At 36.4% G+C, this 72089-nt stretch overlaps 1 protein-coding gene and 2 long non-coding RNA genes across 4 annotated transcripts; 2 read left to right on the top strand and 1 right to left on the bottom strand.

Moving 5' to 3' along the window:
* Window positions 1-23408: 23408 nt before the first annotated feature.
* Window positions 23409-26937, bottom strand: LOC113287752. 2 transcript variants are annotated; one of them, XM_026536581.1, is made up of 5 exons: window positions 26638-26937; window positions 25263-26556; window positions 24203-24367; window positions 24038-24079; window positions 23409-23933 (listed from the first exon to the last, which is right to left on the bottom strand). In XM_026536581.1, the coding sequence occupies exons 2-5, from the start codon at window positions 26370-26372 to the stop codon at window positions 23649-23651; spliced, it is 1602 nt and encodes a 533-aa protein (XP_026392366.1). In that variant the 5' UTR covers window positions 26373-26556; window positions 26638-26937; the 3' UTR covers window positions 23409-23648. The 2 variants fall into 2 exon arrangements, with proteins under 2 accessions (XP_026392366.1, XP_026392367.1); XM_026536582.1 differs by having other exon boundaries at window positions 26691-26937.
* Window positions 26938-43994: 17057 nt separating this feature from the next.
* Window positions 43995-46302, top strand: LOC113287751. Its single transcript, XR_003330288.1, has 2 exons — window positions 43995-44355; window positions 44738-46302. It is a non-coding gene; the product is annotated as an uncharacterized LOC113287751 (long non-coding RNA).
* Window positions 46303-52848: 6546 nt separating this feature from the next.
* Window positions 52849-55184, top strand: LOC113287750. Its single transcript, XR_003330287.1, has 2 exons — window positions 52849-54042; window positions 54917-55184. It is a non-coding gene; the product is annotated as an uncharacterized LOC113287750 (long non-coding RNA).
* The last annotated feature ends 16905 nt before the right edge of the window (window positions 55185-72089 follow it).

Here is a 72089-nt window from a genome sequence, read left to right as displayed (position 1 = left end):
GACACGGGATTGGAGAAGATTTGAGCGTGTTCTGCTCATGCATGAGGGCTCTAGCAACATTGTGGGTCGTGTGTAAACATTTCTAGAGTGACCAGGATGGAAATCTACGCGTGAGAAGCTAAATCAGGGAAGAAAATATTCCCAGAATATGTTTTCATCAAACCGAGTTAAGAGAGAATTATCTCGAGTTATAGCGAGACTTCTTGATCCTGTGGAGTATATATAGAGTGATGGGGACTCATAGAAGAGGTGTCGAGAGTCTGGGGGGCTGAGGAGAGCTCAGGAGCGAGAAATCAAGAGTTGATGAAACTCTGTTTCTGCTCCTGCTGATGATGAAGAACACCAAGAACACGAAGAACAGACTCGCAGGGACAGTCGTTTATCAACAGTGAAATAGACTCACAGGCGTGGGTCGTAGGTGTGGGTCTTAGAACCACAACGACAATAACACTTCTCTTTTATCGTTCTTTTGTGACGCTTCTTGTGGGTCGCACATTAGCTGTTTACACCATTTTCTCTTTTTCTCTTCATTGTAAACACCATTTGAGCAATAAATAAATATTTTGAGCGTGTTTTTATCATGATGTGCTAAACCCAACACTGGGACGACGGAGGAGGGTGAATTTCATACACGGGTAAATTTATTTTATTCTTTCTTATGACTTTTGCATTAATTTAAAATTGAAATATGATTTGAATTAATTGGTTGTTATTTAATTTGATGATGTATGCTTAGCTTAGGTGTTTTTATACATCATGCTTAGGACTTACAATCGATGTTTTGAGAATCTATCTTGGCAAAATCAGAGTCCATGTTAATTTTATTGAGTTTTAAATTGTCAAAGAATATATGAATGAACCCTGTGTAGTGAATTCGTCCAAATCCTTAGTCCCAGTACCTCTCGCCCATTGTTAATATTTTTTGTATATATATATATATTTTTTTTTAAATCTAAAAATTCCATTTCCTTCACAAGTCTGAAACGAATCCTATTTACTACAACCCCATCAAAAATCATAATCATTTTGGCGCCGCCGACGCGGAGTTGTGCTTAGGTAGAATTTTTAGGTTTTTTTTTTATTTCATTTGTTCTTTTTACGTTTCTTTGGGTGTGTCTTTGTATTACAGGTTTGAAGTTAGATACTAAAGACTTGGAATCAAATCTTAAAGCTAAAAGAGAAGGAAAAAGACAAAGCAAAAAAAAAAGAGCGAAAGAAAAAAATTAAAAAAAAAAGAGAGAGAGAGAGAGAATTTATTTATTTATTATTTTATTTTTTAGAGACCTTCCATTTTTTGTAATTATTTTTTTTTTCTTTTCTTTTGCACTTTATTTGGACTCTGGACTTTGGACAATTTATTTTAATTTTAAACTCTACGGAAGGGTTATATAAAAAAAATAAAAATAAATATAAACTGTTCGCAGGGAAGGACGACGATTACAATATCGTCTCGGGCTCGCACACTGACACCGGAGTCAGTGGCCCGAATCGACTACAGCGGTTCTTCCCCCGTCTGGTACGGGAGGTAAACTTCTAAACACCCGCGAATCTCCTGTCAGCGGGTTTACTGTCTGCCTTAAGGTGATTATATGTTGAGGACTGAACCGGCTGCTTTAATTTCCTAGTAAATGGCAAGAACTGGCCATATAAGATAAGGGTTCGGATTTCATCACCGTTCCTTTCTTGCCCACCTTAGGTAAACGAAACCTAACGCGAACCCAAGCTTAAAATTTGATTAGAACGAGACCGATAAGGTAACGAGCTCAGTAGGAAAGTCGTTCGAAAAATATTGGTTACTCTTTTAGCATACTTCGAAGTTCATGATGGTTTCTGTGAGTTGAATGCGTGACTGCGCCGCCTTGTGATAGAGGTGAGGCCTTGGGTATCAAAGCTCCACTGAGCTTCCCTCGCCTCAATTCAACTTACTTTGACTCGGATTGATTTCAGAGGGGTTTGCTTAAATTGTAAAGAATTCCCTTTCGAAGGATTAGAAGCTGGTCTAGAAACAATCTAAGTGGATCCATCATGCTTTTTGTTTGCTAGAAATCAGTAGGTTTGATTTGGTCGAGTCAGCCTTGTTTGTGATTGTGTAGAATTCCCATGCAATTAAGAATGTCGAACTGGTATGACAGAAGCCAATACAATGAGTATCGATCTGAATTTGGATATGGACATCATCATTTTTATGACCATGGTGGGAATAGTAGTTGGGAACGCCAACCTTTTCAAGGTTATGGTTCATACCATGGTGAGACCAATTACTATCCACACGCGAATTGGTCTTACGAGCAAGAAAATCAGGAACACTGTAGTACTGGTTACTTGTTTTTGGAAACTAGTCCTGATTATGATATTTCTGAACCTGTTCCATCTCTAGAAGAGACCCAACAACGGATTGAAAGGACGTATAAACGTTTAGTTGCAATGAATAGTTCAAAAGAAGAGTGTACACGATATTCTGAGATGATAAACGAGAGTGGTAAACGTATAAGTGTTATGCTCAGTGAAATTCAGGCACGTCTAGAGGCAGAAAATGAACAGTTGGCTAATGCTGCTCGAAATAATCTAAATTTTCAAAATAGGGTTTCTAATTCTACCCTTGATATCAATAGTGAATATTTTCCTAATTTAGAGGACGAGGCTAGAATAAAAGACACTACTTATTTAGATAAGGTTCAATCATCTTTGTACTATTATGATGATGAGGATAGTAGTAATGAAGAATCTGAAATATGTAGGCATAGTAATCAGAAATCTATTAACCCAATTGAGCTTTATAATGATTATATTATTTCTAGTTCAAACCCAAATAATTTTTATGATTATTCACTTATTCAAAAGGACGAGGATTTGATTAGGGATACCACTGTTTTAGACGATGTAGTTTTTCCTTTTGATTACGAAGCCGATAGTGGTTTAGAGGAACGGGTTTATTCCGAAAATGTTGTTTTAGAGTCTAGCGACTTAGAAACAATAGTATTAGATGAAGAAGATATACCCGTAGAGATGAGTGAGGATGAACCCGACTTAGAAGAATCAATTGACCATTTTCGGGAATCTGATGACCTAGAAATTAGGGAAGTTGTGACTAGTCTTTCTAGAGACAGAAAACTCTAAGTTTGGGGGTGATTATCATTCTCCGTGTGATTTAACTCTTAAAAAGTTCCCTCGTGTAGGACTTGACATTTGTGCCTCAACCATCTTACAAGATTATCTTCGTATACTTTTTCCTGAACCTAATGATGTCCAAAGAGAAGCTCAGTTGTTAGAAACCCATCCTCTGGTTGATGTGGTTGACCCAGGCTATGATACCAAGATTGACTTTGTTTTCCCACCAAAAAATAGTTTTCTTCCAAATGTGGGAACATTTATATTTCAAATGTGTCGAATATTAAGTTGTGAGACTAAAACTAAATGTTTTAGGAAATTAGAATCGACACATTTGCTTAAGAGTGACCACTACTCTCATTGTGGTCAATTTTGTAAGTCGAATCTTATTGACTTAGAGGATCCTCAGTTATTTAGGTTATTATTGTGCGCTTCTAAGATCATATTTGAGTTTTTCCATACTCTAGGACCTAATGATTCGGATCCCACCTATGAAGAAACGCACCAATGAAAATATTTTATTTAGACCCTTTCTTAGAACCTGAACCTGAACCACAATTAGATATAAATATCTTAATCAGGAAACTATATAAGGGCATGCTATCCTTGTTCACTTTCTTGGGTTATTGTAGTTTCCTTTGGTCAGCTCTTTTTGGTTTTGAAGACCCACAGTTATTTCGGCTGTTACTTTTTGATTCTATGAGGTGACTAATTCCTTCCGATGTCTGGCTGAAGACTTTAAACTTAGCACTTCTTGGGAGGTAACCCAATCTCATGCGACACGGTAATATCTTTTCTTAACTCTTTTGCTTCAAATGGTAACAGTTTCTCCGTGTTCATATGCTTTTAATTTTACCTTTAGAACATTGAGGACAATGTTAGATTTAAGTTTGGGGGTATGAGAGAAACTTTTTAGTTGCACTTTTGAAACTTCTAGCGTCACATGGCATCTGGTTAGCTAAGTTTACATATTGTTTCTCACCGAAAAGATAGAAATTGGAATGCTAGGGATAACAACTTATTGAGACATTAGAGAAAAAGACATTGAGATCCTTGAAATTCAGGAGAGAACTTGTTCCTTTTAGAGGGTAACCGTGATGGACCTAACCATACATGATGGAAAGGAAAGTAGGTCAGGGAAATGCCAGAAAGACAAAGCAACCTCACAATGTAGTCTTAGTTACTGGATTACGACTCTCTCTCAGTAGAAACTTATCATCATCAACAAGCGGAGCGACATCAAAATCTATGAAGAAAGTTGAAGACGTTTTAGGTTTAGAAGCAACAATAGAAAAGAATAATTCAAAAATCAAAGTTGAAGTTATAAGAGCAAATGATATAAGTTGTTAGAATCCATAATACCAAGACATCACAAGTTGCGAAGATCCAAGTTTTGAAAGTCTTTCTCTCATGGTCATGTAAATTTTTGTCTTGTAATTTTTTGTTTTCAAAAAAAAAAAATGAAAAATGAAAAATAAATAAAAAATGAATGAATGAAACATCATTACGTTCTTTTTGTTCAATAAGGCCATAGGGAAGAAGAAATTTATAAGTCAAGCAAGAAATCGAAGAGAAGAGTTAATTGTCAAGGTTCTATGAGGTTCGAGAGTTTATCATCAACAGTTGAAGACCGAAGAAGACGTTATTTCTACTGAGCATTGTGAGAGAGTCGAAGAAAGATGAATTTTGGTTTCTTTGTTAGTCTGCTTTCAATCTGGCACAAGATCTTTCTAGCACTGGTTTAACTCATCACACGTAATTAGTCCAGCTGTGTAGCAGATGTCCCTCTCATTTTTATCTCTCTCCTAATCTTATCCAGCTGTAAAGCAGCGGACGCATCTTACAATGTTTATCTAGATGTGTAGCGGATATCTCTTTATCTAGCAGTGGTACGGATGTGTCTCCCCTTTTCTTCAGTCAGCTTTAGAGATGACACCTTTAATTTCTCTGGCATTCTACTTACTTGGAGATAGGTTGAGAATATGTATGTCCTCATAGCTCTTTGGATACTTGTGACCAATTAGGAGAAAAGGTTTTGTGGGTACACCTCTGGTAAACCCTCCGGAGACAACACTCCACCGCTAGGGCCACCTAGCGGTTTAACGGCCTGCTACACGTGCTAAGTGTAATCTTTTTATCTTTTCAAAAATAAAATTTGCTCGAGGACTAGCAAATAATAAGTTTGGGGGTATTTGATAGACATATTTTTGTGTTTAATTTGATCTCAATACTATATATTGTTGGCACTCGAGTTTGTACTAATTTTGGTGTTTTATGTGTTTGTAGGCACCTTTGGAAAATAAACATTTTTTGGAAAATTCGGCTTGAAAAGTTGGTAAAAGCCCCGAAGGACACGTGTTATTCAGACTCTCACCGTTTAATAAGGGGCACCCCAGGTCACCCCAAAGGCAGCTGCTATTCGCACCCCAGTTCTGGTTAGGGGGGAGGAAATATTCTTCCCAAATTTAAAAACCAAAAATTGGCGGGGAAAAAATACTATCAACTGGCAGATGTTTTGTTGGAATTTTTGAACGTGTTCTAGGCCGACTCAATGGATAATTTTTGGTAGGAAGTTGTGATATGTCCTAGCAAACACGTTTTGGGCTTTTGGTTCGATCAAATTTGGACAGAATTAGCTGGATAATTCACGGAATGCAAAACAGGGAAACACGGGTTGGACACGGGATTGGAGAAGATTTGAGCGTGTTCTGCTCATGCATGAGGGCTCTAGCAACATTGTGGGTCGTGTGTAAACATTTCTAGAGTGACCAGGATGGAAATCTACGCGTGAGAAGCTAAATCAGGGAAGAAAATATTCCCAGAATATTTTTTCATCAAACCGAGTAAAGAGAGAATTATCTCGAGTTATAGCGAGACTTCTTGATCCTGTGGAGTATATATAGAGTGTTGGGGACTCATAAAAGAGGTGTCGAGAGTCTGGGGGGCTGAGGAGAGCTCAGGAGCGAGAAATCAAGAGTTGATGAAATTCTGTTTCTGCTCCTTCTGATGATGAAGAACACCAAGAACAGACTCGCAGGGACAGTCGTTTATCAACAGTGAAACAGACTCACAGGCGTGGGTCGGAGGTGTGGGTCTTAGAACCACAACGACAATAGCAGTTCTCTTTTATCGTTCTTTTGTGACGCTTCCTGTGGGTCGCACATTAGCTGTTTACACAATTTTCTATTCTTCTCTTCATTGTAAACACCATTTGAGCAATAAATAAATATTTTGAGCGTGTTTTTATCATGATGAGCTAAACCCAACACTTGGACGACGGAGGAGGGTGAATATCATACACGGGTAAATTTGTTTTATTCTTTCTTATGACTTTTGCATTAATTTAAAATTGAAATGTGATTTGAATTAATTGGTTGTTATTTAATTTGATGATGTATGCTTAGCTTAGGTGTTTTGATACATCATGCTTAGGACTTACAATCGATGTTTTGAGAATCTATCTTGGCAAAATCAGAGTCCATGTTAATTTTATTGAGTTTTAAATTGTCAAAGAATATATGAATGAACCCTGTGTAGTGAATTCGGCCAAATCCTTAGTCCCAGTACCTCTCGCCCATTGTTAATATTTTTTGTATTTATATATTTTTTTTTAAATCTAAAAATTCCATTTCCTTCACAAGTCTGAAACAATCCTATTTACTACAACCCCATCAAAAATCATAATCAATAATATATATATATATGTGGGGAACCGATCCTAGTACCTAGTCAACCGAATTTTGGAAAGCTAGTGTGACTATGCACAATACTCACATGGAAGGTAGAACCGAAACTTGTTTTGGTAGAACCGTTAAACCCATGATTGCGATTGAATGTTATTTGATCAATTGCATAGTTCTTGAAAGTCGGATGAACCAATTCTAAACTTGTTTAAAAGTGTGGCAAATCGGTTTCAAGGTTGTAAGTGTGAAAGAGAACTTACAAATTAAGGATGTCGACATACTTTGAACACGTGCTATGAATGTTTATTTCTTTAATTGTTCAAAGTTATTCCTTAATAGATAAAGGAAGAGAATTCCAGGATCGAAACATAAACAACTTAAGAATCTTTTAATTAAGGTTATTAATTTCATTTTGTAGGGAAATAAGAATTAGTAATGTGCATTTACTAATTAGAGATTTTCCGAGGGATTTCGATCATTATTTTTGGACCGAGCATTTCCAGGAATTATGAAAATCGAATTTGTGCTTTAATGAATATCTTGAGAATATTTTCGGTTTTGGAAATTCCTTGATGTCCAAACTTCCTTGTCTATAAATACTTGAAGTTCGCCTTTCTAGCAAACTAATCCTTCGTAACAACAAGCTTCCTCTTTGTTGTGTTGTTACTGGTGTAGCCGCCTATTCGGATAGGAGAGTAACCTAATTAGGATAAATCTCTTACGTCCGCTCAGTTTAAAGTCTTCTTTAGGATTGAAAAGCTCTAGCGTGTACCGTTGGTGGGAAACTAGATAATTGCGGTTTATCTTTTGTTTTCATTGATTTGATTGACTAATGGTGGTTGAACTTTTATTGCACCTAGTTTGTTTATGCTTGAGAATCTTCTCTTCTGATATAAGATTTACTCAAACTAGTTTAGAGTTTCGACATGGATCTTTAGACTGTTGTTAGTTCGAAAGACGATCTTGTGATAATCTATTGTTAACAGACTTCGTTTTGTGCGTGATTGATCACAAGAGATTCAAGTGATTGTGTGCAAGTTACTGTTGAAGATCTAAGAAGATTTTAAGACGAAGAAGATATTGAAGATTTCTGATTTGTGGGTTCATAATCTTTCATGTGCACAATACTTGGTTCGGTAAAAGAGGATCCAATTAATAATCGGTTTATCCTTGTGATAGATTGGATTGATTAATTGAGTAGATCGACGACAACACAATTGTTTGGATTAATAATATTGTTGGCGTAATATTAGACGATTACTTCGGTAATTGAACATAAGATAGATCTAAGGACCTGACGAAGGAGTTTATGTTAAGATAAACAGAAGATCCTTTGTCCGACTCATATCACTTGGTTGAAGAGAGTTGATACCAAACAGATTTGTTGTTCCTTTACTGTTTGGAATACGAACCAAAGGAATTGTTCCAAGTACGTGACTTATTTATAAGTTAGAGGCGTGGGAATACATACGGAACTAGGTGATCTATAGGTTTAGTTGCTTGGTCTCGACTATACGAAGTTAGGTGTAATTTTGTGTAGCGGCTTAATCCTGAGAGTATTCAATTCTGGACAAGGTCCCGGGGTTTTTCTACATTTGCGGTTTCCTCGTTAACAAAATCTTGCCGTGTCATTTACTTTATATTTCCGCATTATAATTGTTTTATTATAATTAACGTAAATTACACAAACGTTAACTCCTATTTACTTGATAAGTGAATCCTATTGTGTTTGGTTAAGTCCGAACCTTTTTATCAAGTAACATACTTCGTTGTTGTATTTTCTCGATCTCGTATCGATAGACGATCACAAGAAGTGTGAAACAATTTGTTGTATTGTTTCGACTTGGTCCATAGACAATCACTTTCGGAGAAAGGACTTATAGGTAGGAATTTTTTTAGCTTGAGGTATATTTGGGTACCCTCACCTTTTCAATTGGTATCAGAGGAGGCAAACACGAAAAGATCTAACAATCTGTATTTGGTGTGATCCAACCTATAAGAAATGAATATAATGAGTGATTCAGTTAACGTAATAGCAGGATTTGACTACTTTATAAGATCGTGGTGGAAATTACGTATGAAGTATGTAATACTCTTATTCCTAAACATGTTAGGAATTATGCTTATGTATGTCTCGAGTGGCTTACATAATCCCTTGGTTGTCATACGATTGTATATCATTAAGTTGAGTAACAATGATACAATGACCTATGAGACATGTCATATCGTGAAAACGTATAAGATTCTACTCAATATTTTTATGAACATCGGCTATTATGTTCTGGAAAATTCAGGAATCTTGAATATATTTTGGATGGCCTACCAAAGTATACACATTTACATTTTCAGATCAAGGACTATCAATTTTTCTCTTTGTAGGATGCCGTTTTGGAAAATATGTATTCCTACAAGGAATAAGTTTTCAGTTTATAACTCTATTAACAATGGTTTGCTTCATACACCTCACAACTGTTTCAATGAAGCAAGTGATCTTTTGAAATATTGCTGGGATTATGATTCTGATGGTATTTTTGACAAATATCATATCTTTTTCAAATTTATATCTGTATACTCTAGTAAACTCTTGAATGAGATTCGAGTGATATTGCCACCTTCTGGTAATAAAGGAGTAAACAGGTTTTTGGAAAAAAACATGGAATCAATCCAAAACAAACATCCAGACCATGAAATAACGGTTTTCCAAAAGAAATACTTGGATATAAAATCGGAATTGTTTCCCCACAAGCCACGGTTTCCGATTTCGAATGTATTTCCTAAAACTAGTTATTTCCGGTTTTTGATATCAAGTCTTCGTATAAAAGATAATCTCTTGCTATGTGTTTAAACATATTGGGGAAGATTGCTCAAAACTGTAACTAGGGTTTTTCATATTTTCGCAAGCATGAGAAAAGGGAAATCAAGAACTAAATCCGCTAATAAGCGGATCAGAATTGAAAATATGGATGAAATCAGATTCTCTAACAGTATTGACAACAAGCATGAATTTGCACGCTTCATTGATAGCTCTTGATTCAGGAAATACGAAGCACTTAAGGGAATGGATAGTACCACTAAAAAGAAGTTTGATCCAGATGTCCAAAATAAGGATTATGTGAATTTTGTTCAAAATCGAAACTGGGGGAATCTTTTTAATCTTGAAGAATATTCACCTGATTTGGTAAGAGTGTTATATGCCAATATATACAATGTTTATCACAAAACACTTAGTTTTGTGACTTTTATTGGTCTATGTATCTATTATATTGATCGTAAGAAAATTTCTAATGCTATTAAGTACACTGAGGAAAGTAATCACCTAATTACCGGAGTTGAAATGGATCACGATGCCATTTCAGCATGTCTCGTTGGAAAGAAGGTAGCATGGAAAAATGATAGATTACCTACAAAGAATATACCCTTTCATCTTAGGGTCTTCAGTAAACTTGCTTTAGCAACCATATTTGCAAGTACAAGAGATAAATCAGTCTGGGATAAGACGTTTGCAGAATTTGTCTATTTTCTGTTGAAAGAGGATACTCAAATAGATCTTTGTGGTATCATTGTCAGCGAAATGATCAAGATATAAGATTCTATCTCATCTTCTGGTATCAAGAGACATCTCGGTTTTCCGTGCATAATTACCAAAATCTGCGAATCAGTCGGAGAAGAAGATTTTGACGAGATGATGAGCATTAATGTTATAACTAATAAGACTGTAAGTCAAATGATTGGGGTACAAACCCATTATGAAGGTGTTAAAAGAATTACTCCAAATTCTAACAACAAGACTCTTCTTGTTTACCTTGAAAGTTTAGGTAAACAACTTGACTGTTTTCAGAAACAGCTGGGCTTTGCTGCTCGAAAAGACATAGAAACTCTTAAAGGAATTCAAAATTTTGAATCAGAGTTTTGGGATCAAGAATCAAAAATCGAAGAAGAGCGACAAAAAGCACTTGGTCCCAAGGAATGTTCTTCCCAATGATTAAGTTGAAAAAGAAAAAAAATAGACAGTAGTTTTTGATTTATTTCAATAAAGTCTATTATGAATAAAAACTATCTTTATTATGAATAAAATTATTTGATTTATAATTTTTCTTGTCATAGTTTTCGGTTCACATAGCTTGTGCTTGAATGCTTTTATCTTGTTGCTATGTGTGTTTATGGGATGTTTGATTTTAGTTTTACTACCTTAATATTCGATCTCATATATTGTGAACCCTTGTGGTTTGGGTGACTTTTTGATTTAGCAGGATTAAGTTCTAGCGCATGTTGGTAGGCTTTATCAAAGAATCATGAGGGATTCTGGTAGAAACAATATGTGAAAAAGTTACAATATGTTGAATCGGTTTTGGTTTAGCATAAAAGCATATGTGTTTCGACGGTTTTTAACTTTTGCTTGCAATTGTTAAAACCGATTTCCAACCGTTCTCTGGTAAAGGTTGGTTGTTGTTATTCTTTTTTTTTTGCATAAGGATGACAACATGATGATATTTCGATATCAATTCTCCCTGGACGAAGATGCAATCATATTGGAGAAGTGGATGCGAAATTTTAGGTAACAATCTTGTTAGTTAATTGTTTTCATGTTTAAGAAAAGCCTGAGTTTATGTCATATATATTTATTGCTTTTGCTTAACAAAATTTCGGTTAAATTGATGTTTATTCCATGATGTGTGTGTGGATGTGTGTAATTCAATTGGTTTCGGTTAAGAAAAACTATTGTTATCTTGATTTATTGCGTGGTACCAATTGTTTAGGCTTACAAAGTTTCGGTGCAATTGTGGTGTTTTAATGCTTATATTGATTCAATTGCTTCCGGTTGAGGTGAATAATTATTTATGGCTTAACGAAGTGAGGTGAATAATTATGCAAGTTGATTTATTTGGTTTGTATGAATTATTCATGTCTTAACGAAATAAAAGGATTACGAGATGAGTTGTTTAGTCTAATTCGATTCCGGATAAGAGAAACTAAGTTAATTCTGATCTTAGTTAGACTTATCGAAGTGAGGTTTCGGTTATTCATGTCTAATCGAAGGCCTTAACAAGAACTTGATGAGAAAAATAGAGTTATCTTTATTTTGGTCTTATTGAATAAGCGATTGTTTTTGTACAATCGGTTTAGCAAAGGGACTAAGGTGCTTAGTTGATTTTTGGTTTGCTAAAATAAAATGGAAAAAAAATTTCGGAAAATTATTTCCTTGGTAACATATCAAAATAAAACTACTTCTAGTTTCGGTTTTGATATTGGTTATCAGAACATGATGTGTGGAACCCTCGTGTCTAACTCTACAGGTTGCAAGTCTATTTTGAGATTTGTAAGATTCTTTTCGTGTTGTCCTTTATTTTTTCGTTTCTTTGTCATTTTGTGACAAAAAGTGGGAGAAATATATGGAGTAAACAAGTGATACTGGCATTGATTTTATATTGATTGGTATCGCTAAGGAAAAGAACATTGGTGCTTAAAAGTTTTATCTAAACGAAAAAGTGAAAGCACAGACTAAAGGGGAGTAACATGTCATATGAATTGGTATAACAAAGACGTGCGGATTGAATATCTACCTATCTTCCTTAGGGGGAGTATTTTCTTTGTTATTATAATGTCAACAACGGCATTTTCAATGATTGAATGTAAGCAGTTTACTGTGCTGTTGAATTCGGGAATCAAGCGTATGTGTAATGAATTATTGTAATTTGTTTATCCATATGATGTAAGAGTTTTATCACTAAAATTGACAAAGGGGGAGATTGTTAGAGCATTGCTCGGTTGAACCCACCAAGCGTTGGTATGTCAAGTTTGGTTATCATATTTTAGTGAATCAAAACTCATGTTAAGAGTTGCTTGATTATGTACTAGAGTCAACTTTGTATAGGTTAGCTTAAAAGTGTTAGGATATGAGACATTACAAGTATTGCTAAAGACTTGAAGATGTGAAGAAACAAGGAGCTACAACGACAACAATCATCCTTCCACTTGAGGTTAGTAATATTTGACTTGAACTGTTTCATTCCCTAACGTATCTTTTAAGTCGTGCATATTGAAAACAAAACTGCGAAACATATTTGAACTCTAGATAGACATAGTATTAAGAAAGACAATACGAGGTTTATTGCTTAACCATTAAACTTTGTTGATAAGACATCTCCATGCTATTGTGATTATGTATGGGTATGAGGTGAGGATTTCATCTTAGGGAACAATGTTTACATGTGTTCTAAGGAAGTAAGTTCATAAACTTGTTTGTGAATCGAAAAGGAAATCGCCAGGCGTTATTGGTTTTGCTATTCATTGCATATCTTATGAACAACCAATATGTGTGATTGAGTATAACCGTTCACGACTTGTTTGTGTTCTTGGTAGAACTATTCACAAAGGCCTGACTTATGTATTGGTATAACTTTTATTAGTGAAACTGATCTTAAGTAATCACCTGAGATGGTATGATCGGGTTTGTGATTTTATGTCTGACCAAATATGGGAAAGGGGAACCGATCCTAGTAAGAGGTGCAGTACATCACAAAGGGTAACCGATCCTTGTATGAGGTGCAGCAAGGTTTATAGCAGAAAGGGGAAACGATCCTATGAACATGTGCAACACATATGAGTTAGATAACATATATATGTGGGGAACCTAGTACCTAGTCAACCGAATTTTGGAAAGCTAGTGTGACTATGCACAGTACTCACATGGAAGGTAGAACCGAAACTTGTTTTGGTACCTTTAAACCCATGATTGTGATTGAATGTTATTTGATCAATCGCATAGTTCTTGAAAGTCAGATGAACCAATTATTAACTTATTTGGAAGTGTGGAAAATCGGTTTCAATGTTGTAAGTGTGAAAGAGAACTTACAAAGTAAGGATGTCGACATACTTTGAACACGTGCTATGAATGTTTATTTCTTTAATTGTTCAAAGTTATTCCTTAATAGCTAAGGGAAGAGAATCCCAAGTTCGAAACATAAATAAGTTAAAAATCTTTTAATTAAGATTATTAATTTCATTTGGTAGGGAAATAAGAATTAGTAATGTGCATTTACTAATTATAGATTTTTCAAGAGATTTCGATCATTATTTTTGGACAGAGCATTTCCAGGAATTATGAAAACCGAATTTGTGCTTTAACGAATATCTTGAGAATATTTTCGGTTTTGGAAATTCCTTGGTGTCCAAACTTCTTTGTCTATAAATACTTGAAGTTTACCTTTCTAGCAAACTAATCCTTCGTAACAACAAGCTTCCTCTTTCTTGTGTTGTTACTGGTGTAGCCGCCTATTCGGAGAGGAGAGTAACCTAATTAGGCGAAATCTCTTACGCCCGCTCAGTTTAAAGTCTTCTCTGGGATTGAGAAGCTCTAGCATGTACCGTTGGTGGGGAACTAGATAATTGTCGTTTATCTTTTGTTTTCATTGATTTGATTGACTAACGGTAGTTTAACTTTGATTGCACCTAGTTTGTTTATGCTTGAGAATCTTCTCTTCTGATATAAGATTCACTCAAACTAGTTTAGAGTTTCGACAGGGATCTTTAGACTATTGTTATTTCTAAAGACGATCTTTTGATAATCCATTGTTAACATACTCCGTTCTGTGCGTGATTGATCACAAGAGATTCAAGTGATTGTGTGCAGGTTATTATTGAAGATCTAAGAAGATTTGAAGACGAATAAGATATTGAAGATTTCTGATTTGTGGATTCATAATCTTTGGTGTGCACAATACTTGTTTCGGTAAAATAGGATCCAATTACTAATCGGTTTATCCTTGTGATGGATTGGATTTATTAATTGAGTAGATCGGCATCAACACAATTCTTTGGATTAATAGTATTGTTTGCTTAATCTTAAACGATTACTTCGGTAATTGAACATAAGATATATCTAAGGACCTGACGAAGGAGTTTATGTTAAGATATACAGAAGAGCCTTTGTCCGACTCATATCACTTGGTTGAAGAGAGTTGATACCAAACAGATTTGTTGTTCCTTTACTGTTTGGAATACGAACCAAAGGAATTGTTCCAAGTACATGACTTATTTATAAGTTGGAGGCGTGATAATAAAGACGGAACTAGGTGAACTATAGGTTTAGTTGCTTGATCTCAACTATACGAATTTAGGTGTAATTTTGTGTCCTGGGAGTATTTAATTCTGTACAAAGTCCTGGGGGTTTTCTGCATTTGTGGTTTCCTCGTTAACAAAATCTTGCATTGTCATTTACTTTATATTTCTGTATTATAATTGTATTATTATAATTAAAGTAAATTACACAAACTTTAATTCCTATTTACTTGATAAGTGAATCCTATTGTGTTTGGTTAAGTCCGAACCTTTTTATCAAGTAACATACTTCGTTGTTGTATTGTCTCGATCTCCTATCCATAGACGATCACACGAAGTGTGAACCGATTAGTTGTATTGTCTCGACTCGGTCCATAGACAATCACTTTCGGAGAAAGGACTTATTGGTAGTAAAAGTTTTAGTTTGAGGTATATTTGGGTACCCTCGCCTTTTCACCGTGGAAAATGTAAATTCTCAGAAATATAAACTCCTTGATAAAAATGTTGGTTTAAAATCTTCTAAAACAGGCTCCACATCTTTCAAGAAGGTCAAAACTAATCCAATAAGAACTCAGAGAACCTACTATTATGCTAAGAAAGGAAACCTAATGAAACAGTGCAATAAACAATCTAAAGAAAATTATTCGCGTTTTTTTTGTACTACCATCAATGGTAAGTTTGGTCATCGCAAATCAAACGAATTTCTTTTAAAGGATTGTTTGCAACTTGAGAGTACAAGAATTTATGTTTTATAAAAATCTTTACATCAAATTATTAGATGTGTTTCCACTCTCATGTCTATAAGATCAAAGAGGATAACTTCAAACAACGAATTTCTTTGAAAAAAGCCCTTTCTGCGGTTTCTCACTAAAGGCACGGTTCAGGCTTCAACAGAGACGTTAGTCATGTTGGTATTGATAAAAGAATCTCTGATTATATATATCTTATGAACATACTAAGATGAGGCATTAAAAGGGAAAAGAAAGGATCGGTTTCAGGTAACTATTCTTATTCTTTTTCTTTTAAAACCGCCTTCAAGACTATCAAGGAGTGGCTAACCATTAAATGGAGATTTGAGGCAAAGTAATTTGTTGTTCATGGTAAATCTCTATAGATTGTGAAAGTGTATGTATTGATGGAAATATTCACGTATATTGATGATATATTTTTATATAATGTTGCTCGAGATATTATAGAGCACAATGATATCGAACCACGCTCTATTGTATAATGCCAAAAGATAGAAGATTGGCATCAATGTAGAGATGAAATCCGGGATAAACTACATTCATTGACAAAAAGGCAAGTATAATTAGTATAATAGTGCTAACTTCATCAAGTATAAAACTTGCAGGACATAAATGAGTGTTTGTTATAAAGCGTAATGAGAAAAACGAAGTCTTGAGGTATAAGGCTCACTATGTGGCTCAAAGTTTCTCACAATTCCCTAGAAATGACATGAAGAAACATACTCTCCTGTAATGGACGTCATAATATTTCACTTCTTAGTTATCTTAGTAGTTCCAAAAGGACTTGAAATGCATCTTATGGATATGATCTCAATAAGGATCTTGATACATAGATATTCATGAAAGTGACGGATGGCCTTCCATTGCCTAAATCACGTAACCCTTAAACCACATCGTGCTTTTTCAATTCGGTTGAAACGCTCATTTTTCGAATTAAAGAAATCCAAGCGGAAGTGGTATACCAATTTAAGTGATTATTCCATTGGGAAGATATACAAAAAATGAATTGTTCCCCTGTGTGTTTAAAGAAAAAATATTCTGGATTTGGAATTATAGTTGTCCATATCGACGGTATGAAAATAGTAGGTACTCTTGATGAAATAAGATAAACCGCAAGCTATTTGAATCCAAATTTGAGGTGAAATATCATGGGAAACTCGGATGTGTTTAAGACTTGAACCAGAACATGGGATTGTGGAATATTAATCCACCGGTCTGCATATGTCCAAAAAACACTCAGGTAATTCAATATGGATAAAGCACACCCTGCTAGCACTCCCATGGTTGGTCGAAATTTAGATGTACATAAAGATCCATTTCTTCCAAAGGAAGATGGTGAAGATATATCGGAAGCTGAATATCCCTATATAAGTGCAATAGATACTCGACCAGAAATCTTGTTCTCGGTAAACTTTCTAGCTAGATATAGCTCAACGTCACACAACATCATTGGAATGGTATAAAGAATATATTTAGATAAAGGGAACCAATGACATGGGTTTTGTTTTATCCATATGAATTCGAAAGGAGAACCGCTAATGTAATTGCAACTCCTTAACTAAAACCCCAAATAATATTTTGGTTGGTTTCACTAGTGTTGGATAGTGCAATGACGAGGGTACCAAGTACACCATAATATATTCGATATCAACAGATAAATCCGATACCTTGTGACATCGTCTATGGACAAAGAGGTCTAGACAATATAACAACAAGATAATCACTTGATAATAGTTACGTACAAGACTGATGCTCAAACGTCCATCTGCACCACCTCCTTCCACCCCTAAACATGATAGCTCTATCCCAACGCTAACTATCGAGATTGATGTTGTTCTCTCCGACATTAGAAGTTTCCCCAAGGGCACCTCCTGTGGGAGAGACGGCCTCAGGGCACAACATCTCTTAGATGCTTTCAGTGGAACCGTGGATGCAATTTCTGACGAGCTTTTATATTCAATCACTGGGGTTATTAACTTGTTATTAGGTGATGCATTCCCTTCATCGTTGGGATAATTCATTGCTAGCGCCCCTTTGACACCACTACTCAAACCGGGTGGTGGAGTGAGTAATATCGCAGTTGGAACCATTTGGAGGCGTTTATGCTCTAAACTGGCTGCCACTTCGGCTTGCAAGCTTCTATCTCCGTACTTGGGTGATTCTCAGTTGGAGTGGGGATTTAATGTGGCGGCGAAGGCATTTTACATGCTTCCAAGAGACTACTTGAGTTGAAATGGGAGTGTGCAACACAGACAATGATGTTGATTGATTTTACGAATGCATTCAACCTTGTCGACAGGTCTGCCATGCTTAAAAAGGTAAGTTTACACTACCCTAACATATTACAATTGTGTTTTGTTACTCCAACCCGTCTCGACTGTACTACAACGATTTTACACTTTCCTCAGCAAAGGGTGTGCAGCAAGGAGACCTGCTTGGCCCTCTGTTATTTTCCCCGACTCTGCACCCCTTAGCCACCAAGATTGCTGCTCAGTGCACTTTAGACTCCACGCGTGGTACCTTGACGACTGTACTATTGAAGGCGATACTATGGAAGTATCCAGGGCCTTGAAAATCATTCAACAGGATGGACCTACAAGGATCTTATTCCTGAATATCAGTAAGACTGAGGTATTTTGGCCAGTCACAGATCATCGATGCCATGAAGAAGGTGCATTTCCTTCCAATATCGGCAGGCCTGAGTTGGATGTCAAGTTGCTTGGGGGACCTGTAAGCCTGAATCAAAATTTTGGAGCGATATGGTGGTGTATAGAGTTGAGAAAACAATCAATCTGATGAGTAAAGTTCAACAGCTTCGTGACACCCAATGTGAGTTGTTACTACTTCGTAACTGCATTGGAGTTTCTAAGCTATACTTCACTCTTAGAACAACTAAACATGATGCCATACATTCAATGACTCTTCTTTATGACCAACATCTCATTCAATATTGTTGTTGGTGATGGCGTTGGTTTCGGCCTGGTACAACAAAGGTTAGATACCTTACCTGTCAAACTCGGTGGCTTTGGTGTTTACACCATGTGTGATACATGGAAGTATTGTTATTTAGCATCGTATGCGCAGACCCGACACCTTCAGCAAAATATTCTACGGCTTTCATATCCATTAAGTTCGAGTCCCAACTTCGACCATGCCCTACAGATCTTCACACAAGCATGTGGTATCTCTAGTTCCAACTACAATATCAATGACGCTGCCCCCCATTTCATGAAGTCCTTGGCAGAAACCTACTTTGATAATGTTAATGATACTTTACACTCATGCTTTGTGTTAAATGATAGAGTATCTATTTTGTGGCAACATAACAGAGTGAAACACGCCATGGATTTATTAAAGGCCATTCCTGTTGCTGGTTTAAACCAAGCAGTTATCCCAAGGCAGTTTAGCACCATGCTCCAATATCATTTAGGTATATCTTTCTTTGAAGCCCTAAGCCCGTGTTCTATATGTGCAAGGCCCATGGACATTTATGGAAACCACACAATTCACTGTGTAGTGAGGTGGGTCTCAAGTTTAGACATGACATGGCTCGTGATGGCATTGCTGACATGTGCTACAAGGCCGGCGTTGCTGCACGTAAGGAGGTTTCTTTGGGATTTCTCTCCAACAGTGCCAATACTTTAAAGCCTGCAGATATCCTTGTTTGCAATTGGGAAGACGGTAAAGATGTTTGCTTTGATGTTACTGGGGTCTCCCCTTTCACTAGCGCTAGAACTCTCTCTTTCGTTCCAAGTCATGCTATTTCTGCAGCTGTGACTAAGAAGAGGCACAAGTATCTAGATCAATGCACCACACATGGCTATGGATTTCAAGTACTAGCCTTCGTTACCCTTGGCGAACTGGACGAAGATATTGTTTTATTTTTAAAGCGTTTGAGAAACTTCCTTGTTAGATATGATGCCAATCACAAAATGGGAAGTTCTTTTTTCATTAATTAGGTATTATTATTCAAAAGGGTGTTGGTGCCCAACTTCTTCCTAGGCTTCTAACACACCCAGTGTAATTATTGACATGGTTAGCCTCTCTAATAAAAGCCCAATGTGGCGTCTTTAAATTAAAAATAGTAATAATTATTATTATAATTATAATTACGGAATATAAAAGTAAATACACAACAAGATTTTGTTAACGAAAAAACCGTGCGGAAAAACCGCGGGACTTAGTCCAGTTTTGAATACTCTCAGAATTAAGATGCTATATAAAGACACTACCAACTTCGCATAGTTGAGACCAAGTAAACTACCCTTAGTTACCCAGTTTTCTCAGTATCCCTGCGCCTACAATGGATCTGGCCAACGGACGTGAATCCTAAGATAGAGTCCACTATCTTAAGTTGCTTCATCCTCTATGAAGACTCTAAGTACTCAAAAGTTTCGATCGCCTTCCAAACAGTAAATGACTAATATGTTTGGAAACCACTCTCTTATCTTGGGAAATTGATAAGAGATATATTTTCTGTTGAGTGTGACAAAGGCTTTTCTGTTTAAAATCAATTAAAATCCTTTGTCGGGTTTTATATCTTCCAGAATCTGAATTAAACAAGTTAACCATATCGAGTCAAACAGAACTACACGATTCGGATACTGAAGAGTACCACCAAACGATAGCTTGTCGATTTAAATACGACTAGTCAATAATCAGTCTATCAAAAGATAAACTAGATCTAGTCGGATCCCAGTCGATTAAGTTTGTTTATGGAGCAAATCACGAAGACGCAAAACCAATAAGAAAAATCTTCTTGTCTTCAATCTTCAATAGTCTTTTGTACCTGCACAATAAAAAACTTCATTCTTGACTTATGATCATTCACGCATAGAGCGGAGTCTGTTAACAGTGGATGATCACAAGTCAATGTTAAACTCTTGATCTAGTTTGAGTGACCTTATGTCAAAAGAGAAGGCTCTCAAGAATAATCAAACTAGGGATAAATCAAGAGCTAACCACCGTTAGTCAATCAAATCAATAATCGAAAACTAAAATAACAATGCAATTTTAGTTTCCACCAACGGTACTAGTAGACACTTCTTGATCCCAAAGAAGTCTTTAAACTAGCGTACGTAAGAGATTTCTCCTAATTAGGTTACTCTCCTCTCCAAGATAGTATTACGATAATACTATTAGTCGGCTACACCACAACAAATATGAAGTTTGCCTGACTCAGGATAAGTTTGTAAGAAGAACAGACTTCACTATTTATAGAACGAGGTAGTTTGGACACCAAGGAATTTCCATAACCAAAGATATTCTTAAGATATACAATACAAATCACCTAAATTCAGTTTTATAAATTCCAACTAATATCCAACTGTATGACCGAAATCTTCATGCAACTCATTATTAACTTGCATTTAACTAATATATCTTTCTAGAGATATGTTTTGATTGCTGGTAAAACAAAACATATTAAATTCGAAAATCTCAAAAAGATTCTATGCTATTTAGGTTTGGGATCTCATCTTGAGTATCAAGGAATATCTTTGAACATTTAAGAAATAAAATTTCAGTACATGTTAAAATTACTCATATGTCGACATCTTGAAATTTACTATTTTGCAATCCCAATTTCCAAATCACATAAACCCTAAAATGTACGTGACTTAAAGAAATCAGTTTTGCCTATTGGGACCGGTTCTACCATGATACCTAAAACAAATTAGGATTGGTTCTACCTTGACTCCCAGTATAGGTAGGGATCGGTTCTACCTGGACTCCCAACATAAGCTAGGATCGGTTCTACCATGATTCCCTATATAGGTTAGGATCGGTCTATATTTAAGATCTTCATTGAAAACCGGACCATCAAACCTTTTGATTTCCTTTAGACTACGAAACAAGTTCGTACAAAGAGTCAATGTCGTAATTACAAAGTCCAAAAGATAAGCATTATACTTCGTAATTCAATATACCAATACAAAGCACTTATCACTATTGATATATATATATATATATTGTTCATTGAAACTTTGATCACAATATGATGATCAAGTCTATCATACTATAGTTTCACATATACAACTTCACATGTTATGTTTTCAATCAGAAACAACTTGAAAGACTTACGACATATAAATGGAAGCAAGTCAAGTCATGTTGATACGTCTTCGGAATCTTCAGTTCTTCAGAGTAATACTTGTATGTCTCAACATTTCTAGACTTCCTAGTCTAACATAACGAAGTTGAATCTAGTAATCTAATTAAGTGACTTATGAGTTTTGATATATGACAACCAACCTTGACATACCAATGCTTGGTGGGTTCAACCGAGCAATGCTCTAACAGATACCTCTCAGATACACACGATCGATTCCAAAATGGATACGTGTTCACAATAGGGAATCGGCGATATGTTGGAGATCAACCAAGCAGACACTTGTGGCTACCTGCACAAACTACTCTGCGATCATTTCCTTTCATGAGGCGGCTTGTGAGTGTATATGGTTAAGGTCTATCATTAAACATATGCGAGGGACACGTGGTTTGAGTTCCACCACCGAAGAAGCAACTTGCATTTACGAAGATAATGCAGCTTGCATCAAACATATGAAGCAAGCATATATCAAGGGTGATAATATGAAGCATAAGTCACTAAAGCTCTTTTACAATCAACAACAACAATTCTCCCTAAACATTCAAGTCAGTAAAGTAAACTCTGATGAAAATGTGGCGGACCTATTAACTAAGTCATTACCTAAGTCCACATTTGAAAAACTTGTGAGGCGTATTAGATTAAAGAATTTGTCCGAACTTCCTTGACTGCATGTGAAATGAATAAGACTAACGTAGTTGTTCAAAGCCGTACTGTATTGGACTAAAGAAATTGTCTTGCATTAGGGGGAGCACCTGATGGTATGTTAAACTCTTTTTCTTCACCGAGATTACTTTTTCTTACATAATTTTGTTACTTTGCAAGGTTTTAGTGAGATAACGATACAAGAAATACAATCAGGGGGGAGATGTCGTCATCAGGGGAAGCATCCAACGGTGCGATGTTGACACAAAGGTTTGTTGAACTCTTTTCCTTCACAGATGTTACTTTTTTCCACGGGGTTTTGTTACTCGGCAAGGTTTTTAATGAGACAACAAAAAACACTAGAAATACAACTTCTAGATTGGGGTTATTCTTCTCCTTCCAAGTATTCACGTTTTTATGCCAAGTGTTTTTCTAACACAATTCTACAAAATAGAAAAGTTTCGACAAGAGACACTATTTAAGAAGTTCAATGATTATCGCCCTTTTTCTTGGACCATTTTTTGCCTCACCGGACTCCTCTGACCAAGTTTTAACAAAGCAAATAGTATGTAACGGCAGTCCTCCAAGTGGGAGTATCGTCGTAAAGTGACACATGTGATCAAAGTCGTCGGTGGTATGATGACCACTCCATCTTCTTGTTTACTTGAACAGATGGAGTGACCATCCATACCACGGACGACTTTGACCACATTTGTCGCTTTTCTCCGTGCATGCAAACACTCGTACTTGCATGTTTATTCTTCTTGTCTACTTGAAGGAAACAAGAGACAATGAACAGATATGCAAACACTCGTACTTGCATGTTTATTCTTCTTGTCTACTTGAAGGAAACAAGAGACAATGAACAGATGATGGATTCCTTCTCTTTGGTCTCTACTAGACCATCTCTTCTTTGCAACTAATTCATTTGTTTGCTTCTTTTTTATTTGAAGCATGGTGCAGAGAATTTTGTATCAGGCCGGATTATTAGCTTAAAAATGAAGTCAAATTAACACTCTTGAAAGTAGTGCGATAACTATCCAAATTTTAGAACAGTTATTTAAGGCAGACTATTTTGCATCATTTCTTTCCTACGTAGTCTTTAAAATGAAATAGAAATGTAACCAAATAATGTAGAAGAAAAAAAACGTGCAAAAACTTCAACTATATGCATCATCTAAACAAATAAATCTACGAACTAGCCTGAATCATCTCTATAAACAATAAAAAAAAAATCTATCAAAACTCAAAATAGCTCAGCAGAATATAAATTCAGAGCTGAGTGTAGAAAATAAGGATCTATTCCATCTTAATGTATACCGACGATGAAGCTGATGGAAAAGTAGTCACCTTCTCACAGAACATATTAAACCGGCTCAGATCATCACCCAAGACTTCTGAAGAACTGTGAAGGGATACTACTTCCAAGACCACTGTATTCTTCAGCAATATCTCTACAAACTTTAGTTCATTGATGCTACCAATTACGCCCTGAAGTTCAAGAAATCGGAGGTGACTCAGCATGCCTGGCGTAAAAAACTCTTCTTCCGGACAGTCTAGCACACTTGCGGAGTCAGACATAACCTTGACAATAACCAGAAATAAGAGTTTATATATGCAGTTTAATTGATAAAGAAATTGTTTAACAAGATTTATAATTATGGAAATATCAAGTGATTGATAGTTACCTCGTCACAAAGTGGAAAAGATGGGGGCTCGACGAAGCATTTCTGGATAATGAGCAGAGTGAAAGTTAGAAGCATTACATTATCTAGAAAGCTCAGGATGTTAACAGATCCTTTCAATACAAAATCAAATAAAAAAAGGTAACAACAAGGAAATTCAGTAAGAACCTTGGTTATTTCAACGGAAAGGGATTCAGCATTAGGAGATTTCTTGAGCAAGGATATTACTACAGCAAAGCAGTCCTTTGAAAGCCATGTCTGCAACTTCAAACTTCGTGGATTTATGAATACAGGAAGCTGAATGTCTGATAAGTCAGGAACTCCTGAGAGTACCTACGAACAGAGAAGCAAATAACAGCTATTTAATTGATCTAGGCGATGCTAGAACCATGCATTACATCCCTTTGGCGGGAGCAGGTGACTGTGTTCCGTCTTGACCCACTATATAGACGGCTCCAATAGCATATTATTTTAAAAAGAATGAAATATACAGTACTGTATATTGGTATTAAAGAATGGTAAGAGTCTGTTACATAAAGCATCATAAAAATCTCAAATACAATAACCTATATGAATTGCGAAACTGACAAAGTGGTCCAGTTCTAAACTAAAGCTTGAGCCTAAATTTTCCGCCCAAGACTGGTTCCACCAAGGCTTCGTGAAGGTTGATGACACCATTTGAACCGAAAGGGTAGCAGAAGCAAATTCAGACCAATAGAACCAACTGTTAATGAGGTAGGTGTGGTCCTAAAAAAACGGGGTTGAGGTAAAAAAGTTTTATAATGGCAGTGTAGCCTTAAAGTGGATCACGTTTATTGTTCCCAACGGACTCTTGCATGAATTAAAAAAAAAATAATCCGAATCAGCAGGACTCATTCCCTATTGTAACTGAGGGAATTCAGATATCCCAATCAATCTGAATTTGCGCCTTTACCAGTAAAAGAAGGGATGTTCTGGGAGTATTTAATAAAACCACAAACGTGGCAAAGAAATCAACAATTGATGGATCATACTTCATAAAAAAGTAATGCGTTGGACTTTCGAAATGACTCGATCAAACCACATTTAGCAATATAAGATCTCGTTAATTGGGAGACTTATCTTCTGCCCACATGTTACCACTTATGTTTTACTTGTATCTTGATTGAGATGAGGACAAACATTTTATATTTTTAAGCAGTTTAACATATGAAATTATCATGCACGATAAGAAAGGAACCAACCGTACCTCAAGGAACCAAGGAGACAATGCTAAGTTCTTCGCACTGTGAAGAGCTCTAAGCAGCTTTGTTGTATTCTGAGCAAACGATTTTTTCAACACTTCAGAAAACTCCAAAAACGTTTTAAGCAGATCCTCAGTATCTTCTTTTACTTCCATGTTAGTATCCACAGGTGGTAGTTCCTCACCATCTTCATTTACTACAATGTCAACATGCGCAGGTGGCAGTTCCCCGCCATCTTCATTTACTACTAAGTCTACGATGTTAACATCCGCAGGTGGCAGTTCCTCGCCATCTTCATTTACAACTATGTTAACTTCCACAGGTGGCAGTTCATCACCATCTTCATTTACAACTATGTTAACATCCTCAAGTGGCAGTTCCTCACCATCTCCGTTTACTACCATGTTAACATCCTCAGGTGGCAGTTCACCATCTTCATTTACTACCATGTTAATATCTGCAGGCGGAAGTTCTTCAGCGTCTTCTTTCACTACCATGTTAATATCCGCAATGACTAGAGAAGTAAGATTTTCTAAACAATAGTCATATGACAAACAAGATTTGCAGCTTAACGATTTTAGATTTGGAGCATCTAATTTTACAATCTTAACCTCATTACCTAATGGTAGAGAGGGATTATTGTCTAATTCAAAATGCTTAAGTGTGACAGATGAAATACTGATATTCAAACGACTGTCTTTAATAACCAACGACTCTAAAGCTGGGCAGCTTGAAAAGAGCTTATCAGCAGGATTTTCATCATCAATAGAAACTGATTCAAGCTTTAAGAATTTAAGACAAGGTAAACTAATCGAACTAGGAAGAACTAAACTCGAGCACTCATAGCGACCAATTTTCAACTCTAACTTCGACAGTGATTTACAATTGAATAGAGACAAAGGTAACTTAACTGCAAGATCCTTCTCAGCACTAATATCCATAGATACTTCTTCGACACCTCTTGTTAGGGAAGCAAAAATCCATGAATTAACACTGCGAGCGGTTGCTTTATCGCAACCAATATCACTGAAAACAAGATTCAACCTCTGTACTTCACAACTATCACGAAGGACAAATACCCTATCGACAAAATCCAAGAACCCAGAATGTTCCATAGTATGCAAACTAGAATCGAAGTTCAAAACTGGAACAGATGCCCAGATATACCTCCATACTTTAGCTAAAACGCAAGTTCTAACTACACGTCATATCAAGGAAAGACAAGATACGGTGAATTAGTTTTTGGGGCAAAATGCTGATTCTATCTTCAGCTGGTGAATTTCTAGGCTCTTCCATGATCTGTATTCCAGGAAAACAAATCTAAAAAGGTGTTTAAAGTTGCATATAAGGGTTAAAAATGAAAGGGGTTTTAGTAGTTACCCTATAAACCCTTACTGAAGATCGAGAAAATGCGAGATAGGAGAGAGAGGGACCTGAGATGATGAGCTAAGCCTGGAGTTGTTGATGGCGGTGACGGAGATCAGAACTGAAGCGAGGATTCTAAAAACCTCGGGGAGGAGATTTTAGGTCTAGGTTTCTGAAATGAGAACCCCTAGATTTTGGTAGGTAGTTTTTCTTCGCGGGTTATTGTTTACGTTACCGAGCGCATTCTGGATACTGTATCTGGAAAGAGGTTGGTAACCATGTCCAAACCGAAATGGAAGAATCAAGGAAAATCCAAAGAGCCTGGGTCTGTGGGCATAATGAATTCTCCCCTTGATTGCCCAACCACACATGAGGGAAATACAAGTATCTTGATTGCGCTGCTTTTGTTATCGCGTAAGCTGGGGTTGGAGGCGTTTTTTCTACGGGAAATTAGGTTAAGACTTGAGACCCAAAAGATATACAGAAAAAACTCCATATATAGATACTTCATATATTAATAAATTTTATATATTAATAAAAAATCATAATCCAAATCGGGGCCAGTTATAAATAGTAATAACCTTCATATTTTAATTTTAATGTTAATAAATTTTTCTAATCCCGAAATTTACCTCCATATGTTAATATAATTGTCATTATTGGTCCGCGAGTTATAACCCCAAAGGTGTCACTATCCATCCACAAAAAACCAATGAAAATAAAAGTAACACAAAAACCCCCAAAAAACAAAAGTAACACAAAAACCCCAAATTTTAATATTGGTTTCTCAAATTTTATTTTGGTTTCATCATAAAATTTGATGAAACCAACATTGAAATTTGGGGTTTTTGTATCCATTTTGTTTACGATGGAGTTTTAATGGATCCCAACATTTGAGTGGGGTTTTTGTACCGCAAGTTTGGTCACCTTGGGTTTTTATGACTAGTTTTGTTATTATCGGAAACTTATATAGATCTTGTTACATTGAAATTTAATAAGAAATAAAATACTTCTCTATAGTTGTTTGAGAAAATGATATGGCATCTTTTGATTTGCGGATGCGTAAGACCTCATTCAACGACGGAATCAGGATTTTATGTTTGGGGGTGCTATTTTCTTTTCATGACCTCTCAGTTTCGTTCATCCCAATTGTAGTGAAAAAAATGCAGTCTAGTAACTAAAGTGAGCAAGTCCGCAACACGTTTCCTTTCCTTTTTGTTGTTGTTGTTCTTCTTCTCGGGGGATTTTATTAACCTGATGAAACTGGAACAAAAAGATTCATATCCTCTAATATTATACTACACTTGCAATAAAACTTGGAGGACATTCATACTAAGTTTGTGGAATGTTATGAAATCTAGCATGCTTAGCGAACCTATCTGTCGGCTTGTTTATTTTCCTACTAATACATTTGCATATCCAGAATGATTTCCCAGTTTAGTTTCAATGTCTTGTATCATGGTATGATTCTCCCATGCATCATGATGAATTCCTCCATTAACTGCCTTGGTTACCAAGTCCGTATCCATTTCAAAACTTGCAAACGTTTCCTTTCCTTTAAAACACAAAATTCCGAGTCAAAACTCTGTTCACCTTATATAGCTAATAGTTTTTCTAGAATTACGTTTACTATATGTATGAGAGCGCAGGGACGGATACAAGCCATAATTTTTGTGTTTCAAAAGTCATAATCCTGATCTGTTTTGGCGGCCGAAGGTCGCCCAATTTTTTTCGGGTTTTGTATGTTAATTTTGGCTCGCGACAATACTATAGAATACTTTATATTTGTTGCACATAATCCTACTGAGCTACGACATTTTTTTTTTGCTCGATTTACAACATTTTTTATGGTCATAGTGAATTTTAATATTTACAATTATTTAAAACAATGAAATTAGTTCATAGATAATAGGAAAAATGTATTTTTGGGACAACCAATTGCATTGGGTAAGAACAAAATAACTCTACATTCTCATATTATAAGTTGGTTAAATCTAAAACAAGATCATCATCTTCAAATATTTTTAAGGAAACAAAGACAACAAAAACAAGATCAAGGACATCAATTTTTTCATCAACTACAGCCACTGTTACCAAGACTCTCAAGCCGATTCAGTATGATTCGATCTGATTCAGACCGCTAAAGACCGATTTTGATGACCTCTGTTACATTAGACACTGCTACTTAGACTTAGGGAGATACTTCTACTTAGACTTAGGGAGATACTGTTACTTTGAAAACATATCATGTTACTTGATTGTACATGATCTTGAGAACTTTGGGTTGGTTTTAATCTGGTCACTGCTTAACACAGTCACACAAACTGGATTTGTAACAAAATCAATTTGGTCCTTTGTTGAGGCTTTGTCCTCTTGGAAATCTGAAATGGTAGTTATGTTTGTAGGGTTAGAATTATTCAAGAATTGAGGGGATATGATGGAACTGATTAATGTATGATGAACTTGAAAAGTCACAATTATAATGTTTCTGATTCGCAAAATCGGTGTTATGAATATACTGAATGAGGTTTGCCTCTTTTCCAAAAAAATAAAAATAAAATAAGGGACGCATATATATATATATATATATATATATATATATATATATATATCATGGGAAACATGTAATAATAGACGGCTGTGATTTGAGAACGTGTTCTTGCTTTTCTCTCATGTTAAAAATACACTATGTAAAAAGTCGTTGGATATTCATCGAGATGACATCAGGTTTAGAAACTATTGGGCTATCCAGATTTCTACCTGGGATATTTCATTTTTACTAAGAAATTACTATGGCGCGGACAAGGTTTTGCTGTTTTTTTTCCTGGGTGGGGCGGGGGGGGGGGGGGGGGGGGGGGGGGGGGGGGGGCTACCGCCTGTGTAAGCCACCCTCCACCTCCGTCACTGACCTCATTACTATGGACATCTTCTTGTTGAATCCAAAACATTTCTAACTTGTCGAACATGTTTAAAGCTTCTTGGCATGACACTGTTGGTATTTTCATACTACATCATCATGATTATCTCCTTTTGCTTCTTCTTGTCTAATTTCATCGATGATTTTTCTTTGGTTAAAGTATATACGACTTGGTGCTCATTTGGATGATTAAGGAAGACATCCATATCCATTATCATTTACATACTTTGAATTAGTAAAAAAATCATTTCCTTTGGTATATCTTCATATAGTAATAAACTCTATATATTAATAATTTTGTGGAGTCTCAAGGTTATTAATATATGGATTTTTTACTGTATTATTCTGGTTGTTAGGCCCAAAATTTTCAGTTTTCATGACACCCAAAATTATTCGCTACATAATTCGTTATGCATCTTATTTTTTTCAGGGGTATAATTGGCAAGGAGACTTAAATATAACATATCTAAAAAATCGCCTTAGAATTTTACAAATTTCATCTCGTTGGAAAGATTTTAAAGTGATCTACACAACGAGTACAAACAACAGTATCAAATTTTTGTTTTTCACGAAAAAATCAGAGGTGATCCTCATTTTAGGCATAAATTCGAAAACCGACTATTCGCTATCCAGCCTCCAAAAAAGATGCATGACACAATATGCATACACCACAAAATATGCATAACACTTTATGCAACCATATTTTTGTTCATGCATCTATTGTTTTGGTTATGCAGCCACTAAAACATTGTACATGCATGAATCCAACATAAAAAACAGACGCATAACGGATTATTCAACCATTTTCCCAACTGCATAACATGTTATTCATCTATAACAAGTTATGTAGCCATTGGTTTGGTTGATTTTAGTGGGTACAAAAAATGCATTATGCATCCATATTTTCGGAGGCATATCAGGTTATGCATCAATTTTCTCGATGCATAAAAGATTATGCAACAATTTTCAATTTCACAACTAATAAAAAAGATGTAGGATAATGGGTTATGCATCCATTTTCTCGACTGCATAACAGGTTATGCAAACATTTTCTCGACTCCATGACAGGTTATGCAGTCATAACAAGATCATCTTCTTCTTCTTCTTCATTGTTCTTCTTCGTTTTCTTCTCCTTGAGCTCCTCTTGGACATACAACATCATATTTTTGTTACTTACCATCTTCCCCGTAACTCAAGCCACAAATTCAGGATATCAGACATACATTCATACACCCACCAGGACCATTACCTTTCTTCAAACCTAAACTTAATTTCTCATAAACCTTAGTTCTCCAAATAATAATTACAGTATCAAACAAATAGGGTTTATTCTCAATAACCTCGGGAAAACCAAATATGTCATGGATTAAAGTTGTTGTTTTCGTACAATGTTGCATCCCTACAACAATCAGATACACAAATGGATAGAAATGGTGTTAAACACCTCTAAAAAAGCGGGGGGTCTAACAACCACACCCAATATTTCATTCAGCAATTTGTATGGACTAACTCTAATATAATTCCAAGAGAAAACTCAATCAAGGAAAGATATCAAAGAGTTACATATCTTTCTCAAATCAATCATCAAATCAATGAAATCCGTGAACTGATTGGCATGAGAATAACTTGAAAGGTACCAAAGACCAATGTTCAAGTGTCAATCAATTTACATCAACAACCAAAGGTTGGATTTACCAATTGATTGAAATATGCACCACCTGTGATATTTCAATTATATAAACAAATATAATACGGAAAAGAAAAAAAGATTACACAGAATCTAGAAGTTTTGTTAACGAGGAAACCGCATATGCAGAAAACCCCCGGGACCTAGTCCAGTTTTGAACACCACACTGTATTAAGCCATTATAAACACTAGCCTACTACAAGTTAACTTCGGAATGGAATGTAGTTGATCCCTAACCAATCTCACACTGGTCACGGTTCAGTCGTGTTCACAAAGAATGAGACGAAGAGCTTTGTGATTACTTTTTATATCTTACCTATCAGAGATAAATCTCAAGCAAATATTAGAGAAGATGATACTCAATTGATGTGTTTTCAAAGTTGTTGTAGTGATAAGATTCGTTCAAGACTTAGCAGATTTTAGACTTAATTTTAAATAAAAAATATAGGAAACTTAAATAAAAGTGATATGAAAAATATGGAGAAGGCTGGGGATATGGATTCCACTAATTACCAATATCAAAGTGATTTATATTTTCTAATTATAATTATGCAAATCCTTCATTCAAGTTGATTCTTAATATTGCAAAAGTTGATCTATTAGAAATAACAATTGTAAATCGAAAGTATGGGACATCAAAACCCTAGGCTAGCACATCAATTGAAATAACAATTGTTTAACAAAAACCATTTTATTTATTTATTTATCAAGGAAAATAATCATATAATAATTGCATAAATTAAATAAAATAGAGATTACCACATTTCATTGGCGAAATAGCTTCCTTCGTCGCCCCAGAGGATGGGTTTAGCTCATCATTGTATAAACTTGCTCAAAATATTGATTCATGCTCAAGATTTGTTTACAAAGATGAAATGGAGAGAAAATAATGAAAATCGAGTGTTTGCAACGTTTATAATTGTTGCAAAACACTGTTACAAAGAACGATAAAAAGGAATTGTTGTTGTTGTATCTCTGCGACCCTCGTGTGGTTGTCGTTGTCACTGTTGAAAAACGACTGCCTCTGGTGGTCTTTTGTTCTTCGTGTTCTTCAGCAGCAGCATAAATGGTGGTTCTCTGGTGCGATTTTGTTCTCTTCTGTTGTTGCTCTCCGCCTCTCCCAAACTCTCCGTCTTTTATTCTGCAACACCAGAACCCTTTATATATCCAGTAGCACCAAAAAATCTCACTATAACTCAAGATAATTCTCTCTTAACTCGGCCTTGATGAAAAATATTCTGGGAATATTTTCTTCCCTGATTTAGCTTCTCATGCTGTTTCCCCACGCCAAATTACTCTTAACGCATCCAGTCATTTCCCAGAAGTGTTCCAACATGCAGCAGCCACGCGAAAATCTCTTGGTCACTCAATCAGGACTCGGAATGGAAAACCAACCTGTGATGCTCTGATTTCATATCTTGGGTTATCTAGCCAAATTTGATCGAAACAAACACCCATAACAACTTTGTTCTAACAAATCACATCTACCAATGAAGTTTCAGCGATTGAATCGCACAAAAACTCCTCCAAAATCCGATCGAAATTCTGCCAATGAAGTGAATATTTTTCCCGCCATTTTTTATTTTTGAAATGTTGAAGATGAAGTGCCCCTATCCTTTTCTGGGGTGCGAATAACAGATGGGTGCTGAGGAAAAATTTGGGTGCTGAGGATGAATTTGGGCTACGCATAACCTTGGGTGTCCCTTAGCCAAATCTGGGGTCAGTATAGCAAATGTCTTACAGGGGTCCAAATAGCACTTTTTGAGCAACTTTTTCCACACAAGTGTATTTCTCCAAAAACACTTACACAAACATAAAAACACCATAATAAGTACAAAATCAAGCACTAGCAATAGAGACACTAAGGACAATTCAGACACAAGAATGTGTCTATCAAATACCACCAAATTTATTATTTGCTAGTCCTCGAGCAAATCTAATCTAGAAAATAAAAATGACTACACTTAGCACGTGCAACATGTCGTTAAACCACTAGGTGGCCCTAGTGGCGGAGTGTTGTCTCCGGAGGGTTTACCAGAGGTGTACCCACAAAACCTTTACTCCAGACCCTAGCTATCTACGCAGAACCTTGGAAAGCACTAAAGAATCTCCTTGGTTGGTATACTCTCATTGACTACAGGAGGAAGTACCCTGATGCGAAATTCCAATTACTGTACACGAGTTTGCACTCAGCATACTAAAATTCATATATAAGTGACAGAGCTCTACTCAGATAGTTTCTGTACATCATAACCGAAGTCAACCAATCACATGGAAAGATTAAGAAGATGAATAAAGAGATGGTTAAAAGTGAAAGATGTTTCCCATATTTGTCTGAAGGCCTCTGCCAAGGTGAACCTATCCTAATGGACTGAGATACCGGTCTGACTAATATCAACACAACTAGCATATACAAGGGGACCAGTGGTCGATAAACCTAACTCTAGGTCAACACAACTGGCATATACAAGGGCACAAGTGGTCGACTTTATTGAATTTATTCTGGTTGGTCTAATGGTCTGGTCTCATTTTTTTTTTTGGTATCTCAATCACTCTATTCCACCCTAGCAAAGGTAACAACTTGAATCGTGTGCCCCACCAAATTACTTAAAAAAATAAAAACATAAGGATTAGGATTCAACGAGATATAACGAAACTACCATGTTTTTTTTTTAATTCTAATACCTGAGCTCTGTGCTTTTATGAATAGACTATTTAGATGTTTCCATCTAATCATATTGGTTCCTCAACTCCTACAACCAAGATGTTCTCATCCACTTAGATTGGTTAGTGCCAACCTTAATAAGCATAAATTTCTAGGCTCTGGAGTTTATTTATTGCAACTAAAAGCTAATAAAAAGTTTCTTCCCCACCCCCAAACTTAAATCTATCGTTGTACTCAATGTTTCTAATGAAAGAGCAATACCAAAAAGTAAAGTAACATGAGGAATTAGTAAAGAGAGAAGTTGGAAAGATAGTACCTGGGTGAAGAGAGAAATCAAAAACTAATATACAACATACAATCGCCTCGATGGTCAATCAAGGGTAAACAAGGTCCTCCAGAGAGACCTCCTCAATATCACCTGTAGGAAAGGGCTCTAAAAAGGGTTTCAATCTCTGACCGTTAACCTTCGAAGAACTACTACCATCCGGTGTCTCGATCTCAACAGCTCCATGAGGAAAGATAGTGCGAACAATAAAAGGACCCGTCCACCGAGAACGTAACTTCCCTGGGAAAAGATGCAAGCGTGTATCATACAGAAGAACTTTTTGACCTGGAGAAAATGACTTTCTTAAGATATTTCTATCATGCACAAGTTTCATTTTGTTCTTATACTCCTTAGCACTATCGTATGCATCTCTACGAATCTCTTCCAACTCATTGAGCTGGAGTTTCCTATGGGCTCCTGCCTTGTCAAGTGAAAAATTTAGCTGCTTAATATCCCAATAAGCTTTATGTTCTAACTCAACAGGTAAGTGACATGCCTTGCCATACATAAGTCGAGAAGGTGACATTCTAATGGGGGTCTTAAACGCAGTACAGTAATCCCATAAGACATCAGTAATCCTAGACGACCAGTCTTTCCGATTAGGATTAACTGTTTTCTCTAATATACGTTTTATATCCTTATTGGAAACTTCTGCCTGACCACTAGTCTGTGGATGATACGGGGTATCTATCTTATGCGTAATACCATATTTCTTTATCAAAAGCCTAAAAGGTCCATTACAAAAGTGCGACCCTCCATCACTAATTATAGCTCGCGGTGTACCAAAACGTGTAAGTATATTATTTTTCAAGAACTCAATCACAACCCTATGATCATTGGTTTTACACGCTGCCGCCTCAATCCACTTAGAGACATAGTCTACAACGACAAGGATGTATAAGTTATCAAAAGAATTAGGAAAGGGACCCATAAATTCAATACCCCACACGTCAAAGACCTCAACAACTAAAATATGGTTCAATGGCATCATGTTCCTACGGGAAATGGTTCCTAATTTCTGGCAACGTTCACAAGTGACACAGTAACTGTGGGAGTCTCTAAACAACGAAGGCCAATAGAATCCACACTGCAATATCTTAGTAGCAGTTTTTTTAGCACTAAAGTGACCCCCACAAGCATGATCATGACAAAAGGAAATAATACTGGACTGGTCACTCTCAGGTATACATCTCCTAATAATCTGGTCTGGACAATACTTAAACAATTAAGGATCATCCCAAAAGAAGTGCTTAACCTCAGCTAAAATCCTAGAACGATCTTGTTTACCCCAATGCTGGGGCATTCGACCAGTAAAAAGATAGTTCACTATATTCGCATACCAAGGTAATTGGGTAACAAAGAACAATTGTTCATCAGGAAAGCTATCCCTTATAGGAATGGAATCATCAGGGGAACTAACAACTAGCCTAGACAAGTGGTCTGCTACAACATTTTCGGCACCCTTTTTGTCTCCAATGTCTGTAGAAAACTCTTGTAACAAAAGGATCCACCTAATCAATCTAGGTTTTGTATCCTTCTTAGACAAAAGATATTTCAAAGCAGTATGATCAATATATATGATGATCTTAGAACCTAAGAGATAGGGTCTAAACTTGTCTAAGGCAAATACAATGGATAACAGTTCCTTCTCGGTAGTGGTATAGTTCAAATGGACATCATTCAGAGTTTTGATAGCATAGTAAATCACATGAAGTAATTTGTTTTCTCGCTGACCTAGCACAACACCAATAGAATAATCTGAAGCATCACACATGATCTCAAAGGGTAGGTTCCAGTTGGGTGCCTGGACTATGGGGGCGGTAGTGAGTAAATTCTTAAGCTTCTCAAAAGCCTCTAAACAAGCATCATCAAAGACAAACTTAACATCTTTTGCAAGCAAATTGCAAAGAGGTCTAGAAATTAGGCTAAAATCCTTAATTAATCGACGATAAAAACCTGCATGCCTAAAAATGATCTAATATCTCTTACGGTTTTTGGGACCTGTAAAGTCTTAATAAGGTCAACTTTGGCTTTATCTACCTCTATACCCTTAGAAGATACGATATGCCCTAAAAAAATTCCTGAACGAACCATGAAGTGACATTTCTCCCAATTAAGCACTAAATTCTTTTCCTTACACCTAGTCAATACTAGTGACAAATGATGCAAGAACTCATCGAAAGACGAACCAAACACTGAAAAATCATCCATAAAGACCTCTAAGAACCTTTCTACCATGTCATAAAATATGCTCATCATGCAACGGTGAAAAGTCGCAGGGGCATTATAAAGCCCGAAAGGCATGCGTCTATACGCAAGGTACCAAAGGGACAGGTAAAAGTGGTTTTCTCCTGGTCTTCTGGGGCAATAACGATCTGATTGTATCCAGAGTAGCCATCTAAAAAGCAGTAGTGACAATGTCCAACTAATCTCTCTAGCATCTGGTCGATGAAGGGAAGGGGAAAGTGGTCCTTCCTAGTGACCTTGTTCAATTTCCTATAGTCAATACAAACACGCCAACCCGTGGTCACTCGGGTCGGGATTAACTCATTTTTATCATTCTGGACTACAGTAATACCGGATTTCTTGAGTACAACCTGAACGGGGCTAACCCACTTACTGTCTGAAATGGGGTAGATAATCCCTACGTCTAACAACTTAAGGACCTCGTTTAGAACTATCTCTTTCATATTAGGGTTTAGTCGACGTTGCATCTCCCTAGAAAGTTTGGTACCACTCTCTAAATAGATCTGATGCATACAAACAGTGGGACTTATACTCTTAATGTCAGCTATGGTCCACCCTAAAGCTTCCTTGTTGTTTTGAAAGACGGTTACTAGCCTACTTTCCTGGTCACTATCCAAGACGGAAGAAATAATCACAGGTAAAGTCTCAGACGGGCCTAAAAACCTATATTTCAGGGAATCTGGCAATGGTTTTAGGTCCAACTTAGGAGGCTTTCCAATGAAGGAACTAGGGTAGACTTAGAAACTGGTAGTGGTTCGACTTTAGGTTTTCATCCATTACTAGTATCTAACAAAGGGGTTGAATCTAACAAAGCTTTCACCTCATTAATCACATTATCATCATCAAAATCAATCCCAAAGTGAGCTAGGCATTTCTCTAATGGATCTTCTAACAAAGTGTTTGGTAATGAATCCTCGACTAATGTTCCTATCATGTTCACCTCTTCTATGTTCGAGTCATCTAGTTCAGAGGTTAGCTTACTAATATTAAAAATGTTCAGCTCAATAGTCATATTACCAAAAGATAATTTCATAATACCATTTCGAAAGTTAATGATCGCATTTGATGTAGCTAAAAACGGGCGACCTAAAATTACCGGTATCTGGTTCTCTGGGTCACGGACAGGTTGGGTATCTAGGATAACAAAATCCACTGGATAAATAAACTTGTCAATATCTATGAGAACATCCTCGATCACACCATGAGGAATTTTAACGGACCTATCAGCTAACTGAAGTGTCATCTGGGTAGGTTTCATCTCACCAAGTCCTAGCTTAAGGTACACATGATATGGTAGTAAGTTCACACTAGCTCCTAAGTCAAGCAACGCTTTCTCAACACGGTATTTACCTATTGTGCAAGAAATGGTAGGGGACCCTGGGTCTTTATACTTAGGAGTAGTGGTATTCTGAATAATAGAACTCACCTGACTAGCTAGAAAGGTTTTCTTCTGGACATTAAGCTTTCGCTTTCGCGTACACATATCCTTGAGAAACTTGGCATAATAGGAATCTGCTTAATTGCATCTAGTAGTGGAAGGTTGATAGTTACCTTCTTAAAAACCTCCAATATATCATTAAAATTGGACTCCCTCTTAGTTGGAACTAGCAGCTGTGGGAATGGGGCTCTAGGGACAAAGTCGGGCTCAATATGACCCTCATTGGTCTCTTTAGACACTCTATCAGTCTCCTCAGTTTCTAGTTCAGAAGGGTGAACTACAGCATGTTCACTATCAGGCTTGAAAACCTTGTTGTCTATCACTCTACCACTCCTAAGGGTTTTAATAGCATTCACATGATCAGATGGTCTTTCACCTATTTCATTAATTCCTCTAGGGTTGGGTTGAGTCTGACTAGAAAACTTACCTCTTTCTCTTAAAGACTCATTTATCTGACTAACCTGGGTTTTCAACTCGGAAATAGCCTGAGAGTTAGCCTGACCTATTCTCTTATTTTCTTCTAAACCTTGAGCAACAGATTGCTGAAACTGCATAGTGTTACGAGTTAACAAAGCAAGAGACTCTTCTAAACTCATAATCTTCTTATCCGAAGGGTTCTGAAACTGTGCCGGGGCTGAAGGATTCTTAGTATAGTACTACAAACTTCCTCAAATTCCCTAACATGAAAATGGGTTATCATTCCCTTCCCTAAAAACATGGGAAAGTCAAAGGTTCAGTTCATAATTTTCCTCGGTTTCAGCTAACTTGATACAAGACGGACGAGAGGTCCTAGTTGGGTTTAGCAAAGCTTTCAAAGTTGCCATTTCTGGCACTACCAAAGGACTAGGAGTACTAGGGGTACTTTCCTTACGAAGATACAGATTCTCAAAACTGAAGTTTCCAAAAATGGAGCTCTCAAAAGAAGAGTCTTCGAGCTCCCCGCTTTCACAAGAAGAACTACTAGGTTTGTCACTAATCAAACGACATAGAGTGTTTCTTTTCCAAGCCCGTTTAAAAACTTCGGGCATACACTAGAAAAACAAAATCAAAAAGAAAAGTCCTAAAAAGGAAGGGATGTTCTATGAAAACACAAACAAGGCTGACTCCACCACATCAAACCTACTGATTTCTAGCAAACAAAAATCATGATGGCTCCACTTAGATTGTTTCTAGACCAGCTTCTAATCCTTCGAACGGGAGTTCGTTACAATTTAAGCAAACCCCTATGGAATCAATCCGAGTTAAAGTAAGTTGAATGGAGGCGAGGGAAGCTCGGTGGAGCTTTGATACCCAAGGCCTCACCGGTATTACAAGGCGGCGCAGTCACTCATTTAACTTACAGAAACCGTCAAGAACTTCGAAGTATGCTTAAAAGAGTAACCAATATTTTTCGAATGACTTTCCTGTTAATCTCGTTACCCTATGGGTCTCGTTCTAGTCAAAATTTTAGGCTTCACGTTTGGTGTCGTTTTCCTAAGGCGGGCAAGAAGAGAACGGTGATGAAATCCGAACCCTTATCTTGTATGACCAGTCCTTGCCCTTTACTAGGAAATTAAAGCAACCGTTTTTAAGTCCTCAACATATATGCATACGAAGGAAGACAGTAACTCGCTGACAGGGGATTCGCGAGTGTTTCGACAAACTTACCTCCCGTACCAGACGGGGGATGAACCTTTGTAGTCGACTCGGGCCACAACTCCTATGTCATGTACGATCCCGAGGGGCCGAGGTGATATCGTAATCACCATCCTTTCTCTGCAAACAGTTTATATTTAAACTACCCTTCCGTATGGTTTAAAAATAATGTCCCAAAATTTAAAGTCCAAAGTCCAAAAATATAAAGTGCAAAAGAAAAAGAAAGTCTAAAAAAAATAAAAATCTACAAAAATAAAAATGTCTCTCTTTAAAAATAAAAAAAAATCTTCTTCTGTCGCTCCTTTCACTTTGCCTTTTAATCGAAGTCTTTAAGTGTTCACCAAAAGCTTTGGAAAAATTTTCTTTCGCTCCAAATTCCGAATTCTGTAAGAAAAGACAAAAACCAAAAAACGTAAAGAAGAACAAATAAAAATAAAAACCTAAAAAAAAAATCTAAAAACTCTAGCCTAAAGACAAGTCCGCGTCGGCGGCGCCAAAAATTGATGTGTTTTCAAAGTTGTTGTAGTGATAAGATTCGTTCAAGACTTGTGAAAGCAGATTTTAAACTTAATTTTAAATAAAAAATATAGGAAACTTAAATAAAAGTGATATGAAAAATATGGAGAAGACTAGGGTTATGGATTCCACTAATTACCAATATCAAAGTGATTTATATTTTCTAATTATAATTATGCAAATCCTTCATTCAAGTTGATTCTTAATATTGCTAAAGTTGATTCTTTTAGAAATAACAATTGTAAATCGAAAGTATGGGACATCAAAACCCTAGTCTAGCATGCTCCATCAATTGAAATAACAATTGTTTAACAAAAACCATTTTATCTATTTATTTATCAAGGCGAATAATCATATAATGATTGCATAAATTAAATAAAATAGAGATTACCACATTTCATTGGCGAAATAGCTTCCTCCGTCGCCCCAGAGGATGGGTTTAGCTCATCATTGTATAAACTTTCTCAAAATATTGATTCATGCTCAAGATTTGTTTACAAAGATGAAATGGAGAGAAAATAATGAAAATCGGGTGTTTGCAACGTTTATAATTGTTGTAAAACACTGTTACAAAGAACGATAAAAAGGAACTACTGTTGTTGTATCTCTGCGACCCTCGTTCGCTGTCACTTTTGATAAAGGACTGCCTCTGGTGGTCTTTTGTTCTTCGTGTTCTTCAGCAGCAGCAGAAATGGTGGTTCTCTGGTGCGATTTTTTTCTCTTCTGTTTTTGCTCTCCGCCTCTCCCAAACTCTCCGTCTTTTATTCTTCAACACCAGAACCCTTTATATATCCAGTAGCACCAAGAAATCTCGCTATAACTCAAGATAATTCTCTCTTAACTCGGCCTTGATGAAAAATATTCTGGGAATATTTTCTTCCCTGATTTTGCTTCTCACGCTGTTTCCCCACGCCAAATTATTCTTAACGCATCCAGTCATTTCCCAGAAGTGTTCCAACATGCAGCAGCCACGCGAAAATCTCTTGGTCACTCAATCAGGACTCGGAACGGAAAACCAACCCGTGATGCTATGATTTCATATCTTGGGTTATCTAGCCAAATTTGATCGAAACAAACACCCATAACAGCTTTGTTCTAACAAATCACATCCACCCATGAAGTTTCAGCGATTGAATCGCACAAAAACTCCTCCAAAATCCGATCGAAATTCTGCCAGTGAAGTGAATATTTTTCCCGCCATTTTTTATTTTTGAAATGTTGAAGATGAAGTGCCCCTATCCTTTTTTGGGGTGCGAATAGCAGATGGGTGCTGAGGACAAATTTGGGTGCTGAAGATGAATTTGGGCTACGCATAACCTTGGTTGTCCCTTAGACAAATATGGGGTCCGTATAGCAAATGTCCTACAGGGGTCCAAATAGCACTTTTTGAGCAACTTTTTCCACACAAGTGTATTTCTCCAAAAACACCTACACAAACATAAAAAACACCATAATAAGTACAAAATCAAGCACTAGCAATAGAGACACTAAGGACAATTCAGACACAAAAATGTGTCTATCATCAATAAGATAGAACATGTAAGATCAGAACACGCAACTACATAGAAAATAGTCTGGTCTGGCTTCACGAATCCCAAATGAAGCTTCAAGTCATTAACCTATAATGATTTTGGAAAAACCTGGGTTAAAGGAGAATCTACTCTAGTCGCAACTAGGATACAGGAAAGTGTCGGGATTCGGTTTTCCAGTTGCTAGAGTCCACCCTTATATAGTCTTTCAAATCAGGGTTTGCTTACAATCAAATCTAGGTTAGCTTAGAAACAAAGCATTCAATATTCACCGTTAGATGAAAACCTGATTTAAGATTCAAGCTAAGTTTGCTTAAAACCAAAGCAATTTCTCTCCACCTTTAGATGGTCTTAGCTTGTTACACACAAATGAAATATAGCTTCGTTGAGATATGGGTAACTGTACCTAAATGTGTATATTTAGTTGGCTCAAGAATAGTTAACCGAAGTTAGCCATATGAACACTTTTGTATTAACCACATTCATGTAACACTTCTAGATCAAATATAATTATCAATCAAATATGAAAGATAATCAAATGAATCTAATTGTGTTACTCATAAAGTTGTTCAATTGTTTATATCCCATAAAAGTATACAAGACACAATTGAAGCAAAATCGGATTTGATTCATGATTGTACAAAGTACTTATACAAGAATCAATTCATGAACATTAAGCCACGGTTCGCAAAGATTGCATTCCTTAATTTATAAATATATTTTTTTATGAGTATGGAATCATTCTCAACCGATTTTAGAACTTTAACCACTAAGTTTGCAAACGGGTACGCAAACTATAGTTCCAGACTTTGGTCTTGTCCAGCAGTTTGCAAACCTGTACGCATACTGCTGTCCCGGACCCTAACTCAGGTAGAACCATTTGCAAACTGGTATACAAACTTGGTTTCCGGACTTTAAGAGTTAAAATCGTTCGCATACTGGTATGCAAACAAGGTTTCCGGACCTGAATCATACCAAAAAAGTTTGCATACTGGTATGCATACTGTGTTGTATCCAGACAAGGGCTAATTGTTCTAAACTCTCATTTCAATCATTAAAACATCCTTAGAAGACGACAATAGCTGTCTCACACAAACTATAAGCTTATAAGTAATCTTCAAGTGATTGAATGATCAATAAGAAACATTCTGAGTCGACATCAAATGACTGTCTCACACAAATCATGTAAGATGTTTCAAGATAATTTTCACATGATCATCTTTTGACTTATTATTTAGTTTCCAACAAATGAATTGTTTCCAACTAAACTCGTCAAGAATAATGATGAACATAGCTAAAGCAAAAAGCTTTCAACATATATTTCAAGAAATATATAAGCGAGATAAACTTGGCTCGAAATATCAAATATGTATAATATAAATGTCTATATAGTTATACGACTTAGTCTCATTAGGAGATATAATAGAATATACTTATGAGTGATAAATAAGTTTTAGTCTTCACATACCTTTTGTTGATGAACTTCCTCCTATCTCTCCTCAATATATCTTCGTCTTCAATCGATGAATGTTGTGAAGTATAAATCTCAACTACACATTATATCCTAATCCTAGACATAGCTATAAGTAGACTAGAAATCAAGATTAATAGTTTTGATCACCTAAACTTGACAACCAAGCTTGAGATAGAAATGCTTGCGAGTTCGAACGAACAGTGCTCTAACAACCTCCTAAATCAAATAATTCAGGCCAAATCGGAGGTTAAATAGCGCAACCAACAAAGTTTCGTTTCAATTAATTTTCAGATAATAAGAAGAAAACTTCTCTTACAACTTTTAAAACAAATGATTAACCCTAATCCAGCATAATTGGATGATAGACGCGTGTCAAAATTTCAACGGACACACTCAACCCTAAATAAAAACCCAATCAGAATTACATAGGCACTCGAACAAAACTCAACTGGCAGACTCTGAGGTGCCTTTAACAGAGAATACAACATCGCCTACCCCTAGAAATTGTCCTTGTCCTCAAGGATAAATCGAGGATATGTGAGATTTGATGTTGAAAATGTCCTCTCAGGTGGCATTTTCCGGTGATAAGTTTGTCCATTAAATCAGCACATACCGTACCAGTCTGTTACCCCTGAGAATAGTTCTCGTTTTCCAAGCTTTCCCTGGTACCATAATGATCTCACCTGAATGATCAACATCACGCAAAGTAGGGGATGTGGTGACACTCCGAAACTTTTTCTCGGGTTTAAGTGTACCTGTTAGGCTAATTCTGCACTTAAAAAACCCAAAGCTCAAACACTCAATTTTCTTTTACACTTTTAGGGTTGACGGAATCATAATTGTGGTGCCAAAATAGAAAATCTGTCTTGTCCAAACTTTCGGGTGACATAATAGCTAACATGCATCTCAACACTTGTCAACTTGGAGTTAACAAGGTCATTTTCGTAACCGGGTTAAAAATGAAAGGGAAAAATCAATTTCCAGAAGGGGGAATCTGTTCGTTTCTCTTTCTTTTTTCTTGTTCTCTCCGTCTGCAATTTGTTCTTTTCAAATTCAAGAAACAGATAGCTAGGGAGAATTCCTCTCTTTAATTTCCTTCTGGCATATCTGCTTCTCAGAAAAGAGCCTTCTGCTCTTTCTAGAAAATCTAGAAGATATGAAAAATCACGAAAAGGGTACATCCAGATTTCTTCCGTGGATGGTTTTATGAATGGGGTAGAGGATTTCTTCCATCATGTTCTTCAATTTAAGAATTTTGTTTAGAGGCTTTGATCAACTCTTCCTGCATGCATAAATTGAGGTCAGATATTACTGTTTTCGATTGAAGAGAATTCTCTCCAAGTTCCATGCAACATGAAGGGAGATAGTTAGATGAATTAGGGAACTCTCCCAGTTTCTTTTCCTTCATTTACAAATGTTTGGGGATCCATTTCATAATCAGTTTTGACACGGGTGTACTTGACTTAAAATAAATAATTGGATTTTTCTTGGTTTTGGTATATGGGTTGCTGTAGATTTGATCTCTGTCAACTTAGGCATGTTTTTTTTTTAGTCAAGAAAATATTTCAAGGAGTGGGTTGTTGCTGGTGGCTTTTGATATGTTGGATGGCTGTGGTTGACAGGATGTTTAGAGTTCTGGTAGTATAAGAACGGACGGATTGTATTTAAACTTATTTTTGCAGGTGAAGAAGCTGCGACAGGAGGTCAATATGACCACGGAAATCAAATCTCCCTACACCAGCATAACTGCACACCTGATGTTCGATAAATTGCCCGAAAGAACAGAAAAGAGGTCAAATGTTCTTGTAGCTTTCTCTACATATTCGTTTCATTAATTTTGAAACTTTATGATTGCCATGTGATATGGGTTTCCTTTCTAGCATCTGTCTTGGTTACAAGTGACTGTTGGCACTCATAAATATGTATTTAGAGAATTTGTATTAATTGTTTAGGATCCGCTGTACAAAATGTAAAACTGAAATTAAGAAGCTTTAGACTAGTGGCCTGATGCTAATTAAGAAGCTTTGGACTGTTGGTAAGGATGATTAGCACCGGTTCAATTCATCTTTGAGTTTATTGATTTTGTTTTCTAAGGTACCAGATTCACAACTGGTTGTTATATATATAGTTCATTTCCTTAGAAATGATATGCCATATGAAATGATTATTGCTTATATCAAATAATGACCTCCAACTGGGAATTGGACTAGAATTTGATTTTAAGGTTAGTTAACTATTTTATCGTTTCATAATGTATGTGAAGTGAGAATGAATAGTACTATGCACAAAAGTTGGATTTTTCGGTGTGAACATGCTAATGTTATATTAGAGTTGGCAGTTAAGTGGTAGGGGCTAGGAATATCCTATCTCATGAATGCCTCATCTGATTTCTTTGTAAACAACGGATTAATATGAACATTTTAAAGACATAGGCATTTTCTGGTGCTCTATTCCTTCTTGTTCTGCCTGTTTGCTGTGGTTACGGACTATATGACACAATTATAGATGAAACATTTTAGTTATTATTTGGTTAACTAACAAGTGCTTGTTGAAATGTCCGTGTGATCACTAGACTGTCGGACTAGCGAAGTGGAAGTGTCTGCCCATTCTAAGGTACGGACTAGCTCTGGTTTAGTAAGTACTAAATGACGATTTATAACGGTGTCATTTGTTGTTTGAGGAAAAGAAAGGTTCTCTGTACATTGGGATAGATGGATGAGGGTATAGAATTTTAAAATGATAAGATTAGATGCCTTCTTTGTGGTATTTCAATTACTTATAAAATGTAAGATTTATCTTTGGTTAATTTTTATACACCCCTGTATCATGTAGCTAGGTTGTGGAGCTAAACTTCATGAGATGAAGTGTTAACTTATTGTAGACTTTGTACGCAGAAGTGACCTTTCATTTAGTGGATGAACTTAACCTGTATGCATAGGACCTTAAATGGGCACATAGCCATTTCTATTAACTGATGAGTACAGTAAAATCTAAAGAGAAAAATTCTCTTATATGAAAAGCTTGAGGTGGCTGCTACTGTTTAAGGTGCTAAACAGTAGTTGAATTTGAATTATGAATTAAGATCCTTCAAGCCTATCATGGGTAGGTTTCGACAGCAAGCATTTTGGTTGTACTAATTTATCTTCCCTGTTGATCCTTTAATTGTACTGAACTTTCAATTGTGCTATTTATAGTGCAACTGCCATGTTGTTGGCACAATGAAAATATATATCATGACTGTTTAGAGTGGAGAATTTGTTACGAATACTGCAAAATGCTATTGCTAAAAATGTTAATCATTGCCTGTGCTCTCTTAAGTTGATTGTGGCATTATTCTTGTTTAAACAACTATAGTTCTTTCTGGTCTTGTGTACTTGGTGTCTACCATTACCACCATTTGGCATCATCAATTGTTTTTATTGAGTATACGCTTTGGTAGTTAATTGTCGACATTATTATATAGATGACTAAATTCATTTGTGATTTTGAATATATCCATAGATAATTTTGTGGATAAAACTAGTTAGTTTTCGCTGTGGCCTTGTCGTTGTCAAACCGATCTCCTACTAGTTTATTGCTGTAAGTTTGAACTGTATTAACAAGTATGTAGTATTACATCATCTAGTACAAAACATAGTTTCCAAAGGCCATACATTTTGGTGCATACAAATACTTTGTATCTATGCTTATGTTTCGCTGGAATTGCAATTTCAGTCGCCATACCGGCAGGTGTCTGTGTTAAAGTTGGGTGACTCGGCCTATGCTTTAAGTTTATTATAAAATGGTTGAAATGTTAACTTGGGTCTTGTGTCCCACTATTTTCATCTTGAATTTGTAGTTTTAGATACCAATTCCCTGTACATGTCTTTGCATCATGCATGTAATTTACTATGTCTTGGAAGTCTTTTGGTTCTGTGAGACCATCATATACTTGGTTTTGTACTTAACCGGAATATTTGAGAACTACTAGAATTACAAATAAATTCCACTGCTGGTGGTCTGGAAATGGGGTATTTCAGATCATTTTAAGAGAGAGAGTTGTTGCTGTTGTAGGCAATTCGTATTGTCTAAATATAGAATGACGAACTATGGTCGTGCTTGATCCCTTCGAGCAACGGAGAGGGTACGTAGGCAGCCGCTATGCGGTTCAGCACATCTCTGCGAGATTGTTCATATCGTCTGGAAAGGGTTGGTTACTGCTTGGCAGTTCATACCATCCATTTGGAGATGATTGCAATCTTGGAAATATAGATATCGAGGGTACAAGAGGTAGTTACAGTACTAAATGTTCATACTACCTATTGAAGGGATGATAGTTGGCTCTCTGAGATAATTCATACCATTCAATTATTGTACAATCCACAAGGCAAAGAGATGATTATTACTTGCTGAGGTAACTCATATCATCTGTCTAGGTTGTAAGTTAAGCAATGGTTATTGTCATGAGAGGTAACTCGTGTGATATGACAAGGATGGTTGCTGCATATGATGGCAGTTCATACCATCGATCAAAAGGTGATTACTGACTTTTTGAGCAGTTCATATCATCTGAGAAAGATATTCAGTCGAGCTTGAAAGAGTACTGTAAATTGCCAGGCCAGAAATGGCACCCCACCTACGGGGGGCAGGCACCCCACCACCCCACCTACGGGTTTCCACCCGGAAGACCGTTAGCTGTAACGGTGGCTGGTATCGGGCTACCCTGACATTGAATGAATTACCGTTTAATTGATAACGCCGCGTTCTGCCTGGCCTTAATTGGCACCCACGGGTGGCAACCGAAAGACCGTTTGTTTGATAACGGTGGCTTGTATCAGACTACCCTGACAAGAGACACTATGTCTTCACTGTAAAGACGATGGAAATCAATTTTGGTCTCGATGACCCTTGGAAAGAAAGCAGAGTTTGCCTGCTCGTAAAGCAGTTTGGCATGGATCGGTGAACATTTGCTTGGTAAAAACCGAATTTGGCCGAAAACTTGAAAGTATCAAGTTTAAACAGGACCACTGGTACTCAAACAGAGTCTGTATACTCCTATTTTAGTACAAACATTACAAACATTAATCGAGTAGTATACATTTATATTGGATTAATCCGAGACCGGAAAAACGTCATGATTATCAATCCAAACGAGATGGTACTATCATTCAACAAGGTCATCAAGTACACAGCACGTTTCACACCCTTTACTACTTTCGGTAACAGCTCTAGGAGCACCAACGAGAGATCGAAACGATAGGCTCAAGCCTTTTTAAATATAATCATGTATATAAAGTTCCTCTTAATCAAACTACTCATTAATGAATTAGGACTACAGTAATTTATCGGTGTACTATATATTCTGTTGTAGCAAATATATACAAACTATGAAGCACTAAGTAAGTCCACACGTAAGTTGAAAGTGGGAAAGGCTATATTATTCTCTCTCACTTTTCTGTTGCATGAGATCTACTGCCAAATGACCAGAGTGTAGAGAAAAATGAAACAAGTCTAAACGGCAAGGTTCATAACAACATTGGGAGCGCATGCCTCTCTGATTATGCAACATATCAATTTTTCATAGTTTGTCTCAAAGGAAATGCGGCAGCAATAGTTAGGATCTTCAACAGTTAGCACCAGAACCACTAGTTCACATCTCCATGCCAACGACGTACATTAAATACCATTTTCGCATAGTAATTCATTGCAAACATTTCCACAAGACACATTCATACGATAATTGATTATCAATGTAGCAGCTAAACGATTTGTGAGACCAAATATGAGAGCATTCATTTTCATAATATCAAGGAGAACAAGCACTCAGTCGAGTTCAGCCGTTATAGTTCATAAGATATCACTTCAATCATTAAACAGAAAAATAATAATCCATGGATTGGACCATAACAAGATTTTCATCAAGGATTCATAACTATAACTATTTCATTATTTATAAAATTCAAAGGAAGGCAACATTGAGATATCAAGTTACGAGTGATTTTATAAACTCAAACGAGACTGAATTCCTAAAGGCATAACTGTAGAAAGTCCCCTGTTTGGGGTACTTACCCTGATCCATTTGCTTTGAAACTTATACAGATGAATCATAACCAAATTGGGTTCTCATATCCAAAAATAAGAGAAATCCCAGTAGTATAAGTTCCTCATTTTAAATCATAAACAGTCTACCACCTATACGAATTCTGCAGATAGGTTCTCTGCACTACAGACGTTTCTACCACTTTTACTGTTCCGATTATCCTGAAAATTTAACAGAGGTTTCCTGGAATATCTACGTATAGCATATCAAAATTTCATCAAGTTCTAACGGTTAGATTTCAACGTACGGTTCCAACAGCGCAATGTCCTCGTTGTCAGAAAAACAGTTTCGTAATTCAAACTTAAGGTTTCATCCCCTATTCTATGTTCCAAAGTAGTTTTCATTGAACTCAAACACTTGTAAATAAGGAAGATGCTATAAAGAGAACATGCATAACACAATATATCAATATTCATATAAGAAACGTGTGAATAAAGCAATAGGAACCTTTAATCCGTTTTTCTCTTCTTTCGAACATTTTATTGAACACTTGAAATGCAGTTTTGTGGTGGTCCAAATATGTGTGCTCTCTTGGTATATTGAGATCATTAAACTGCCTCAAGAACCAACACAATTCCTTTTCTAGCTTTGAACCATCCTTAGACACATAAAAAGCAACTAAATGTATCACTAACTGTATTCATATTCCATGGAATGGAACTTTGACCACTGACATCTTCATTCACATATGAAATCTCATTTGCTAAACCCACTTCAAATCAAGACGATCGCAGCAACTCCATGCACCCAAATCTCTACAAACCTCCCTCATGCAAGGTTTCAGTCAGGCTCTCTCTCTCTCTCCATTTTTCTACATAACCAGGGAAAAGAAAACCCGGAGCGAGGAGGAAGATGATGTTCTGTGTTCTCTCATTTTTCTTGTTTTTATCACAGGCCACAGAAAGACTAAAATGCCCCTGAAAAGCTCTATTTGACATGTGTGAGATGAAGTGTCAAGATGCATGGTTAGATACTTTGGCACCCTAGCTTATGATTGAAGTTTCCGGTTTCCCTATAACGCCTATTCATATGCACATGCCAAAAAAAAAAGATGTTTGGCATACCAGGTGGCATGATAAACCAATTGCGTCATTATGAGAAAACCGATTAGGGCTAGAGTTTCTAACGAGCGATATTAACTATAACGCCAGCAATAAAGTCTTTATCGCTCGATGTTAATTAGGTCGCTGGCGTTATAATCAATATCGCCAGCGGTTTATATTCTAACGTCGATAAATATCACACCAACGCCATTCATATCTTCACAATTCCTTCACAATTCTTCTTTTCCCTTCTCAAACACAATCACTTCTTAAACAAAAATGGAGAGAAAAAAAAAAGAAACAGAAAAGCCAAAGAATGTACTAGTGCCCCAGCCAGTAAAACAAGTTTTGTTGTGGATATAAATTATGAGCTTAATAATATTAGACAAGTAGCCGGTAAAGGTATCTTCTCTAATCACCTATCTGACCATGAGGAGCGAGTTAATTCGGTAAATCTAAGAGGTGGATGGACTGAGTTAAAAACGATTTATGAGTTACTTACCCCAGTTGTTCAAGAGACAGTTAGAAGATATCCTTGGCGACATATATATGATATTCAATCCAGAAACCACCGGACTCAAGGAGTTCAAGTTATACTTGAAAGATGATGGAAGACTACAAACACGTTCTTTTTCAAGGACTTTGAATGCGGTAAGTTAGTTTTTTCCAGTAATTTCTTTTTTAAATTATGTATTTTGTTTTATAAAAATCAACAAACGCTAATTATGAATAATTATTGTTAATAGGAGTTTCCCCACTAGAGTTGTACATGTTAACTGGAATTCCATGTGAGAGAACCTTACTTCCATTTAACACACTAAATTGGTTGGCAGAAGACAAATGGAAACAAAGACTTCCTTTATACTCTAATTAATTAGAAGGAAATCCATCACATAGACGAATTAAAGCGAATGGGTTAAAAGTGTCTTGGTTGAAAAAAATTTTACAGCGTATGCTAGGAATATGGAGGAGAACATGAATGCTGGTAATCAATATTTGTTCCCTAATCATTATGCGGAGCTCGAAAGGGTGTTTATCTTGTGGACACTAGGCCAATGTCTATTTCCAAATGCTAGCTCAGAGGTCTTAATTGTTTTCTCGAAGCATTAGAAGATTCAGAGCAAGCACCAACATATGATTGGGGGTCTGCTATTTTATCAGATATTTACATGGCACTTGGTGATAACTCGACGTGTGTGAAAGATAATTTTAATGCCTTTTGGGGCGTTCTGGAGGTAAGAACCAATATTTTTCCAAGTATTTTTTTGTTATTTTCACATGAAAAATTTAATAACCAATAATGCTATTATTTGCAGTATTGGTGGTATACATGGTTCCGTGTTGCAGAACCTTCTCTTAAGAATCATACCAATGTTTTTCCGATCATAAGGAAGTACGATTCCGAGAATTGGCAACCTCTACAGATTGAAGATGGTCAACATACTGCTATTGTTCATAAGATTCATCATTTGAGTAGAACAAGCCATAACTTTATCTCCGAGCCGTATGAAGGAATACCTGGGTTCGAAGAAGAACAACTCAGAGAATGTTATAGATAAGCCTTACAAGGATCGTGTTATACAACCCTATTTCTCAAAAGGGTGTTTGGTATTATGGTGAAAGACAACTTCTTCAGTTGCAAAGAAGATCGGTTATGTCCGTCAACCCCTATCAAAGTTCTGAGGTTTCTGAAGATGACTACTTCAAATTGTTAAGGGAAGGTCATCATTGGCAAGAAGCTGATCAATTGATCCGGGAGACAACGGATAGAAATGATTACCTATTTTGGTTTGACACTATTTTCAAGACCAATATTGCTATGCAACCGCAAAGTTTGGGTTGAGTTGATTTCCCAGCTATAGGTAGGATGCCACTTGCTGATGACTATATTCCTTCCCAACCTCCACCAGAGACGGGCGACGCATTTGCATATCATTCTCAAAGTTCATCGTCAGCTATGCCACCATTTTCTTGGGAGGTACAGACTATATCTGCCACATCTGGAGAGGTTGTTACTTATCCAATTACTTCCAGTGCACCTGATCGGAGTTATCCATATTGGGGGGTCAATGCCACACCGGTGGAGTTTCGACTCGGTGTAACAACTATGAATCTCTACTTCAGGGATTTCAGATATTCCACTTGGAGGAGTTGCAAAAACATAGGGGCAGCATGATGTTTGACATGAGTCAAGGATTTGAGGGTTATGATGGTTCAGGTAGTAGTAGGGGAATGAGTCCCAGTGGTAGAGGTGGTAGAGGAATGACTCATTCGAGTCCCAATGGTGGAGGAATGAGTCCAACTGGAAGTCACCAAAGTCGTGGAAGTGAAAGAAGATTCAGAAGTCGTAGGCAGGAGGTACCAGGACTGGCATATAGACATACGAGTTTGTCAGTTTGGCATACCCATAATGGGTGCATATATGCCAAATTTCATGTTTTGGCATGTGCATAGGAATAGGCCTAAGAACAAACAGTTTAGTGTTTGTGGGAATTAAGTGTGTTGTGTTTGACCCTCTCCTCACACTCTCTTACTCTCTTGGTCTTGGGCTTGAAGCAAATTTATTTTTTTTGAGCCCAGTTGAGAAAGAGGGCCATCGGAAAAAATGTCAAGGTCATGCGAATAAATTCAGTTGCTGATTTCTTCCACGGAAAAATAATTATACCAAAAATAGCTTTCTCAGTTTTAGTTTTGAGAAACAGATTGAAAGAGAGAACGAGAGAAACAAATCGAGATCTGGAGAAAGAGAAAGATCGAATGAGAAAATGATTGCAATGTTGATTTCCGGGTTTTCAACTTCTGATCTAAATCGATTGAGAGAGAAATAAACACCAGATTTTTATGATTAAATTTAGGATTTTAATTCAGTTTAATGGGCTCAAAATGAATCTCTTCATGAGCATCTCTTCAAGCTTAGTTCAGGAAAAATTGGTTCGTTCTTCAACTCGTAATGCATGCCAAACGGGGTTTGATTCTCACTTTTTGTTTCTTGATTTTTATTTTTTGCCTTCTCGAGATTTAGCTCGCAGTTTTCGTCTATTTTTATCTGAAATAGTTATCATTGTTATTCAAAATTTTATTGTTAACAATAGGCTTTAAATGAAATACTTAAATAAATGTTTAATTTCTGAGTTCAGTCTTTAGTTAAGAAAAACTAATTCCTTGCAACTTTCAATTTGAGGTAATCTGTGTTACTTTTGAATGGATCCATACCATTTCTGTATTGGTTATGTTTACACTGCACAATTTGAACAAGCAATCAGATTATTTGATCTTTTGCAGACCAATTCTGTGAAACCAAACGAGATTGCAATGATGAATGTTTTGTCTGCTTGTTCTGGTTTGGGTGGATTATAACTTGGTAAAAAACTTCATATCTCTACAAGCATCAGTGAATGTTTAATCCGTGTAGAAAATCTTTACACATTCAAACTGGTTGAAATTCTGCACACATTCAACCTGTGTAGGAAATATGCACACATTCAATCTGTGCCGAAAATATGCATGTTCAATCTAATGATATGTTTTAATTTTTGTACATCGCTGGAAACATGATAAATCTTTAATTTTTGTACATATTGCTTGTGTTGTGAATGTTATATATTTCATTTTTATTCATCATACTTAAGTTCATTCCACAAATGCACTGTATATAGCAAATTATGCACTTTAATCCGGAGATGTTGCTAACCAAAACCAACAAACTAGTTTTGTTGGATCGGCTGGTTGGTCCATGTAGGTCTCTGGATGCGGTTTATGGAGCCGGCGATGTTGAACTAGCATTGGTGCAGTAAATTCAGTTTACTAATTCTTGCAAATATTCGTTTATGGAGACGGCGGTGTTGCACTTAACAATACATATATGGTTTGTCTTCTTTCTGCTTGTTAAAGTTCATGTGATTGTTAACTGGGGCTGTCGATGTTAATCTAATACCAGAAACTACAATATTGAGTACTAATATGATATATATAAACTTGAGATGTGGTGATTTCGGTAAGGCACAGAGACATTTTAATCAGATGTCATGTGGAAACCATTGGTTATGTTCAAATTGCATAATTTGAATGAACAATCAGATTGTTTGATCTTTTACAGACCTATTCTAGTGAATTTTTTACACAATTTGTCTGATTTTCCTTGTTTGGGTGCATCATATCTTGGTTAAAAAGTTCACAATTTACAATTCAGTCTGTGCAGAAAATATACATATTCAATCTATACACTAAGAATATTACGTGTAGGCTTTCTGCACCAAAGAATTTACTTGTAGACTTTATGCATGATTGAATTTGTTTGCAGGCTTTATACACTAATAATATTAAATGGAGGCTTTCTGCACCAAATCATAGAAAATACCTCTTCGAAGGGTTCCATGTCTTTTAGTTGCTGAAGGTTCAGGATGTTGAAATGCTAATCCATATATGGGAAACAAATAAATGTTTTTCGTCTCTTAGCAGTTTAAGACTTTAATACTTATAGAAGTTGACACGAATGACATGATCCACTTACGACTTTAAGATACATCCATGGATGGTTGTTAAAATGATGAGTTAATGATACCTTTTAGTTTGATTTTCAGTGTGTATTTTGGTTATGTTTTGCATAGTTTTTGTGTTTTTGTTTTGATAAACAATACATGTATGCATCTTATGAATCTTCGTTGGACCCATAGCTAACTATTTGTTCCACAATTTTGACCAAATGTTTCTTAGATAATTCTTGTGTATATGTTTATTAGGTTAATTGAGCCATGTCTGTAGACAAACAAGGATGGAAGAAAGAGAGCATAGACAGTCCTCGTCAGACAGGAAAAAGTTTGGATACATGTTGATAGGTTTCAAGCTTTTTATTTTAGATTGTCAAGCGAGTTTGAGTCTGTATTTGTGAAATTTACAATTGTGACTCTAAAAGTCTGCTAATGTATTATGAGTTATTTTTAGAATCTAGACGGGAAAAAGTTGGATGCATGTAGATAGGTCTCAAGCTATTGTCCGCAGTTTTTTTTAGTGCAGCTATTATTCATAATTTTATTCAACCTTCCGATATTATTTACTTAGCATCCTTTCGTTTCAAATTTTTTTGATGTATTTTTTGATTCTTAGCCTTGCAAATATTCAGTGACTCGTCTTTTCTTGAATACTTTATGTAAAAATATTCAGTGCACCTATCATGTTACTATAACAAACATATTGTAAATGTAGTTTCTATCATTTGATCACTTTAAATGATTCTGAAACTTTAATCTAGTAAAAATACATACTAAAAATCTCGAACAAACTTGGGTGCAGATAATATGTACAATTTTCAATATGTGCAGGAAATATGCACACACTCAATCTGTGATGAAAATATGTACAAATTCAATCTGACAAAAAATAATAATAATAATATGAAAACGCTTAAGTGCCAGAAAAATATGCACATATATCAAACATTAACAACTCAAACTACAGATTCTTGTTGTCATAGAACTACAGATGAAGAACTTCTCCAACTTAGAAAATATGCAGAAATTCAAATCGTGTAGAAGATATCCACACACTCTATTTGGGAAACAGAAGACTGTGATGAAAAAGAAGATCACCAAAGTAGTTTATGATACAATCTTGTTGGGATGGTGAATTTATATGGTGGATCTTCGACTTTAACAACTGTTTGATTCTAGTTCAATACATCATCAATAGAGAGACGCTTGGCATCCACGAACTTCTGCCTTCTAAATTCCATTTTAGCCTCATTTACGGTTGATGTTGTTTCCTTGGGACTTGCTGAGTTACCATGTTCACTATTTGCAATGTTTCAAAGACTTCATAGATATCCTTGGAGTCCCATGTCTCTTTATTATTAGTCCTAAACCAGTGCAATGACATTGGGAGAACGTCGTCCAGAATCCATTTACTTTGTCTCTATTTACATACATCAAAACATAAAAACAACGTTAAACAATACAATAATTATGTGCAGCAAAATAGTAGGGATTGTAGAGTACAAATTCAATATAAACTACGTTAAACAATACATACAAAGTTCGGTGTGGAGAATATTTCACACATTATCCAGCGAAGAAAAATATTCACACATTATCCAGTGCGGAAAATATACACACATTTGTTTAGTGTAGAGAATATCCACACATTATCCAGTGCAGAAGCTATTCACACATTCAAGATATCAAACTGAGTTTACCTTTTGAAGATTTTCTGTTATCTCGGCTGTCAAAGATGTTTTACTATCTCCATCTTTTAAAGTCTTGCCTTCGTACAATCCTTCCTGAAATATAAACAAAGATTTTTTTGTACATAAAATCTTCAATCAATCAACTATCATTATATGCAAGTAATATCCACAATCAACAAAAATTACCTTTTTAAACTTAATTATACGCGAAGAAACTTTAGGACCTTAAAAAATTGAATGAAACATGTATTATATCATCACAAGTACCTAATTTATTAATTGATTCTAAATAATTTATAGTAGCATCACAAAAGTTTTTACTTAAACATCACCAATGATATATAAATATTGTTTAATGTAGAGAATATTCACACGTTATCCAGTGAATAAAAATATTCGCACATTCTCTAGTGCAAAATATATACACACATTTTCTCTCGATGTGGAGAATATTCACACATTATCCAATGAACGTGTTCGCCTGTCAGAATATATACACATATTATCTCTCAGTGTAGAGAATATTCACACGTTATCCAGTGAAGATAAATATTCACACATTCTACAGTGCAGAATATATACACATGTTTTCTCTCAATGTGGAGAACATTCACACATTATCCAATGCAGAAAATATGACATCAGAACAAGTCTAGCTCATGAAAAATAACAATAATATTAGATTCACTTGAAGGGAAGGAAAGACACATATGAGTATTATAATACCTTTCTTAGATGGTCCAGTAACCAAATCAACTTCTCTTTATTTTTTCCAGAACTTTTCTTAGACTTCTTATTTTCCAGTCTTGCTTCATATGGTTCTACAGAAAAAAAAATACAACTTTTTAGCATGTCACTCTAATGAAGTAACAATTGATAGACCAACTTAACATCAAACAGTACATACTCGAGTTACACTAACATATACATGCATTATGCACAATCTAAATTTGTGAAGGAATTATGCACAAACTAATTTTTTTCAGTAAATATGCACACACTAGACATGTGAAGGAATTATGCACAAACTAAATTTGTGAAGTAAATATGCATACACTAGATCAGTGAACATTCAGTAAATAATGAAGTCTGTTAGAGCATTGCTCGGTCGAACTCGCATGCGCTGCTATCTCAAGCATGTTTGTCAATATTAGTGATCAAAACTATATGTCTTGATTTATAGTTTACTTATGAATAAGTCTAGGTCTAGGATAGTCAAGTGTAGTTGAAGCTCCAGACTCCATGGCTATCATCTTACGAAGACGAAGAACTACTCGAGGAACCGGTGGAACTTCATCCGACTAAAAGGTATGTGGAGACTTGAAATTATCTATCACTCAAAAGGCTATTCTATCTCCTACTCTTGAGACAAAGTCGTATAAGTATGATAGTTTTCATACATACACATTTGTTATTTCGATTCGAGTTTACTCGCCTGTCTTTTTCTCGAAATATGTGTTGGTAAACTTTCGCGTTAACCATTTTCATCTTTACCCGTGATGAAAGTCATGATGACGTTTCAATCTTGAAAATAGCTTTGATGACGATAGTCGTGAATAATGATTGTTATAACATTATAGAAGAATGTTTCAATGATTGAAATGTAGAGTTGAGATTACCATCTATGGATATAAGCATATATAGTGTGTCACACATTAGTGTATAAATCCATGTGCCGGAAGCCAAGTGCGTGCATATGTGTGCATGTACTATTAGTGAAGGATACAGGTTGAGTACGCGTACCCACGAAAGTTTTCATACCGAAAATTTCTTTTGGAGTTTGTAAGTTTGCAAACTAGTAAACCAGTCACCTTTGAAAAAGCGGGGGTCTAACAACACCACCCAATATTTAACTTAGCAATATGTATGGACAAACTCGAATATACTTTTAAGAGAATCAACAAGACTCAATCAATTAAAAGTACATCAACGAGTTTATATCTCTCTCTTTTGATTTGATTTCCTCAAACAGAAACTGCGAGTACTAATCAAATACAAGGAATAACTTGGATGGTACCAAAAACCAATATCCAAGGATCAATCAATGACAATCAACAACCAAAGGTTGGATTACTCTAATTGATGATCTAACGCACAACCTGTATTATTTCAATTATAAAGATAAAACAATATAATGTGGAAACTGAAATAACACAGATACCAGAAATTTTGTTAACGAGGAAACCGCAAATGCATAAAAACCCCGGGACCTAGTCCAGATTGAACACACACTGTATTTAGCCGCTACAGACACTAGCCTACTCCAAGCTAACTTCGGACTGGACTGTAATTGAACCCCAATCAGTCCCCCACTGATCCAAGGTAAAGTTGTACTCCCTACGCCTCTGATCCCAGCAGGATACTGCGCACTTGATTCCCTTAGCTGATCTCAACCACAACTAAGAGTTTCTACGACCCAAAATCCCAGGCTTTGACAATAAACAAATCTGTCTCACACAGACAAGTCTAACAAAGGATCAATCTGTCTCCCACAGAAAAACCCTAAATTTTTTGTTCCGTCTTTGATAATAATCAAGGTGAACAGGAACCAATTGATAATCCGGTCTTATATTCCCGAAGAACAGCCTAGATAAATCAATCACCTCACAAAAATCTTAATCGTATGGTAGCGAAACAAGATGTTGCGGAATCACAAACAATGAGACGAAGATGTTTGTGACTACTTTTTATATCTTTCCTATCGGAGATATTAATATCAAGCCAATCAATATGATTGTACTCGTACGATAAAAGATGCAAGATCAGATCACACAATTACGATAAAAGTAGTATCGGTCTAGCTTCACAATCCCAATGAAGTCTTTAAGTCGTTAACCTGGTTTTAGAAGAAGAAAACCAAAGGTTAAAGGAGAATCGACTCTAGCACGCAAACTAGTATCACACGTGAAGTGTGGGGATTAGTTTTGCACAATAATAGATATCTCCTTTATATAGTCTTTCAAATCAGGGTTTCGCCTTGGTCACAAAGCAAAAAATATCCACCGTTAGATGAAAACCTGATTTAGATTCAAGCTAATATTTCTCAACCGTTATATCGAAAACTTAGCTTGTTATACACAAATGAAATGTACGCTTCTAGGTTTGTTAACCGTACCCAAACGTGTACATTGTTGGTTCAACAATAGTTAACCAAAAGGTTAGCCATATGAGCATTTCATACCAACCATATTCTTCTTCACCATAACTATTTCAAATGACTTCAAATGAACTAGTTAGAGAGTTGTTCAATTGCAAAGAAATCTTATGTACTACACAAGATACAATTGAAGCAAAGATGATTTGATTCACTTGAATCGGTTCATGAACTTTTATAGCCACGGTTTGCAAACTGCATTCCTTAGTCTTTATAAGTTTAAGTTCAGAAATTATCTTCAGATATATAACCTTCTTAAGTTCGCACACTAGGTTCGCAGACTTAAGCAACCGGGCAGAGTTTACAAACTCCAGCAAAATATCTCGGTAAAGACTTTCCGCCGGTTCGCGGACTGATACTCATGCAACAAGTTTGTCAACTCTAGCAGAATTTCTCGGGATGAGAAGTTTGGCAGTTCGCGGACTTGGAAACAAGCCATTCTTCCAGTTTCTCTTGATCAACAAAGTTCGCAAACTTTGGTTCAAGGGATAGGACTTATGCACATATGTGTTTCCACAACAATACTTATGTCCATCATTGGTTATGTAATCTAAACTCTCATTCCAACCATTGAAACATTCTTAGAGGACGTTATATAGTTGTTACACCATTTCTCGTCAAAATAATTTTCAAAGTGATTGAAACATATCATGACTTTCGTCACTAGGTAAAGATAAACATGGTCGAAGAGAAACGCTTACCAACACATATTTCGAGATATAGATAGGCGAGGTATACTCGACTCGAAATACCAAATGTGTATAATCTAAGTCTATATATAGTATATGACTTTTTGTCTCAAGAAGTAGGAGATAGAGTATATATACTTTTGAGTGACGGATAAGTTCAAGTCTTCACATACCTTTTTGTCGAGAAGTTCCACCGGTTCCTTGAGTAGTTATTCTTCTTGTATGATGAATCGCCATGAAATCCTTGAGCTCAACTACACTTTCTATCCTAGTCCGAGACTTAGCTTTAGTAGACTAGAGATCAAGACTTATAGTTTTGATCACTAACATTGACAAACATGCTTGAGATAGCAACGCATGTGAGTTCGACCGAGCAATGATCTAACAATCTCCCCCTTTGTCAATTTTAGTGACAAAACTATCAATACATATGGAATACAAAAAAGATAAAGAAACTTTAGTAGCTCCTATTCTACATGTCTAATATTCAACATTCCTCTAAATCTTCCAAGTACTCCAATGATCCCAAAGGTTGTAAGTTTAGCATCACCGTTGTTGAAGATCCGTAGCTATAACAATGAGAAAGCATCGGTCTCGATCATTGTTATACAGTGTCATAGTATTATTACACAGTGTTAAAGTCCAATTGTATCACAACTCCAACAATAATACTATGGTGATATGTATCACTCCCCCTTAGTCAATACTCCATCTCACATGAAAACCACTCCCCTTTACACAATGATCCGAAAACCATATGTATTTATAATGTGAACTACATATTAATTCTCCCCTTTTTTGTCAATAAAATTGGCAAAGGTACAAGAACGGGATCATAATGAAATTTTCGTAAGAGACATTTCCTGACTAAAAGAAAATACATACCATCTAATTTAGATGCAATCATATAGCCGAAGCTAATAGCATTCATCAAGGAGTTCAAAGATACAAGATAACCCCTTTAAAATTCCACAACCGCACACCCCTCAAGATATGACCATTAAGCACAAGTTCAAAAGAACTCTCCCCTATTAGATGTCATTCCCAAGGGAACAACAAGAGCGACCTTAATTTCAAAAGAAAAGAAGGATTTTGAAACAAAAATGACACTAACAAGACAAAAACAACTCCACAGAAACTAAACTGGAGTAAACCTACTGGAGTTTTAAACTCAATTTCCCAAAATATAGAGATAAGCATAGGGGCAAGAGTTATAGAAACATTTTAATGAACCAAAACAACACCAATAGACTGCCGCAAGTGTTGAAACATAGCAGTGTCTAATGATTTGGTAAGAATATCAGCCAATTGTTGTTCGGAAGGCACAAATTACATACATATGATACCATTTTCATAGAGATCAAGAATAAAATGGTACCTTGTGTCAATGTGCTTGGTTCTTGAGTGCTCAAAGGGATTCTCAGTGACTCGAATCGCACTAGAGTTATCACAAAAGATCTTCATTATCCTAGTATCAACTCCATAATCAGCTAGCATTTTTTTCATCCATAGGAGTTGAGTACAACATGATCCAGCAGCAATATATTCTACCTCACATGTAGACGGTGATAGCTAAGGAATTAAACCTAAAACTATGGTTATATTTACACCTGCAAGTGCACAGGATCTAAAGTAGAAAGTAAATAAGCAGGGGTTTGTCCACAGGGACTTGGAGGGAGCTATTGTTGTTTTCCTAGAGATTTTTGTGTTGTGTTAAAACACAACTGAGCTGTTTTGGTGTAACTGAATTAGTGACAGAAAGTAAAGTAAATGTGGCAGTGAAGTAGAATAAAAACAATGAAGCAAAGGTAACAGTGGCAGTTAACAGGAAACAAAACCAAATAAACCAAGGCTGTTAGCCAAGGGCAGGGAGGAGTTTTCAGCTGTGGCTAAGCTAAGGCTTAGAATCCACCTTGTGTCCTAGCTAAACAATGCAATTCTAGGTTGAAATTAGGATCTTAAGCATACAAAAGGAATGGAAAGAGAATTAGCTTGCTATGAGCACTAATTTCTCCCATTGCTCAATCAAAACAATGCATCCTAAGCATACAAATGGAATGGAAAGAGAATTAGCTTGCTATGAGCACTAATTTCTCCCATTGCTCAATCAAAACAATGCATCCTAAGGCTCTAACCTAGCATTCCACTACCTAACAGTGCACTAAAGCATCATCTGAGCCTCAGCAATGCAACTTAGCTCATGCTAATCTTGTAAACAATAATAAATATCATACAAGGCAATTCAAACAACACACATATGGTGAGCAAATACAAAAACATGATAAACATATGAACCAACAGTGTAAACATGAAACAAATGAGAAACTGGCTAGTCCAGTTCTCTACAAGAGTGAAGCTGGCTAACCCAGCATAAGTTTTTACATCACACCCACAATCCCAATTTATAGTTTACAAGAGAAGTCCCCAAAAGCCCCAAAACAGTGTAATTAGGGTTTGGTGAAACTCACCTAATTCGTTGGAATTGATCGCATGCATGCTAACCCAATCTTCTTCTGACTCTACTGCTGCTTTCTCACGCTCCAATTACTCTACTAACTCCACCTAATTCATCAATTTTTCTTCTAGGTTTTCAGAGAAAGATGAGAAGAGAAATTAGTGAATTAGATAGGTAGAGGGGTAGGGGATTGATGGGAGAAGGATGGGTGTGGTTGGTTTGGGTAGTTGAGGCAGGTGAGGTGGTGGTTGCGAAGGCAGAGCAGGTGGAGAAGATGGTGGTGGTCTGCAACAGGCATGGAGGGGGAGAGGTCGATGGAAGAAGGAGAAGGGGGTGTTTGGTAGGGGTATATGGCTCGGATGTTAGGGTGTTGGGCAGTTGCAGCGAGTGAAGATGTTATGCGATCTGGGCCGTAGGATGTGAAGATGGTAGGTAGATCTGACGGCGATGCGGAGGTAAGCGAGGAGCGACCGTCAGATGAAGTGATACAACAAAACTAACGACACTTGATGGAGTTAGGAACTGTAGTGAAAAGCGGATGTATCAAACTTTGATGCACAACAAGGGGCGACCGTATGATGACTCTGAGATCAATCTGACGGCTGAAGACGCAAGCGGGTATGGATTTGGGTTTTAGGCTTTTGGGTATAGAATATGGGTTTGGGAAATGAGTTTGGGCTTGGAAAATCTTGAGCCCATCTTCTTTAAGAACAAATCTCTTCTTCAAGCCCATTTCTACCCTCTTTGGTCTTCCGCACATCATTCTTCACGGCTTCCTTGCGTAATTCCTCCTGGTTTCACTACTTTTCTGCTCTATTCCGCTCCGCAATTCATCCAGACTTTATTTATTACCTAAAATGCAAAATTAAGTAAGAAAAATATTTATTCTTGAAAACAATGAAAATACAGAATATGGGATAAAATGTAGAATTACTGCGCAAAAGATGAGTTAAATGCCAACAAAAAGGGATAAAAATATACAATATTTGGCACTCATCAAATACCCCCAAACCTGAATTTTACTTGTCCTCAAGTAAAACAAAACTAAGGAAATCCTACCTATACCACTGTCGCTGGTCTCTCGAATGCATTTAGCGTATGCACTAAGCCTTTTAAACCACTAAGTGTCCCTAGTGGACGAGTTGAAGTCTCGTGAAGGTTTGCTTAGAACGTACCTACAAAGTTCTAGGTCAAAATATAAGCTCAGATTCCATCAAATGTGACATGTGCAAGATAGTTTAAGCTCACAGCAAAATGGAGATGTCAATCTAGCTATCAAAGACACAATCCTAGCACTGATAACAAATAAAGACATGTGATAAGAGTGTAAAGTGTATCTACACATGTTTCTAGAATGACCTGAAGTTATGACTACTAACACCAAGAGATAGTTTTTAGGCTAAGAACCGAATTCTAAGCCAAGCTAGCTGTCCGGCTTTACGAGAATTGTGAATGTTCACCCAATGAGTTGGTGATATTTCAGTTTACCCGCGTTATACATCGATGGCTGCACCCTCCTTGCTTATTACAAGACTATTTACAACAAAAAGATAACTCTTTACATGACTCTTATTTACATTGATTACTCACTTTTATTTTTGGAACAAGAGAGAACTATTGTCTTTAACATGACAAAACATGGAAATAAATACTTGATTTTTTTTTTTTTTTTTGATATTTTTTTTGTTTTTTTTTTTTTTGTTTTTTTTTTTTTTTGTAAGAATAACTTTGATCTTTACAACATAGTGACACTTTTGATACATGAACAAAAAGAAAAACATAATTACATGACTCTTAGCAAGAGGTGGCCCTTATCGAATGCATCCGGTCAAATTCTATGGTTGCTTTTCTTAACGTATCCTCCAACTTCTATTCAGCCAACCAAGGAACAAGCTAGTCAAGTCTCATTCAGTATTCTAAAGTGATTGGCAATCAAACTTCCTATCAAACACCTTGAAGATCGAGGCTATACATGTATTGGTAGATCGTGCGCGTGCAAATTTCTTATCACTATGTGAATTGTGCTAGAATCAGGGTGCCTAAATATCTAGACTAAGACTCCTAATAATTACATATTTGCACAAGAGTCAACATTTCAAGGTAAATGAGCTCCATTTTTATGATTTTTCATTTTTTTAATTTTTTGAATTTTTTTTCGATTTTTCAAAAGAAGGAGTTCTTGTTTTCAATTATGGCATATTATCAAAGTATCTACTCTACCCCCAAACCTAAACTAAACATTGTCCTCAATGTTTCAAAATATGACAAAATTATAATACAACATATGAAGAGGATCATGTTGAGTAGAGAAAAAGGAAAGAGAATACCCGATTTCGGCGAAAGCAATATTAGAACTCCGTTATTCAAGGTAAGAATCCAACATATGTCAGCCGAGATCATATTGGATTAGCAAAATATATACAAAAGGAACAAAAGGGTTTTAAAATTTTTATCTACTGGATTATATACAAAAAATTCACCATACACTAACAATCTAAAGAGTTGAGGATCAACCCAAAAGACAAAGTGTTGAAACATAGACAGTTTCAAAACACTAAAATTGGACTGAAATGAGAGCGAGAGTGAAAAACCGGATGAATCACCCCTAAACCTAAATTTTTCAACAGGTTTACTTTTAAGCACAAAATCTAACAATTTTAGGGGTGCAGGATTCACAAGGTCTAACTGAAAATGGACTTTGTTTGGGATGGACAAACATGCATTCCAACTGTGGCTCCTTAAAAGTATTGTATTTAGATGCAAAATAGTCCAAGAGGACTTGAGAGGCACACAGTTCCAATCCTAGGTTGGGAATCTTCAGAAAAGTTGGTTTAAAATTTTTGTTACAAACCAAATCTAGGTTGGGTGGAATAATCTCAATTGTGACTTAGGCAAGAAGGTGACATCTAAGTTTCTCACATGCATGAGATCAAAAGTACCAATATTATCAGTCACATCAGCATTTTCTAAATCATAATCAAGTTGTGTAGCATGCTCATCATCACAACACAATTTCACAAGTCCAAATTCAGAATCATGGTTATCCGAAATATCCAAATTAACATCAAAAGAAGCAATATATTGTGGCTTAAGTATGGAATCAGACACATCAACTATATTTTCATGCATAGGATCATTAGTGTCAACAGAAGATTCAACATTACCTAAGTCATGCTCTTCACAGGATAACTGCACAATATCTAAATCAGTAGCCTCATCACATGTATATGGAATACTAGAAGAAACATCATTCATGAAGGTCGGGGCAGAAAAGCCTAATGTATTTGAACCCAAAGGTTCCATAACATTTTCAGCATAGACATGTTCTTCTAATATAACATCATCATAATCATCATCACAAAATACATGAAAATCCTACTTTGTCAAAACCATTAGTGTTTTTCGTCCATACATCTGCCTCTAAAATAGGTGAATATGGATTGACATTTTCAGCAATAGGGTATGAAACACTATATCCAGAATTAAGCTCATTGGGAAAATCAATATCTGACTCATGGTGATTACCCATATCATGTGGCATGGTCCTAGTTTCCCTATAGGTTTCCCACTGATGGGTTTTCTCTGCAACTTCAGCTAGAAATAACCATGCATCGTCCACAGTTTTATCAATGAATTCACCATTACACATAGATTCAACCAAGGCTCTCCCTCATAAAGAATGGCGACCAGTCTCCACTTCTCGAGGCCATGATGAGGACACTCAAACAACAAATCATTAAATCGTTCAAAATAATGAAAAAGTGTTTCTCCATCTAACTGGACAAAACAATTAATACTTCGACGAATAGAGATGGTCCTATGATGTGGAAAGAACTTTCCGACAAATTGATTTGTGAGTTGGTCCCAAGTGGTGATTGACTGCGGTCTCAAACCGTAAAACCATGTTTTGGCCTTTTCCTTTAAAGAAAAAGTAAACAAACGCAATTTCAAAGAGTCTTCGGATATATGGTCAGGTTGTAAAGCCCGGACAATTTGTTCAAACTCTCTTACATGGTTATAGGGATTCTCAGAATCGAACCCTCGAAATATAGGAAGTATTTGTATCATGCTTGCGTTTAGTTCAAATGGGCCATCAGTCTGGGGTAAGACGATACATGATAACTGACTTATTATGTTAGGGTACATGTATTCATGGAGACTACGGAGTTTATTCACACACTCGCCCATTTTTTCAAAAATTTTTTTTGGTTTTAATGGGTTTTGAAAATTTGGTTTGAAAGGGTTTTGAAAAGAAAATTTGGTTTTGCTTGGGATAAAATTTGGTTTTCGAAATTAGGAGCAAAAAAAATTTGGTTTTTTTTTTTTTTTTTTTTATATATATATTTTTTTAAACTTAGCCTAGCATAAATTAGCACAACCCATAAAAGAAAATAAAAACAACAATAATAATTACAAACCCATAAAAGAAAGAAAAAGAAGAAAAAGAAAAATTATTACAAGCCCAAATAAAAAATGGAAGCCCGCAGGTTGGGTTCTCTTAATGGGTTTAGGCTTACCTATAAAGCACAGCCCAGCTGTTCGGTTTGGTTGCAAAAGCCCAGTTGGGCTTTGGATCTTCCTAAGCTTTGGCTTCAATACTTAAGGCCCAGTTGGGCTTGGTTCAATTTCCTCTCCTTCTGCAGCTTACAGCCCAGTTGGGCTTTTGTTTCTTTATTGCACAGCCCAACAACAGAAGCTTGGCAGCAGGATCACTACTGCAGTTCAAACAGCAAGCCCAGCAGAATTGTTCAACAGCAACTGGGCTTGTTCAATTGCAGCGGCTTTTGTTCTGAACCCAACAGCAAGAAAAAAGCAAGAGCAATAACAAGAGCAAGAGAAAGAAGCAAGACAATGCACTAAAGAGGTAAGACAATTCCTAACAGGACGTTCAAGAACAGGGACTATGCTTACACTAAGCTAAGCTAAAAGATGCAACTAAGTAAGCAAGAACAGCAAATATGCTTGGTAATGCAAAACAGTATGCAAGAACAGTTAAATGCTTACACTAAATGCACAGAAGCAAGTGAGACTAAAATGCAGTTACACAGTGATGCTTATGCAAATGGATACAGTGCAAGAAGATATGCAAGAATATAAGATGACAAGTATGCCAAGATGATGTAAGATGCAATGCAGATGGCACAAGCTTCAGATGACAAATAAGAAAGTTACAGGACAGAATCAATGAGCTGCAAGATGAGTTGATAACTGAATATGCAGGACAAAACTAGATGCAAGCTAAAGCTAATGATGCATCCATAAAGGCTAGATGGTGCAAGTTAAGAATTCTGTGAGGCTAGATGACAGTAAATGAAAGAATGCAAGAATGCAGTTGTAATGAAACAGTAAATGCAGTGAAGATGCAACAGGATGCACTAAGGATGCAACAGCAAGGTTAAGAAAGGTCTAGCAGCAACAGTTAGCTAGCTAGCTAGCAAAGGCTAGCCAGCAACAAGACCTATAACAGCAAACAAATGCAGAGAACACAAACAAATGTAGAACAAAAACAACAACAGCGCCGCTAACCGAGTCCCCGGCAGCGGCGCCAAAAACTTGATAGCTAAGGAATTAAACCTAAAACTATGGTTATATTTACACCTGCAAGTGCACAGGATCTAAAGTAGAAAGTGAATAAGCAGGGGTTTGTCCACAGGGACTTGGAGGGAGCTATTGTTGTTTTCCTAGAGATTTTTGTGTTGTGTTAAAACACAACTGAGCTGTTTTGGTGTAACTGAATTAGTGACAGAAAGTAAAGTAAATGTGGCAGTGAAGTAGAATAAAAACAATGAAGCAAAGGTAACAGTGGCAGTTAACAGGAAACAAAACCAAATAAACCAAGGCTGTTAGCCAAGGGCAGGGAGGAGTTTTCAGCTGTGGCTAAGCTAAGGCTTAGAATCCACCTTGTGTCCTAGCTAAACAATGCAATTCTAGGTTGAAATTAGGATCTTAAGCATACAAAAGGAATGGAAAGAGAATTAGCTTGCTATGAGCACTAATTTCTCCCATTGCTCAATCAAAACAATGCATCCTAAGCATACAAATGGAATGGAAAGAGAATTAGCTTGCTATGAGCACTAATTTCTCCCATTGCTCAATCAAAACAATGCATCCTAAGGCTCTAACCTAGCATTCCACTACCTAACAGTGCACTAAAGCATCATCTGAGCCTCAGCAATGCAACTTAGCTCATGCTAATCTTGTAAACAATAATAAATATCATACAAGGCAATTCAAACAACACACATATGGTGAGCAAATACAAAAACATGATAAACATATGAACCAACAGTGTAAACATGAAACAAATGAGAAACTTGCTAGTCCAGTTCTCTACAAGAGTGAAGCTGGCTAACCCAGCATAAGTTTTTACATCACACCCACAGTCCTAATTTATAGTTTACAAGAGAAGTCCCCAAAAGCCCCAAAACAGTGTAATTAGGGTTTGGTGAAACTCACCTAATTCGTTGGAATTGATCGCATGCATGCTAACCCAATCTTCTTCTGACTCTACTGCTGCTTTCTCACGCTCCAATTACTCTACTAACTCCACCTAATTCATCATTTTTCTCTAGGTTTTTCAGAGAAAGATGAGAAGAGAAATTAGTGAATTAGATAGGTAGAGGGGTAGGGGATTGATGGAGAAGGATGGGTGTGGTTGGTTTGGGTAGTTGAGGCAGGTGAGGTGGTGGTTGCGAAGGCAGAGCAGGTGGAGAAGATGGTGGTGGTCTGCAACAGGCATGGAGGGGGAGAGGTCGATGGAAAAGGATAATGGGGTGTTTGGTAGGGTATGGCTCGGAGTTAGGGTGTTGGGCAGTTCAGCGAGTGAGATGTTATGCGATCTGGGCCGTAGGATGTGAAGATGGTAGGTAGATCTGACGGCGATGCGGAGGTAAGCGAGGAGCGACCGTCAGATGAAGTGATACAACAAAACTAACGACACTTGATGGAGTTAGGAACTGTAGTGAAAAGCGGATGTATCAAACTTTGATGCACAACAAGGGGGCGACCATAGGATGACTCTGAGATCAATCTGACGGCTGAAGACGCAAGCGGGTATGGATTTGGGTTTTAGGCTTTTGGGTATAGAATATGGGTTTGGGAAATGAGTTTGGGCTTGGAAAATCTTGAGCCCACTTCTTCTTTAAGAACAAATCTCTTCTTCAAGCCCATTTCTACCCTCTTTGGTCTTCCGCACATCATTCTTCACGGCTTCCTTGCGTAATTCCTCCTGGCTTTTCACTACTTTTCTGCTCTATTCCGCTCCGCAATTCATCCAGACTTTATTTATTACCTAAAAATGCAAAATTAAGTAAGAAAAATATTTATTCTTGAAAATAATGAAAATACAGAATATGGGATAAAATGTAGAATTACTGCGCAAAAGATGAGTTAAATGCCAACAAAAAGGGATAAAAATATACAATATTTGGCACTCATCAGACGGGGATTGAGAATTTTGCTTCTTGCTATGCCAAGCTACAAGATTCAGTCATACATAGTAGAAACCCCTTGATGTATTTTTTATGTCTTCTACACATCCTGCCCAATCAGCATCTGAATAAGCAGATAGATCAGTGTTAATATCAAAAGTGTAAGATAAACAAAACCCGGCAGTGTGATTAATATATCGAATGATCCTTTTTGCAGCTGCAAGATGAGATTCCTTTGGATTTGTCTGAAACCTGACACAACAACCAACACTGAAAGAAATATCAGGTCTAGTAGCTGTAAGATACAAAAGGCTACCAATAATAGATCGATACAACTTTTGATCCACTTTTGCTCCTTTCTCATCTCTATATAGTTTACCAGTAGTGGGCATAGGTGTTAATTTTGGGGAAGACTTATCCAGACCGAACCTTGTCACAAGGTCTCGAGCATACTTCTCTTGGGATGAGTAAATTCCATCCTTATGTTGTTGAATTTGTAATCCTAAGAAAAACTTTAATTCACCAACATTGCTCATTTCAAATTCTTTAGAAAGAGAGACTTGGAAGTCCTTTGCAAATTTTTCAGAAGTTGATCCATAGATAATATCATCTACATAGATTTGAGCAATAACCACATCTTTCCCACTCCATTTGGTAAACAAAGTTTTATCAGCTCCGCCTCTTGAAAAACCTTTTCTAACGAGAGAAGTGGTAAGTTTTTCAAACCAGGCTCTAGGTGCTTGTTTCAACCCATACAATGCCTTTTTGAGCTTTAGCACGTGATCTGGGAAATCAGGATTTTCAAACCTCTTAGGTTGAGAGACATAGACTTCCTCCTTTAAAATTCCGTTTAGGAACGCGGATTTTATATCCATTTGAAACAGCTTAACCTTAAGAAAACAAGCATGAGCTAACAAAAGACGAATGGAATCAAGGCGTGCCACAGGAGCAAAGGTCTCGTCAAAGTCAATCTCCTCAATCTGTGAATATCCTTGAGCGACAAGTCTAGCTTTGTTTCTGACAATCGTGCCAAATTCATCAGACTTATTCATGAATATCCATTTGGTACCAACAATATTGACATTGGAGGGACAAGGCACAAGTTCCCACACATCTTGTCTTTGAAATTGATTTAACTCTTCATGCACTGCATTCACCCAAAAGGGATCGTTCGAAGCTTCATCAATATTCCTTGGTTCTACTAGTGAGAGATAGCAACCAAAATTGCACATATTTTGAAGTTGTCCTCTTGTTTTGGCTGTAGAATATCTTCCTCCAATAATATTGTTGGGATCATGATTCCTTTGAACCCAGAGATGTCATGGAGGGACACATTCTTGTTCGTCATGAATGGCTTGATCAGTGCTCTTCTCCTCGTCAATAGAAATGTCAGGATCAGTAACCGTTGGGATAACTTCAACTGATTCTGGAATTTCTTTGACTTTCTCAATTATCTCGATCGGAGGAAATTCAGCAGGAGGATTATCATGATGAAAGTTACTACTGTCGTCGATGATAACATTAGCAGATTCCATCATGACTTGTGTTCTGAGATTAAACATTCGAAAACCACGACTATCAGAAACATAGCCAAAAAAGATACCTTCATCACTTTTGGTGTCAAATTTCCCTTTTTGTTCTCGATCTTTCAGAATATAGCACTTACTTCCAAACACCCTGAGATAGTGTAGGTTGGGTTCCTTCCGTACCACAACTCATAAGGAGTGTTAAGGGTTTTAGACCGTAAATACACATGGTTGATCAAGTAACATGCTGTAAAAACAGCTTCTCCCCAAAATCTTAATGGTAAGTTTTTGTTATGGAGCATTACCCTGGACATTTCCTGAATATTCCTATTCTTTCTTTCAGCAACTCCATTAGATTGAGGAGTGATAGGTGGTGAGTATTGTTGAATGATCCTCGGTTCGTCACAGAATTCAAATACTTTGGTGTCTTTGAATTCAGTTCCACGATCGCGTCTAATTTTCTTTAGTTTGCGACCTTGT

Source organism: Papaver somniferum, chromosome 6 (genome assembly GCF_003573695.1).
Source record: "Papaver somniferum cultivar HN1 chromosome 6, ASM357369v1, whole genome shotgun sequence".
NCBI classification, from domain to species: domain Eukaryota; kingdom Viridiplantae; phylum Streptophyta; class Magnoliopsida; order Ranunculales; family Papaveraceae; genus Papaver; species Papaver somniferum.
Note: the sequence above shows the minus strand (reverse complement) of the source record. Positions and strands in the feature narration are given on the sequence as shown.

What these genes read in the sequence shown, in the direction of transcription:
- LOC113287752 (XM_026536581.1), bottom strand. Translation starts at nt 26,372, where the DNA reads ATGGAACATTCTGGGTTCTTGGATTTTGTCGATAGGGTATTTGTCCTT. An exon ending in TGTCTCCTTGGTTCCTTGAG is followed by an intron (nt 24,368 to 25,262) that starts GTACGGTTGGTT and finishes CTCTGTTCGTAG; the next exon opens with GTACTCTCAGGAGTTCCTGA. An exon ending in CTTTTCCACTTTGTGACGAG is followed by an intron (nt 23,934 to 24,037) that starts GTAACTATCAAT and finishes GTTATTGTCAAG; the next exon opens with GTTATGTCTGACTCCGCAAG.